The following is a 72,089-nucleotide window of genomic DNA, read 5'->3' on the forward strand; positions in this document are numbered from 1 at the left end:
AAATGACAAGAATTTTATTTAATTTACTTTTGGTTTTCATCATTGTAAAAACACAGATAACCCTTAGGATATGCAGGTATTTCAGTGCTTGCCACTGTAAACAGATATCTAAATGATAACTAAAATGGAGAAAAAAGAACCCTCTTGCACTATTGGTAGGAATGTAAACTGATGCAACCACTCTGGAAAACGGTTTGGAGGGTCCTCAAAAAGTTAAAAATAGGACTGCTCTATGATCTAGCAATTTCACTACTAGATATTTACCCAAAGGCTAAAAATAATGGTTCAAAGGGGCACATGCACCCCGTTGTTTTTAGCAGCATTATCAGCAACAATCAAATTATGGAAAGAGCCCAAATCTCCATCGATTGGTAAATGAATAAAGAAATGGTATGTAGAGGCACCTGGGTGGCTCAGTCTGTTAAGCGTCTGCCTTCAGCTCAGATCATGAGCCCTAGGATCCTGGATTAGAGCCCCACATAGGACTCCCTGCTCAGCGGGGAGCTTGCTTCTCCCTCTCTTCCCTATTCATTATCTCTGTCTCTCTCTCTCAAATAAATAAATAAAATCTTAAATAAAGAAATGGTATATATGTGTGTGTGTACATGTATATATATATATATGTATATATATATATATATATTCACATATACTCAGTGGAATGTTACTCAGCCGTCAAAAGAATGAAATCTTGCCATTTGCAATGACATGGATGGAGCTAGAGAGTAGTATCCTAACTAAATAAGTCAGAAAAAGACAAATATCACATGATTTCACTCATGAAGAATTTAGGAAAGAAAACAAGCAAAAGGGGGAACAAAAAAAAAAAGAAAAGAAAGAGAGAGAGAGGCAAACCAAGAAATAGACTCTTTTTTTTTTTTTTTTTTTTATTTATGATAGTCATACAAGAGAGAGAGAGAGGCAGAGACACAACAGGCAGAGGGAGAAGCAGGCTCCATGCACCGGGAGCCTGATGTGGGATTCGATCCCGGGTCTCCAGGATCGCGCCCTGGGCCAAAGGCAGGCGCCAAACCGCTGCGCCACCCAGGGATCCCAAGAAATAGACTCTTAATTAAGCTAAAGAACAAACTGATGGTCACCAGAAGGGAGGTGGGTGAGGGATGGGTGATATAGGTGACAGGGATTAAGGAGGCACTTGTGATGAGCACCAGGTGGTGAATAGAAGTATTGAATTACTATATTGCACACCTGAAACTAATATTACACTATATGTAACTAATTAGAATTTAAATAAAAAAATTAAAAAGCAGATTGGAAGAGAATAAGAGTAAATTAAAATATAAATATTTGCCAAACCATGAAACAAAGTGAAAATTAATGGATTTGTGAGAGAATTATTATGACAGATACAGATATACATAGACAGTAGTTTGATAGAAGTGTACATATGTAGATAGAAACCTCTCAGAGAAAAGCTTTAGTTACAAAATAATTTCCACAAATTAATTATGATCCAAGTTAAAGAAGAACAAGAGATAAAAATAGGCAAGTTATAGAGAAAACTCAGCCAAGAAAAGTTTGAAAACAGGGAAAACCTAAGTAATAATCAAAGAGATATGCGTTGAAATATTAGTGAGATATCATTTCTTAGCCACCATTCTAAACAAAAATAGAAAAATTCACCAATATAAAATTTCAGACTGGACATAGAGCAACATCGTTCATAGGAGTGAAAGTAAAACGGTAAAAATGCTTTGGGAAGCCACTAAATAATATTTAATAATGTGAAACAAAACCTATTCTATAACTCATGAAATACACTGTTACGTATAAACCCTAAAGAAATTCTGCAATGTGAATGTATGTGTTGACATATATTTTCAAATGTCATCCAGAAAATAATAAACTAAAATTATATGCAACATTAAAAAATGTCTTAAAATACAGTGATGTAGTATAAAAGTATCAAGGAGCAACATTCACACATATCAGATTTACATAAGGTTTCTAAACATGCAAAAATAACACCAAATATTTTTATGCTGCCATATATAGGTTAAAGTTATACAAATATAATCGGAGTCATAGACAGCGAATTTGAGTAATGGTCATCTCTAAAATAATGCAAGGAAATGGGGTCACTTTGTGTAAACAAAGGAAATGCCAGCTGTATCTATAATGTTTTAGTTATCAAACTCTATGTGGACACAAGTATCTGTTATACTGGTCCCTATGCTTTGTTTACACAAAATAATTGAATTAAAAAAATGACAGGAGAACACTGAGTCGGAAGCTCATATGTGCAAAGTGAGTTTTTTTTTTTTTTTTTTTTTTTTTTTTTTTTTTTTTTGCAAAGTGAGTTTGAATTAGGGGATCTGAGAAGACAGTGAGAACCCTGAAAAAGCAGCTCTGGGGAGAAGCATGAAGAGCTAAAGGTGAGTAAAAGAGAATCCACATAGGTTAGTAGAAGATCCTGACATAACACGTGGTTCCTTCCACCGAGGGGGTAAATATCCATAAAAGCAAGACCATTGCAGTAGCCCAACGGTTCTCTTCACCTTCCTTTCAATACAATCTCCTCTCTGCCCCCGCACTGCTCCAGGTATCCCTGCAGGTGGGCACCCAGTGGATGCAAAACAACGGGACTAAATGACAATTGTCTGAGGGTGAGGCTACTGCTCTTCCGCAGAGGGGAAGTCAGTCAGGCAGTCCAGACAGCCAGGAGAGAGTGGGATGTCCCTGATCTCTCATCTCATTAGGCAAGACCAACTAAGGATCTGTTTACTAAAAAAGTGAAACTCAATTAAAATGAGGAATCATGCAAGGTAGGGGCAAAATTAATGAAAAGTGCTTTGACTATTTTTAACTTAAAATTGCCCTACACATCTATTTTAATTTTAATTATATTAAAATGTCTCGACTATAAATAAATCATCCCTACTGCTTGAAATTGTTAACCAGGTAATAGATCCAAAACTAAGATATCACTGTCAACTAGAGGTAGATTATCTTAATTGCCAGGTCTTAAAATTTGAATCTGCCAAGGGTCAGATTCACTTTCTTGGAATAAAATATCTTTATTAATTATGGCATTCTATTACCCAAAGTCACAGGACATGTTGTTTTCAAAATGACTTCCTCAAATTCGTACAAAAATTAAGAAATAAAATAAATGCAAATGAGAACAATCAAAGCTATAAATTAACAGTAATTTCAAATAATCATTAAAAATGATCACTTTCAAAAACAACCCAAAAAACAACTAAAGTGATATCATTTTAAATTTAGAATATATACAGCTTTCCAAGTCAAACTCTTTCAGTGTCTCCAGAACAATTCCGCCTTGTGTCGCTGTGATTCTCACTGTCCTAATTTGTGAAATGCATGTAGTAGTCATTCCTACCACGTGAATGGTGAAAAGTGAATATGAAAACACGTGGAGCATTATGACCAGTGCTGGACCTAAAATAAGTCATCAATAATTGCTGGCTATTTGTAATTATTATTATTAACATACATACCTTAGAATGCTTCTTGTTTTGTGAATAAGTTACCGTGAATGGAAATTGTGCAGATAACACACACGTTAGACTTCTTTTTTTTTTATGTCTCCAGAAGGTGAATTACTAAACACTTAACATTAAATATGAAGTTGCTTCCTGAGTGGAATTCTAGAATACAAAGAATGTGTGTGAAAGATAAATGTTCTTTATTCGTCCTTTAGATTCCTTTCCTAATATCCTTTGCTAAAGGTCTTTTGCTTTTGACTAATTAATGGCTGAGATTGAGTTCAGATGTGAAAATTATATGAAGTTAATTTTAGACTCTCTTGAGTCTTCTATCTGAAATTCATTACCATCTATCTGGTCAGGAAATTCTTTTGCTTTACAGACGAGTCTCATAGTTACCTGTTGCTAAAAATATTTAGTGTCTTGGGTTATCATCCTTTCTGTGGAAACTGTTGCCTTTTCTTTTGTTAAAGGGAATCTATTGTTAACACTTCTTTTAATTTTCACTGATTCTTTTGTCAAATTACAAATTACAAGTGGAGATGAGTTGCTAATCAAGCTGCCAACCTCCAAGGAGGCTAGCAACGTATAATGAGTCATGCTAATTCTTTTCTGAACAAAATTTCAGAGAACACACTTAAAATACAAAAAAGCTGTACTTATTTCCACATCCATCATCTATTTCCTACATCAATCTTTTTTAAGGTAGGTGATTGTGAATCATAATAAAACTAAGCAGGACCTAGCCACGGCTAAGCATGTAGGTCTGATATGAAATCGGCGCTATCAAAACTGAATAAATAACACTTTTGCTCCTTACTTTCCTAAAAGATTAAAAAATGTAATATTTAGTTACACACACATCAAGTTCTTCCTTTTTGCAGGAGAGTATGTAATCAATATTACTGTGGCAACAGTGACATCAAAAACCCATGCACTCGGGCAGCCCTGGTGGCTCAGCGGTTTGGCAAAGCCTACAGCCCGGGATCGAGTCCCATGTCGGGCTCCCTGCATGGAGCCTGCTTCTCCCTCTGCCTGGGTCTCTGCCTCTCTCTCTCTCTCTCTCTCTCTGTGTATCTCTCATGAATAAATAAATAAAATCTTTAAAAAAATTAAAAAAAAAACCTATGCACTCAAAACTCACGATTTTAAAATAAAAATGTAGGGCTGGGCCACTAGGGCCCACACCGCCTCCATGGGTCTGGGGGTCTGGACTCTATCTCCTTGGGGGCCTCACGTATGCTCAGTGGTTAGCTTGTGTTTGAGCAATAAAGCCTGGCAGTTGTTTGTATGCTAAAAAAAAATAATAATAAGACAAAATAAAATAAAATAATAAATTAAATTAAAATTTAGTAGCCTCCCCTTAACCATGGTTTTGCTCTCCACAATTTTAGTTACTCACACCCGACTGCAATCCAGAAGCAACGGTCCTCCTTCCAACCTGTCAGAAGGACAGCTGGTGGCCCACCACTACGTGCCTCCGTCACTGACCTCCCTTCATCCCCTCACGCGGGCATTTTACCATCTCATGTCGTCACAACATGAAGGAGGAGTACAGTGCAATAAGGTATTTCGAGAGGAGGAGAGACCCAGCATTCACATGACTTCTATTACAGCGTACTGTTAACATTGTCCTACTTTATTATTAGTTGTTGTCTCTGTCTTCCTGGGCCTCATCTGTAAGCTAAACTTTATCTTGGGCAGGAAAGTAGAGGAAAAACCTAGTAAATTCAGGGTTTAGTATCATGTGCAGTTTTAGGCATCCATGAGGGATCTTGAGGGTCCCCCCTGCAGATGGGGGGAGGTAGTGTTGCAGCTCAAGAAAAAGCTGCCCGTGGCTCTTCTGAGCCGTCAGTGTCAACCGAAGGCAGATGAGTATGCACCGGGGTTTAAAATTCCAAGATAAATTATCAGACAAGACAAATCAAGAGGGAGAGTTAGAATAAGTCTTCAAATTAGAAAGACAGGGCTCAGAAAATGAGTGGCGATAAAACAGAAAAGGCTGAAACCAGTGTTATTAAGCCATTCTCACAAGCACCAGAAGTCAAAATAAGGGATTGAGAAGAGATTTTAGATTTACAGCCTGTAAAATTTTTAGCCTCTATCTTAGTGGACTTAGCAGGGTAAGTGGCTCAATAGTTGATTTTTAAGTTAAACTAGAGAGACAGAGCCTCAGACCTAAAAGGAGAGGCCATCGGGCTGTTAAATGGCTGATTAATGCCTGTGATGGAAACTTCTCAGCACCCAGCCTGCCAGCTGCAAGCTCATTTCGGACCATGTAACCCATGGGTTACCCCAGAGGGTGGTGACTGCGGACAATGAGTGCGTCTGCTTGACAGCAGGGGTGGCCTGGTCCAGGCACTCCTCCCCAACAAGGAATGACGGATTGATGGAATTGAGTGGGATCCGGAATCAGCATCAGTTACCAGGCTGTCGTAGCAGGGCTGGTCTTGAAAGAGCAGAAATACCAAATCCATTTTGGGAGACACTCATCTTTTCTGATAAAAACCAGTAGATCGGCCCATTTCAAGGATTGTGAAGCAAGATTTACTTCGTTTGGGTAAAAAAAAGTCTGTGATGTCCCTGTGTTCATATAAACTTAGGACTTCGGTGCTGTTTTATAAATGTCTTAAGGTTGTGCCCTATTCTTTCAAGTTGAGGCCTGGGTTGGGAGGAGGAGGCCCCGGTATTGGAAGAGCGAGGAGTGTTCCTCAGCGTCAGGCAAACGTGCATGGTCTTGTGATACAAACAGATGCTTTGGTTGCAAAATTACATACGTTATTGTCTTTTGAGCAGTTGACAAAGGGACCCGGTGAGGACGAGCTAGGACAAAGGGACCTGCAGAGAGGTGAGAGGGCAGGTTCTTTATTTCATGGCGAAGCAGAGGACATTACAAAAGAATCAAACGCCATCGCTGATGTTAATTTGGAGTAACCCCAAATGTACCGATGTTGAAGGGCTTCCGAAGTCATTTATTTCATGAGGAGCAACGAGTGACACTGAATCGAGATTCCCTCTAGTGTGGGCCGCTTGTGTGTGTGTGTGTAATCCTGTGACACTGTACGTGTTTTCGATGCCAATCTTTCTGAGAAGAGGACATGTTGAGACAGGAGATGGTGAAGAAATCCTACTAAGGCCAGAAAGGACTTTTTCAACATCTCTACTATTCAGATCAAGTGGGGTGGGGTGGAGGGTGCTGTCTTATGCATGGTAGGGTATCAGCAGCATCCATGGCCTTGAGCAGCTAGGATGCGACAGACCTTCCCAAGCAGGTGTGACAGCCAACCACGTGTCCAGGCCCTGAGCAGAGCCTGTGGGGTAGGGAACCAGCGGGCAGGCGTCATCAAGAAACAGTAAGGGAACAATGAGAATAGAAATAGGTTTGGGTCTGTTAACGTGGAAAATATGCACATAGGATGGCAGTTATGACTGTGACTCTGTGCTCCCCCGGATTTTCCCTGAGCCACTACTGGTGGAGCTGCAACACGGCATGACCACCCGGCCACACGATGGCCCAGCAATTCCAATCTTAAATATTTATCAAGAAAAATGACCATTTTCCTCAAGAATAAAGTTTACAAAAATGTCTATTGCACCTCTCATCATAATAACCAAAAACTAGAAACATGCAAGGGGTGCACCTATAGAAGAATGGGTAAATAAGCGGTGCTGTAGTTATACCATGGTTTACCCCTCAGCAATTAAAAAAAAAAAAGAGGATCTGCTAATATACACACAACACACATGAATATTAAACCACACCGTATGAAAGAAGCTTTATGCCACAGAATACGTGGTGTATGCTTTCGTTTGTGTGATATTCTGGAGCAAGCAAAAATGATAAATGGTTGAAAAAATTGAAAGTGGTTGCCTCAGAGGTGGGGATTGATGGGAAAAGAAGAACAGGGAAGCTTTCTAGGATGATAGTGATGTTGTACATCTTAACGGAGGTCAAGGTTACACCTATTAAATAGTATTGTTTTGTCATGGTATGTTCAAAATAAGAGAAAGAGGCCTGAACAAATGGTGACCTCTAGTAAAGACATACACAGTGAAGTATTTTTGCAAGACACACTATACATCGAATCATGTTGCAAAACATCAAAAAATAAATGAATTGCTGGACGAAGAGATGAATACATGGGAAAATACGTGATAAAGCAGGTATAGTAGGCTATGATAGCAAATTCTAGGTGTGGAAGGCTGGTTCCTTGACTCTTACCTGGATGTCATCAGGTGAATTAATATCTTTGAGTTTCAGTTTCCTGAAATATTAAACAGAGTCATCCTTTAAAAAGAATTATTATGAACCATTGAGGTAAAACATGTGCGCACTTAGCACATTATGGAGGGATCCTTATGTTTTCATTGTATCTAAGTCTCATCTGAGTTCTGGAGGGTATATATTCCTGCTTCCTTCTTTCTTGGGTTTGGGCTGGAATGAAAATTACTTTATTCTGACTTTCTTGTTTAAGAGTTGAGGAACAACCACGAATTTTTCTCCTAATTGTTTTGTCTCTATACTAAAATATATATTGACAATTGTTTTGTCTCTATACTAAATATATATATATATATATATTTAGTATAGATATACAGTATGTATATATACAGTAAAGTATCATTTGTTATCTTTTTCCTCCTTTTAAATTTTCTCTTAGTATTTCTAATCCCTTTTTGTCTTTCACCACTTGAAGCTCCTTCCCTTGCTCTCTTTGTCTACTGGCAAATTCCCTTCCTTGATTAATAATCGCTGCAATTGTGCTGACCAGGGAAAGTAGAGCATCTGACTTCTCCATTAAAATAATTTTAGAAGATTTAAATATTTCTTTTAAAAAACTATTGTCCAGGGGCCCCTGGGTGGCTCAGTTGATTGAATGTCTGACTCTTGGTTTCAGCTCAGGTCATGATCGTAGGGTCCTGGGATGGAGCCCTGCATCAGGGTCTGCACTCAGCTCAGAGTCTTCTGGAGATTCTTTCTCTCCCTCTTCTTCCCTCTGTTCTCTCTCTCTCTCTCTCTCAAATAAATAAATAATCTGAATAAATAAATAAACAAATAAAATATCATCTTAAAAAATAGTATAACATATCTTAATATCAGGAAAAGATACATGATTTGATAAATTTTGGGGAGTCAAACAAATAGACATATGTAAAAAAATAAATAAACTGGATTCCTACAACAGATTGTGTGTAAAAAATATTTGAAATAAAGAAAATATTTCAAGGTGAAAAATAAGTCATAAAAATATTGAAAAATATTTAGAGATATTTCTTTTATATTCTCAGTTTAGAAAAGACTTTCTAAATATGGCACACATTAAAAAACACTAAGAGGCACCTGTGTGGCTCAATCAGTTAAGGGTCCAACTGGTGATTTCGACTCAGGTCATGATCTCAGGTTTGGAGGATCAAGCCCCATGTCAGCCTCTATGCGGAACATGGAACCTGCTTGAGATTCTATCTCTCCTTCCCCCTCTGCTCCTCCTTCCCCTTTTCCTTCCCGCTATCACTCTAAAAAAAAAAAAAAAAATCAAAAGCTGAAAATAGGGCAGCCTGGGTGGCTCAGCGGTTTAGCGCCATCTTCAGTCCAGGGTGTAATCCTGGAGACCCAGGATCAAGCCCCACCTCAGGCTCCCTGTGAGGAGCCTGCTTCTCCCTCTGCCTGTATCTCTCTGCCTCTCTCTCTCTGTGTCTTTCATGAATGAATAAATAAAAGCTTTTTAAAAAGCTGAAAATAGGACTTCATAAAATCATAAGATATTTTAGAAAACAAAATTCTTGGAACTTATACTATAGATATACCAGCATATGTGCAAAATTAAATATATATATAAGGAAATTAATTGCTGCATTGCTTTAAATATCAAGTGTTTAGAAACTAAATAAGTACTTATTAATAAATATTAGCTAAATAGATAATTATAAAATTAAAAAATATAATTATAATTCAAAATATAATTTCATAAACTAGAATGCCGTACAGCTCTTGAAAAACAATGTAACTATATAAAGAGTATTTTTTAAAATTTTATTTATTTATTAGAGAGTAAAAGAGAGCACCCACCAGTTGGGGGGAGGGGCAGAGGGAGAAGGAGAAGCAGACCTCCTGCTCAGTACAGAGTCCAACTTGGGCTCTATCTTGAAGCCCTGAGAGCATGACCTGAATGGAAGGCAGACACCCAACCAACTGAGCCACCCAGGTGCCCTGAGAACCCATTGAAATTATTTCCAAAATATTTCAAGTAAGAAAAAAAAAAAAAAAAGATGGAAAATGTTATATTTTAAGCCACTATCTGTGTAATTATGTGTTTCCATGGATAGCAGAGCTTCTTATTTCAGGGCCATGTGATTCATATGAATAGTGGACAGGCATTGCATGGTGCTAAGGTTGTCCTGCCATATGCCCCTATCCTGACATATGGGATAGAGTCTCTCTGGAAGGATATTCAGCAAGTCTTACTAGAGGTTGTCTCTGGGAGGAGAACTATGTAGCTTGGGGAAGGAATGGGAGGCAGATTTATTTTTCATAAACACTTTTTAGAGATTTTTTTTTTTTTTCAGAGAGAGGTGGGGGTAGAGGGAAAGAGAGAATCTTAAGCAGACTCCACGCCCAGCATGGAGTCTGACACAGGGCTGTATCTCACCACCTTGAGATCATGACCTAAGCCAAAATCACCAGTTGGAACCTTAACGGACTGAGCCACCCAGGCGTCCCTAAAGATTTTTAGTTGTATGGGCTATGTGTACCAATACCTATTCACAAAGTGAACAAAAATAAATTTAAAGAATGAATAATAAAGCATTGGTATGCAGAGTAACCTATTAGATAAGATCTGAGTTTCTGCTTTAGGTAAAACTTCACTATTAAATTCCTTTTAGTCAGCTCTATTTGACACTAGAGGACCTTATTTTTCCCTTGAACACAAACATGTTGTTTGGGTCTTACTTCTGAGAATAAAGTGCTACTTAAATCTAGAATGTCACTTCAGGGGTCACCATATTAGGTAAGCAATATTTCCTTCAAGTTATATGAACAATCATTTATAGTATTTGTAGTTTAATTTTAGGAAAAACATCTAGGAGAATTGCTAGTGACCTCCATATGGGTCTTGCTACAGATGTAATTTCCTTTACTTTACTGCTGACCTGAGAATCTAGATTCTTTTTTAAAGCCTTGATATATTTTCTTCAAAAAATGCTATGAGCTGTATCTGCAGTCTAGGTTTTAAAGGTTGGTAGAAAAATGAGTTGTTAATAATTTGAAACAAACTGACTTCCTTAGCACAACACACACTATAACCCAAGGTTAATGGCCTGCTCTATTACCTGTTGGTGCTTTAACTCTTCTGTTCATATGAATACATTTCCTTAAAAATTGGCATTTTCAATGATTGAAAATAATGCTATTTTTCTTTCCCTTTTTACTGAATAATGTTTGTTTCTTCAGCTTTGCTAATAACAAACTCTACAGTGAAAAAAACCTCTCCAATAACCTACAATCAACTCTGTGACTTAGAGACTTGTTCCTATGCCATCATTCCAGAGGATGTCCTCCTGTGTCAGTCTGGGCAGGAACATCCAGCAGTGATGGATTCAACAGGGCCAACGTCAAAGGGCAGGAGTCAGACATTAAGGGACATTCTGTATTAAAAAAGCATTTATTTAGAGGATTAAGAAATTCAATGCAATATCAAATAATAAAATGAAAATCTGCCAAATACCAATGCAAACATAATAAAGAAAAAAAAAGAATGATCAACTACAAATCATATTTTTAACTAAAAATTATATGCAATAAAACTGATATTAGATCATGCAAAAACGTATCACAAAGAAGGTTATTATATAAACAGGAGTTTTCATTTTCTGAAATCATATTTTCAAGGGTATTTTGATCTCTTTTATTTTTTTAAAGATTTTATTTATTCATAAGAGACATAGAGAGAGGCAGAGACACAGGGAGAGGGACAAGCAGGCTCCCCATGGGGAGCCCCCTTGCAGAACTTGATCCCAGGACCCTGGGATCACAAACTAAGCTGAAGGCAGATGCTCAACACTGAGCCACCCAGGTGCCTCTTGATCTCTTTAAACTTGAAAAAAATTTACATTTCTAAGTGGAACTTAGAACTTAATGGTATTTTATCCTAAAATTTTAATTTTTAATTTCTTTATATAATATCTAATTTTAATATAAACTTGAATTAAAGGTCATTTATTCCTAATCCATATAAGAGAATTGTCTTACTTAATACATGTAAGAGACCATGTAATAATGTCTTTTATCTACCTATCAATATACCAAAATTTTCAGGTATCCATACATTCAGTTACTAACGAATGGTGTGGTTGTGTGTGTGTGTGTGTGTGTGTTATATGAGGTATTTATAAAGGAATACCAATGTGTTAGGTAGGAAATATAGGAAAAAACAAGACAAGAGATTTGGTTATTCATAGCCTATATCCATTTTACTTTTGAGTTTGCATGGGGTGCAGAAATTTCTTGACCATGGTAAGTATAATTCTCTTGGAGATTATGGATGTTAAGAACATCTTATTCTGGCTTGTTACTAATCCCTATGGGACTTACATAAGAAGATTTTAGATGTGATGATAGAAAATAATTACGGAAAATATTTTTATCACTCGATAAACTAGTTATAATATGGTATTTGCCTGCAATGCAATACTACATGGTATCATGAAATAATTAATTGGATGTACACAAAGCAGCATGAATAGATTTAGCAAGTGTAGCTCTGTATATCAAAAATAAATGGAGAGATGTTGAGAGTGTGAATAAAATGAAAAATACTAAAATAAAGCAATAGAATGTTCTTGCCTTATACCGGCTGATAATGCTTTCATGACATGTCTCAAGAGATAAAGACAATAAGTTGTTGTAAAACTGGCCTCCTGAAAAATGAAATATACATGGAATGTGGCTCATTTGGAGTTTATACTTTTTTTTTAAGATTTTATTTATTTATGATAGTCACAGAGAGAGAGAGAGAGAGAGAGAGAGAGAGAGGCAGAGACCAGGCAGAGGGAGAAGCAGGCTCCACACAAGGATCCCGATGTAGGACTCAGTTCCCGGGACTCCAGGATCACACCCTGGGCCAAAGGCAGGTGCTAAACTACTGAGCCACCCAGGAATCCCCTGGAGTTTATAATTTAATAGAATTAGTAAGAGATTCATATGACCAACTACCAGCATTAGGTAGAAAATGATGAGTACGTATTGAAACACATGGGTGTTCCTTTATATATTCTGTTGACAAAGCCTGTTGAGTGTCCCTCATGGTCTAAGATTCAGTGGAGAGCAGATTGATCAAGGCTGCTGCTATATTGAGATACTGAAGAAACAAATAATGGAATACTATACCATGTAGAGACACCACCCTAAATAGAGGATGAAAATAGCATGAGAGGCAGGGTGACTGAGTAGTTTCTTTAGATTGGGTAGTTAGGGAAGGTCTTCTCCAAAGAGATGACTTTAAGCTGAGATGCCCGTGACTAGAACCAGCCATACGGATCTGGGGAAAATAAGTCCAGGCAGAGTGGGTAGAGAGGATCTCAGCCCATTTGAAAACCTGAAGCCTAATGGACCAAGAAGAGGAAAAGCCAGTAAGAGTTTTGAGATACACCGAGGGAGTAGACACTTAGGTTTTATTTTCCAAACTAGAGGTTTTTTGTTTTTTTTTTTTTCTCTTTCTCTCTCTCTCTCCTGTGTTTCTCATGAATAAGTAAATAGAATCTTAAAAAAAAAAAAAAAATTAAGCATCCCCAGGTAGCAGGTAGTGAAGAAGTAAGGATATTGTATTTGCATTCTGGACAACTGGATTCCAGTCAGGGTTGTCATTATTTCACTGTGTGACCATCAGCACGTACTTCACCTTTCTGAGCCTCGGGTATGTCGTCCCCACGATAGTGTGCTCTGGGAGAGGCCCTTTCAAGGCCACGTAAGCTTGACTGTGCGGAGGGAGGTAAGAAAGAGACCAACTCAGAATTCTAGGCTCCTGCCCAGTTCCAACTAAGCAGTTACACTTGTACTGGTTTTATATATTTAAATTAATGGAAGTTTTCATCCAAATAAAAAATGTGACAGGGATCCCTGGGTGGCGCAGCGGTTTGGCGCCTGCCTTTGGCCCAGGGCGCGATCCTGGAGACCCGGGATCGAATCCCACGTCGGGCTCCCGGTGCATGGAGCCTGCTTCTCCCTCTGCCTGTGTCTCTGCCTCTCTGTCTCTCTCTGTGATTATCATAAATAAATAAAAATTAAAAAAAATGTGACAGCATCAAATAATTTCTAAATCCCTTTGAACTATAGCATTCTACGATCCTATAATGTTCCAGTGGGTATGTCACAACTGAGAGAGGAGAATATGTCCCAGTGGTTTCCACCACCAGGGACAGATACATAGTAACTGTCCAGAAACAGAAAAACTAAAATACAATGTATATAAAACACCCATATTGTTGGATTTTTATACAAGAACAACATTATATTCACAAAATAACTTTTTTTTTCCATCTGGGAGGGTTTTTTGTCCATGCCTAATGTTATGTTTACTGGCTTAAAATATTGTTTGAATTTAAAATATAAAATTTTCTCAGACCTCCACAGAATGTGAACTTCACAAGCATTAGGTATTTTTATTTCAAAAATCACCTGATTAACTTTATTATAAAAGAATACATCTAATTTCATATAAGCTAAATGTCTTTTAATGAACAGTAAAACATATATGCTTCTGGTATGCAAATTTAGGAAATTATAAGGACTGTTAAGTATATTTACTTTAAATTTTAAGATCTTTTTATTTTGCATAAACTGAATATGTAAAAGGTGATAATCAGGTAAACAACAGAATATAGACTCGGTAAAAACTCCAGCCAGATTTTGGGTCCAGCTGCTACTTTTAAATTTTTTATGATGCAGTATAACATACAACCATCTAAATTCACACTTCAGATTAAAAAAAAAAAAACAAGTTTGAGAAGTTTCAAGAGAATAAGTGTTTCTAGCAAATCATAAAATATCAAGGCTCTCACCAAATAACTCTAGAACCAGAGAACAAGAACACTCACAGAATATTACATGGGCCACTTAAGTGTTGGTATTGCTTTTTGGCTTTTATTAAAGAAAACAAAAAGTATTGGGGGCATTTTAAACTTGCCTTCCACATTTAACCATACTTATTTAAATCGTATTCAAGGACTTCACTGAAAGGTAAAAATGATTAAAGAAAAGGTGCTTTATATACTTAAGAGAGAAAATGTTGAATTTCAACCTCATCACACTAATACCAGAAGCATTAAAAAACTTCTCTTCCATTGGATCTGTCACTTACCATGATTTTACCATTTTATTGAGTACGTAATGCATTCAAGATACTAGCCTAAGGGATCTGTATACATTATCTCCTTTCATACTCAAAACAATCATGTGTTCAATAATTTTATATATCTAAATGTACCTTCTATTTTAGGCTTCAAGCATCATTATGTCAGGCATTTCCAGTAAGAAAACTTTCACATATTATCTGTTTTTTTTTCAGTGACCAAAAATATGCAAATATCATAAATAAACCAATTTTAATGTATGGAAGACTCCTATAGCAAAAGTAGTTTTAGATTTTAAGCTTATTACATTTTCACATACCTAATTTCATATAATAATCACAAAGACCTGGAAATGAAGGCAATACCACTATATATTATTTTTTATATAAATAAACTTAATTCATGGCACACCCAGCTTCACACTAATAATGGCAGGTAGCTCTTGAAGAATTCCTCTGTCTCCATCTTTAGTGTTAGTTTCGCCATCATACATTTGCAAATTGCAGTAGAAATGTCTGTATTTCAGACCTTATTCAAGGATATATTCTTGGAAAATGATTTATATTTATCATATGTCCATTTATTTTTGGAAATACTTCCTTTTTTGTGTTATTCTATCACTTGAGATAAGTCTTAACAAAGTACAAATGCAAGATACTAAAACAAAAACATAAACAAAAACAAACAGACAAACAAAAACCCAAGCAAACTGCTACTCTGGTAAAGTCTACCACATCTCTTGGAAAAATAAAATAAAATAATAGATACCTGTAGTGAAATTTCCAAACACATGGAAGGGATGTGAATATGCAGACTAGTAAAATAATGTAATCATTTTTTCATTTTTGTAGCTGCTATTAGTGACTTCTCAAGTCGAATCTCTCAATTATGATTATACTTTATGTTATGCTGTTATTACAATTCTTATATGTTATGTTATTATTTATTACATGTTATAACACATTAAATATACAGTAATATATATTTTAAACAAGCTGATGTCAAAGACATGGAGTCTGAAACTTTAGAATTTTTAGAATTATTATTTGTGCTTTATTTTTAAAATAATTTTTGAACATTAAAAAATTACTTGACATATTTTTGAAAATATCGAGAATATTGAATCAAAATACTTTTAATTATCTGAATCTTAAGCATAGAATCAGGATGTTATTCATAAAAAACATAAAACACTAGTTGAATTAATGCAATTCTTTAAAATTTATGAATACTACACCTTAGTCAGTTTTAGACTGAGTTCATAGAATCAATCTATAACACACAGGGAGAATTGCAGTTGTTAATTTTAGTAATTCTAATCACTGAGTTATATATGAAATAGTGATTCATTAGGCTATAAGATTTTATTTGCATATTCAGTCAATATATTCACTACCAAATATGTTGTTATATACACTAATATATATACATATATTGTTTTTATTTTTTTTTAATTTTTATTTATTTATGATAGGCACACAGTGAGAGAGAGAGAGGCAGAGACACAGGCAGAGGGAGAAGCAGGCTCCATGCACCGGGAGCCCAACGTGGGATTCGATCCCCAGTCTCCAGGATCGCGCCCTGGGCCAAAGGCAGGCGCTAAACCGCTGCGCCACCCAGGGATCCCCTTGTTTTTCTTTTTTAAGTAAACTCTACACTCAACATGGGGCTTGAGTTCATGACTCCAAGAAGAAAAGTCCCATGCTCTACTGACTGAGCCAGTCAGGTATCCCCAAAAATATATTTTAAATGCCAAAAGAAATGTCCTAAAGTTTTATCACCTTAAAAAAAATATTCTTTTGGGAGATAGATTATCAGGTTCTTCTCCATGACTCTACCACAGATATCAACTATACAGCCATTGACTATACTCTTAATGTGTGGACATTTATTTCTTCTCTAGAATGGAAGATTATATAAAATTATTTTAAATGTTGTACATTATTCTATAATTCCAAGAAGCAATCCTTTATGGAGTTCCACATGAAAGTCAAATTGACATTAACAACTCACTACAGAATGATTAGTTTTCATAAAGCATGCCAAAACTTTGAATATTTTATCATTTACTAATCTAGATGTTCAATTACCCTGTCTTTTCTGGGAAATTACCAGAAACTATTGTCCTTACTAAAAGTTCATTTCATAATTTTATTGATATGTCATGAAAAAAATTGCCAAAGTCTCTGCTAAACTTCATAAACTTGATAAACAGATATTTAATATTATTATTTTCTGACATTCATAGTTTAAAAAGTTTCTGGTAGAAGCAATCATTTTTATTCGTCAGAATAAAAAATATTGTAACAGTTTTAGTAAGTATAAAAATGTTTCAGTGAATCTGTAAAATGAAATTCAGAAAGTGCTATTTATTTCCAATTTTATGAAGTCTTCCTCTGTGCTTCACAGTGAGTGAGAACCTAACTTGGAAATTTACACTGTCAAAATATGTGATGATTTTAAAGTGTCTGCACTTCAAGTAATTTCTTATTTTTTAACTTATAAATAATATCTATAAAAATTTAGGGCTTCAAAATAGTTTTCTTAATTTCATACAAAAGTTTCAAATGCTTTATCAATTAAAATAAATACTTAAAAAATACTGAGAAAGCATCCCTCATGAAACAGGATTGAGGTAGGAAAAAGAGTAAGGACTGAGGGAGGAAAAAGAGTAAGAACCACAAGAACGTATGAAATTAGTGCAGATGTTTCTCCCCTATAAAACAAAAGCCTTCACTGATAATGAAAATAGACAAAGACATGAAAAGAAAAGAATTCCATAGATAAATATCCTTCGTGAAAATAGAAAGCTCATCAACAAAATATTAGCACATGGAATCCAGAAATATAGAAAAAGAGTAATGTATCACCACAAATTGGGTGAACCAAGGCTGTTTGAACATTTAAATTGTTTCCACAATTAAATTAATTCATCATAAGAATCTAAAGAAGAAAAACAATTTTCTCATAGACGAAGGACAAAATTTGTCATCTACTCATGACAATATGAAAGCGAACCGCAAAAACAAACAGGATGCTAAATAGTCTCTCTCCATAATTTGGTATGAGATAAAGATGTTTTTTTCTTAACATTCCATTCAGCATCATACTGGAAGTCCCAAAACAAGGCAAAACAAACAAAACAGGAAAGAAAGAAATGAAAAAGGACAAGAATAGGAGGGAAAAAATACAACTATCTCACTGTCTCTATTTACAGATGATATCATTGTCTATATTTTAAAAATTCAACAAAAATACCAAAAGAAAGCTCTTAAATCTAATAAATGGCTTTAAGCAGATGGCAGGAAATAATATCAATACAAAAATATCAATTGTATTTCCATGATATAGAAATAAACAGTGCCAATTGTAATAGCAGCAGCAAAAAAGGTGAAAATCTTAAATGTAAATTTAAAAATATTGCAGGTTCTTTACATCGAAAATTATACAGTGCTCATGAAGGAAATCCTAGATAAAAGGGAAGCTAAACAAATGGAGAGTTACACCTTGTTCATGAATTGAAAGGCTCAGAATTATTAAGATATCAGTCCCCTCATTTGATCTATAGATTTATTATACTCCCAAACAAAATCCCAGCAGATATTTTGTAGCTATTGATAAGTTCTTCCTAAAATTTATACGGAAAGGCAAAGATACCAGAGTAGTAAAATAAAAGAATATATTTGGAGGACTTGTGCTGCCTTTTTTGTTGACTTAATCAAAAGCTACATTAAGACATTATAGTATTAGTGAGCAGATAAAAGCGTAGATCAATGGAGTATAAGAAAGGATCCAGGGACAGAGCATACAAATATGGTCTTGAGATTTTGGCAAAGCCATAATGTTAGGAGCATTTGGACATCCACATGCAAAAAGTAATATTAAAAACTCTTGACTTGTATCCTATACCCAGACAAAAACTTACTTAAAATAAATCAGTCTTTTTAAAAAATATTTTATTTATTTATCATGAGAGACACACACAGAGAGAGGCAGAGACACAGGCAGAGGGAGAAGCAGGCTCCCTGTGGGGAGCTGGATGCAGGACTCCATCCCAGAACCCCAATATCATGACCTGAACCAAAGGCAGATGCTCAGCCACTGAGCCACCCAGGTGCCCCCAAGTGCATCAGTCTTAAATGTAAAACTTAGAAATGCGAAACCTCTACCTAGAAATGTAATAGAAAATGTTTATTATAATGTGTTAAGGAAGAGACCTTTAAGATTTTATTTATTTATTTATTTATTTATTTATTTATTTATTTATTGGGGGGGGGAGCGAGCGTGGGTGCACAAGCAGAGAGAAGGGTAGAGGGAGAGAAGGAGGCAGACTCCCTGCTGAGTGGGGAGCCAATTGCGAGACTCGATCCTGGGACCCTGAGATCATGCCTGAGCTGAAGTCAGACACTTGACCATCTGAGCCACCCAAGAGCCCCATGGACCGAGTTCTTAGATGGGACACCAAAGCACAAAGATATTTGCAAATCACATAGTTGACGAATGAGTTTTATTCATAACAAAGAAATCTCAAAACTCAACCGTAGACAAACAAATGTATAATTAAAAATGAGAAAACATTTGGGTAAACAGTGAAGCTGTATGGTAAATAAGCACATAAAGACACCCATTGAATTAGCTTTTAGGGAAATGTCATTAAAACAACAAAGCTATGGGCAGCCCAGGCGGCTCAGAGGTCTAGCGCCGCCTTCGGCCCAGGGCGTGACCCTGGAGACCCGGGATCGAGTCCCGCGTCGGGCTCCCTGCACGGAGCCTGCTTCTCCCTCTGCCTGGGTCTCTGCCTCTCTCTCTCTCTCTCTCTCTCTCTCTCTCTCTATCATGAAATAAATAAACAAACGAATAAATGAATAAATAAACAGAACCGCGACAATCCGCGTCCTCGGCCCTTGCCGTTACCCACGGAACCATGGCCCCGTGGGAAGAGCATATGACCCTTGTTCTCACCAAAATTACCCAAACTCTGACACGGAGTAACGACCCTGGTCCGGGCCGCCGAGCGGTGAGAACGACCACGGGGGGGGGGGGGGGGGGGGGGGGCTCGGTCCTCGGGCGGGGGCGGCCGGGGGAGCAGCGGGGCTCCCCGCGCAAAGGGGAGCGGAGAAGGGGGCCGCTGGGTACACCCGCCGCCTCCTCTTGCCCGGGGCGGGATTGGACCCGGAGGGTATGACCCGATTCCCAGGTGGGGCCGGGCCGGGCCGGGTTCCCTCCGCGGGGTCCCCACGGAGGCCCCCGCCGGGGAGGAGGGAGCACGCCCAGGGGTGTCCCCGGCCGGGAGGTGGCCTTCCAGGCGGGGTCCAAGAACCCAAGAACGTGCGACGGGGACTCCTGTGCGGGAGGGACTGCCCCTCGGCGCAGCCTGCAGGGTATGGGGCCGAGGAGGCTGCGGACGGACAGAAGGACGGAGTCCGGGCCTCAGGGTCCCCACACCGACGCTCAACCCCGCCCGCCGCCCAGTTCCTCGGGGCGAGAGCTGGACTCCGCAGCTGCTGTGCCGAATCCCTCGCTGGCAGTGGGGGTGGGGGGGAATGGGGGGAGGGATGGGGGGAGGGATGGGGAGGGGAGAGGGACGGGGGAGGGGGGAGGGATGGGGGAGGGATGGGGAGGGGGGAGGGATGGTGGGAGGGATGGTGGGATGGGGGGATGGGGAGAGGAGAGGGACCGGGGAGGGATAGCGGAGGAGGGGAGGCATGGGGGAGGAGGGGGAGGGATGGGGAGGAGGGGGAGGGGGATGGGGGAGGGATGGGGGAGGGGGAGGGATGGGGGAGGGGGGAGGGATGGGGAGGGGGGGAGGGATGGGGGAGGGATGGGGAGGGGGAGGGATGGTGGGAGGAGGGGGAGGGATGTGGAGGGAGGGGGGAGGAGGGGGAGGGATGTGGAGGGAGGGGGGAGGAGGGGAGGAATGGGGAGAGGAGGGGGAGGGATGGGGGAGGAGGGGGAGGGGGGAGGAATGGGGAGAGGAGGGGGAGGGAGGGGGAGGAGGGGGGAGGGATGGAGGGAGTGGGGGAAGGATGGGGGGGTGCCCGCCCGCCGGGGTGCTCCTCGTCCCCGAGAACAGTCAAGCGTCAGGAGAGGCCTTTGGGAGCACTACTCCCAGCCCCGGGGGCGGGTCAGGCCGAGGGACCCCTGTCCATGTACCGAGGCCCCCTGCCCCCCCCCCCCCCCCCACCCAGGGCACCTACTGTTGCCACGTGCCTCTCGGTTTCTCAGGAACTAGCCGGGTGGGAACGCGCCCCGCAGGTGAGGCCTGCACCGAATCCAGATCCCATCATTGTCCATCATTGTCCGACGGGACTACCTGAGGCTGTTCCTGTCGTTCGAGGCATCTGCAACCTGATGCCCCTCCTGAAACAGCCACACGGGCTACTTGAAAAGCCGGACTCTCTGGTGAGCGCTGCTGTATCACGGAGAAAACCAAGTACTTAATAAAAAGGAAATAAAATGCAGGAAAATAATACGCCGCGTGCTAGTAGTATTACCCCAATAGAGCCTCGGGTAGTGCACACAAAGCAAACATGCTGCTGGCCTAACCTGCTACATTGAACGTGGGTTTTTTTGTTTTTCTGTTTTCACAGAAAAATGTAACACCGTCAAGTAGTAAATATTTCTCTCAGTGACTCTCCCCCTTTGTACTCTTCTCCTCTCCAATCCCTTTAATTCGTTCTCTCAATTACTCCAAAGGCTGGAGACTCTCCCCCGGAGCATCTCACCTGTAATCCCCCCTCTGTCTTCTGCGAAGCACCTCAAGCTCTGGTCATTTCAGCCTCTCTCACTTTCTCTCAAAATAATTGCCCCTATAGATCTTTTAACCTGGACCCAAACTTAACTATAGTTTCCTATCAATGGCTCAGATTCATTAACAATTTACCTATGTCTCAATGGCTGCCCTCATTTTTTTTTTCCCTTTTCAAGGGAAAGTTACATGGGGAGACAGTTTAAGTCAACACCAGGATGCATACTGATTGCACCTACACTAGAAAAGGTTTTTCTTCCCCCCCTTCAATGGGATGGGCCTTTTTTTAGAGTTTTATCCTTGTAAGAAAAGCACATTCACATCCTAATAACACATTCCTAACACTAAAAAATAAATAGCGCATTTGAAAAATTACTGTTAACCTCCATGGAGCCCTGGCTTCCAGAGACCAAGGTAAGGATTTCTATACCTAGATAAAATAGAACCTTTGGAAGTAAACTTTCTTTGGTCTTCCCGACAGAAGTTGTATTGTGACTTGGAGCCTGGTACCTGCAAAAGTTAGGCTCTGATCCTCCCATGGAAACTGAGAGATAAGAACATTCTTTTCCTTGATTACAATTCAAAGAGGTGGCTCCCACGTCCTTGAGGGGACAAGCCTGGGCTGTAAAATGGGCAAGAAGCTTTTTAAAAAGATTCGCATCTCCAGGAGGCAATGAGAAAATTTATAATTACAAGTTTTCTGAAGTTTGTGCTCTAAAGAAAAGTCAGTTCAGGGGTGTAGAGGCAGGAAGAGGCCTGTCCAATATTTTGCCAAGCTGAGAGGGACATTTATGCTTCTTGGTTTGGAATTCTCACTTTCTTTACATATTTCTACTCAAATATTACTTCGTTATGTCACTTTCTTTCTTTCTTTTTTTTTTTTTTTTAAGATTTTATTTATTTATCCATGAGAGAAACAGAGAGAGAGGCAGAGACATAGGTAGAGGGAGAGGAAGGCTCCTCAAGTGGAGGCTGCCCTACATATCTTCGCAACATCTTTGTTCTGTTTTCATACATAAAAGAGAATTGAATAATAAGACATTTGGTGGTTAAATTGTTACTTCCCCTCCCTTGTCATTGGAAATGACCAGTTAGATTTTGGTACTTTGTTGAGAATTAGCCTGGGTATTTGTAAATCTTTTCACCTTTCCCCAATTCAGCTTCTTTATCTCAGGAAAATGTCTTTAAGCCTTTGATTTTTCCTTGTGTTACATTTGTTGTTTTATTTTTCTTTTGTCTTTTTATTCAAGCATAGTTAACATACAGTGTGATATTAGCTTCAGGTGTACAGAACACATGTTTCAGCCATTCTATGCATGTCGCAGAGCTCCTGAGGGTGAGTGTACCTTCCATCCCCATCACCTACTTTACCCACCCCCACACTCGCCTCCCTCTGGAAATCACCGGTTGGTTCTCTGTGTTTAAGGTTGGTTTTTTGTTTATTTTTCTCTTTCCCCTCTTGGTTTATTTGTTTGTTTTGTTTCTTAGATTCCACATGGATTGAAATCATATGGTATTTGTCTTTCTCAGACTTACTTCACTTAGCAGTCCATCCTTATTGTTGTAAATGGCAAGATTTCATTCCTTTTTTATGCCTGAGTAATTACATATATATATATGAAATATATATATATATATTCACATCTTCTTCATCCATTCATCCCTTGACACCTGGGCTGTTTCTGTGTGTTAGCTATTGTAAATAATGCTGCAATAAACACAGGAGGGCATACATCTTCTTGAAGGGGTGTTTTTATTTTATTTTATTTTATTATTTTTATTTTATTTTATTTTATTTTATTTTATTTTATTTTATTTTATTATTTCTTTGGATAAATACCAAGTAATGGAATTACTGGATCATATGGCAATTCTATTTTTTGGAAAAATATGGAACATGCCATGAATTTCCTTGTACAAAGATCATGCTAATGTTCTCTGCATTGTTCCAATCTTAGAATATGTGCTGCTGAAGCAAGCACTGTTGTTTTAATTTTTAAATTCTTTACCCCCAAAAAATGTTTGAGCTGCATTGCTTCCCTACACATTGGTCACATGCTGTCTCAGCTTTCATCTTTAATCCCCTTTCTTCTGCACCCTGGGAGAATTTCGCCTACCATCAGTGATTTAATTTTCCATAATAGTAATTCTCCTTATTACTATATCCATTTTTTAAAAAATCTGTTAGTACATTATTGAGTTAATTTTTTCCTTTACACTACTTTTTAAAATTTTCACTGTATTCTTTTCAATGTAAACTGTCCCTCCTCACCCTTCTGCCAAGGCATTATATATAACTTCCTAATTAAATCTTTGTACTAACAGGTTCCCTTCTCTTTTCATTATTTTTATAAAATACGTTATTCTATTAAAAATTCAGCAGATGTTCATAACTGCTGGTGATAGTAGTGGTATTCTTTTTATCGGTTCATTACATTTTGGAAGAGGGAACTTTTGTGATTCAGCTTCACCATTTGCAATAGGAATTCTCCAAACCCTAATTTATTCTTTGATCCTTTAACTTTTGTGATGACGGATCAAGTTTTGGCATTACCAAATTCTCAGTGACTTCTCATTTCACAGTAATGGAATTAAATACAAATCTCCCTCTAAATAAATCTACAATATGGCTATATCCCAATATATAAACTTGCTGGCTTCTTGTGCTCTGCACAGAGCCTCTGGTCTAACCATGGAACTACGTTGACTGTCACCTAAAATCATCCCACAAATTTATTCCCCTGCTAGTTTGTACAGATTATTACCCAGACCTGAAATGTACCACCTATCTCTACCTCCAACCAATTTTTTTTTAAATCCGCATTTATCTCAAAGATACATCCTTCAAAAACTTTTTTTTCTGATTTTTCCACTCCAATGTCTTTCTGCTTCTCTTATGTGACTTGTCATGTGTCATATACCATGGTTGTCTGTGAAATCTATTAGCCTTATTACCATAGTAAGATTTTCTTATGGAGAAGGTTACTTTTAGACCCTATCCATCTTCAGGAAAAAAAAAAAAAAAGGTAGAATGTACACTATGATTGTTTTTCATTAAATATTTCTGACATGTAAGAAAACATTCTTTTGTCTTTAAACATTTCAATGACCTCCCAAGGCCTACTAAATAAAGATAAATCCTTAATATAGTATTAACTATTCTCTCCTTCTTCTTTCCTGATAGTCAGGGTTCAACAGTGACTTAGTTTCTTTTTCTTTTTTATTTTTTTTAATTTACTCATTACTAATACTCCAGACAAATTATGAGAAACTTGGTTGTTTCTGGAACATCCCACTTTTTCCCATTTTCATGCATATACTCATGTGTTCTTGTCTTAGAACATCTTTACCGTTGGAAAATTATTCCAGTATTTAATGGAAGATTAATTTAATCTTATTTTAGATTTAATACAAGATTAAGTTGCCTTTTCTTCCTTTATAGCTTTATTATCTACCTCAGTCTTGAGTAATTTTTCCTTTTCAATGTCCTTTGGTTTTTCATTCATAATATACATCATATTTTTTTATTTGTATTGCTATCAATTCAGTCTACTGTTTAATTTCCACTCTATTATAAACATTATAAGTGATAGAATTGCATTTTTTCACTTTTATAGCCCTCCCAGAACACAACTCACAGGTTTGCATATATGAAAGATTCCAAATAACTGCTTTTTAAATTTATATTGATTGTAGAAGAAATATATGAGTGAATGGCGAAACAATGTGATTCTAATAAAAACATTCCAAGTCTTAGCATTGAAATATAGTAATTAAATTAATTACCTAGAATTTTTAAAAGTCTGATAGATATAATATGAATTGCACAAAAGGTGATATTTCTATAAGTCCGTATACTATTCTTTAATCCTTTTAAGGAGAGAAGCTTTTAAATACTCCATAGTATGTCGCATCTGGTTCAGTGTTGCTTTATAACTGCACAGCTTTACAACAATGTATATGGAAAGTTCTAGTTCTTATAATAACTATATCAAAAAGATTTTCCTGTTTTTAGTGCCAGATTCTAATGCTACCGGTTTCCCATGACATGGGGATGGAATAGTAGGTAAGGACATACATGCCTTTTGTTAATCATCTATAGGATGAATCTTTTTAAGTTAAAACACTATTTTTTCCAGGCAGCCCTGGTGGCGGAGTGGTTTAGCACTGCCTGCAGCCCAGGGTGTGATCCTGGAGACCTGGGATCGACTCCCGTGTTGGGCTCCCTGCATGGAGTCTGCTTCTCCCTCTTCCTGTGTCTCTGCCTCTCTCTCTCTCTCTCTGTGTCTCTATGAATAAATTAATAAAATCTAAAAAAAAAAAAACAAAAACACTATTTTTTACCTTATTAGTCTACTCTATCTTTAACCTTTTTACCCTTTAGTGTTCAAGTAATTGGAAGACAAAAACCTTTCTCCTTCTGTCATAAAAGAAGGAGTAAGCAAGAGTAGTCTTCAAAAGCATAATGTTTTTTCCCTATTCCAGTCACCATAAACACCATAAAACTCTATGAGGGGTGTGGATTTTATGTATATAAAGTCCATGTGTGTATGTATATATAGAGAGACACTATATATAGACATAATACGGTAGTAATAATAGAGACAATAAAGACATAATAGAGTAGTAATTCCCAATGATTTAATTTGTATATTTTTGTGTTGCTGATTAATTTTACAAACCACTATTGGAAGTACACAAGTGTGCATTTTATATTTCTGTCATTGCTATTGATCCCCAAAGTAAACTCTTCCTATATAATAGTCCTATTCATCTTTGCATTTTCAGAACATGAGTCATATATGGTTTATAGTGTTGGAGACAGTTTTATGGAGAGTTTTATAATATATGTGAAAATCTTCACATATGCTATAGGTCATCCAGAGGAATTCTATCAATAAACCTACATCATAGAGGCACCGAGAAATGGTAAGTCAAAGGAAGAAAGAATTGGGAGCAGACCCACTCTATTTTTGCAGCAAATCTTCCTACTTTTGAGTATATTTATTCTCACAAATAGAGAAACCTCAAGACTAGTGAATAAGTAGTGACCAACTTCAGAAACCAGTATACTACTGCAGTGAATTAGTCTCCACCTGCATATATTAGAGACCACTTTTTGGAATTTATAAGGGAATTTTTCTTTTTTTTTAAATTTTATTTATTTATTCATGACAGAGAGAGAGAGAGAGGCAGAGACACAGGCAGAGGGAGAAGCAGGCTCCATGCAGGGAGCCCAATGTGGGACTTGATCCCGAGTCTCCAGGATCAGGCCCTGGGCTGAAGGCAGCGCTAAACCGCTGAGCCACCCGGGCTGCTCTATAAGGGAATTTCCCTAAAGGAAAATTCAGATTTAGAAAATTCGCCAAGTCAAGCTTTCTTTACAATATATTTAACATTATGTAGAAAACAAAAAGCCTGAGAAGATAAAATTTAGAGAAACTTTTGTTACGAATACAATACAGTGTAAATAATTACTGAGAGGAAAAGAATAAATTGGAGAGAAGGTCATCATTCCTGCAAACAGGATGATTTTTCTTGTGAGTCACAAAGGGCAGAGGGACTCTAAACTAGCTATTCATGCTCTTCTAAAACAATGACAAGAAAAGTGTTTGGGACTTGAAGAATAAATTATGTTCTCTAGAATACAAAAATAAAAAGGAGCTTAATAACCAATAAAATGTAATATGTAAAGGGACTACAAAATCTAATGTGACAGAAAAAGCATTATTTTCATTTTTTAAGCACATCAGTATATATATTTTTTAAAGATTTATTTATTTATTTATTTATTTATTTATTTATTTATTTATTTATGAGAGAGAAAGAGCATGAGCAGGAGACAGGGCAGAAGGAGAGACTGAGTCTCCAGCCGACTTCTCGCTGGGCACAGAGTCTGGCCCCCTGCCTCGCAGATCCCAGCACCCTGAGATCATGACCTGAGTCAAAATCAAGAGTCAGCCACGTAGCCGACCCAAGCACATCGGTATATTTGAAAACCAATTTTAATTTTGTTGTTCCTACTTGAAGATAATTTCTGAGTATGCAAACTGGTGGCCAAAACGTTAGTAAATTGGGATATAATTTTGCTTGTAGTCAAATGATTTCAGAAGCAAAATAACAAAAAGAGTTTTAATATGTTCTAGCAGAAATATCCTTAATTTGTAATAGAGGTTTATTTGATATGCTTAATTTGGAGGGATGCTTCCAACTGCTACTACTTTGGGCCCATGAAGTTTTAAAAAAGCACTTGACTGTTAGTTTTTTTCAATGTAGGAATATATTTGAACTTAATTGTTCTCTCAACGAAACTGTAAAATCTTTTTGTCACCACCGGAGAGCATCTACCTGTACGAGAGCCACTAAAGAAGCAAGTAGACAGAATGAATCCAGCTGCTTGCCATCAGCCATTGGCCACTGACCATCCCAGGCCAGTACAGGGGTTCGTGAATGCAGTTTTGGGAACAGAACTAGCCCTATCTGCCCACTCACCAAGCCTTATCTCACTAAACTCCCGGCTAGTGTCACCCATGCCAACAACAGTAACAGCAAACTCCCAATTCAGTTTCTCAAAGAGATTAAGGTGTTGTTTGTTAATGAGCTAATTTTACTGGATCCTTTCCACACTGGAAGCCACAGTGATTCATTTAGACTGAAATTAATCTGTTCTGGGTATGGATTGGACTTTCTTTCCCACGGCTCTTCTGACAGTACAATAATCTGAGAACTTAGAGAATATTTGATCTACTGACAAGAAACCTTGCATAAGATAAGTATAGAGCAAGGAAACTTTTTGAAAAGGGAGGTATGAGGGCATCTGGGTGGCTCAGGGGTTGAGTGTCTGTCTTCAGCTCGGGTAGTGATCCCAGGGTGTTGTCTATGTCTATGTCTCTGCCTCTGTATCTCTCATGAATAAATAAAGAAAATCTAAAAAAAAGAAGAAAGAAGAAAGAAAGAAAGAAAGAAAGAAAGAAAGAAAGAAAGAAAGAAAGAAAGAGAGAGAGAAAAAGACAAGGGAGGTAGGGTGTTCCATACATGAGGATGGGATCTACTTTTGCGGCATGTGTATCTTCAAGAAACTTCATCCTGAGAGAGCAATAAAAGAGCCTTTGAAGACACTGCTGTTGTACTGGTTTGGAGATGATCCCTTGCAAGCATCTGTTGCTGTCATGATGGTGCTGTGTCCCCAAAAAGTAGGGCCTGATCACTGAGGGATGAGAGTGGAAGAGGTTCTGCTTACCACTGCTCCTTGTGATGCACCGTCGGTGGCGGTGGGGTGGAGGGAGTGTGGCTTCTCGTCCTTGTGTTCTGGATTAAGAAGATTGAAAGGTTCTGTTTCCAGAGAGAAATCTCTTCCATCAATGGACAGATCAATAATTAAACCTTATGCTATGGCTGCCACCCAATTCACTGGGCCCTGTGCCAAGGGACCAGCAGGCCAGGAAAGGAGACATCATCCTGGCAGATTATTGACTGATCATCAGGAGAAAGTACAGCTGCCGCTACCCAGTGGGACAGACAGGAATGTGCTTGGCATCAGGGCCGTGTTGTGCCAGTGTAGGCTCTACAAACCCAGGTCATCAGAGCCTGGTATCTGCCTCTCTTCCCCATTCCTCGTCCAGTTACGCAATACTGATAGCTTGAAACCAGACATGGTTGGAATATCTCACCATAGAAATCAGAAGATGCTTTAAAGCAGGGCTTCTGTTTTCTCTGTCTCCAGAGAGCTAGTTGTTAAACGTGAGCCAGGACATCATTCATCTGCGTGAGCTTCAGAGCCATCGCTTGGTACTTCCTTTGCCAATTTTAATTTAAATTACTGAGTGCGACAGTCATAGCATGAGAAGAGGTTGGTGATCAAGTGCCACAAAGATGAGTGTCCTGGTCTCTCCTCCAGGTGCACCACTTACACGGCCCTGCTGATGTAGGTGAGATTCAGGGGGAATTCAGGCTTGATATCAGAGGAAAAAGATAATAATCATCTCAAAAACAGCTACAGCAGTGAGGACTGTAGGTTTTCCCATTAAGTTATTCTTTAAGGTTTTCCAGAAAAAGAGACTGAGCAAAATGCCTAAAGATGCCTTCCCGGGTGTATTGAACATATTCTAATACAAGTGGATTTAAGGCTGTAGTGATATTGTCACGTTCCCCTTAGATTCCCCTTGAGGACTGAGGCACTTATGCCCCAGGTGCTGGGGTTATTGGCTACTGAGGGCAAACAACTGAATCCACCCATGGGAATTATTCTCCATCTAAGATATGCCCTCTCTCCAGGGCCACCCCACATACAGGGAGTATCATCTGATTCCAATAAGGTAACAGTTGATTTTACCATTAAAATCATCCTTTCACCTTAAACAAAACTTTTTTTTTTTTTTTTTTTTTTTTGCTAGATATTTAGCGACACCTATTAGAACAGAGTATGTGAAGGAGTGTCTGGATGAGCTTATAAGGCTCTGGAGAATGTGCGCATGTGCGTGTGTGTGCACACATTGGAACACATGTTCGTTCACCTCAACTGCTTTTTCATAAATGGCTGAATTCATCAAAAAAAATCAGTCGAGTATTTGCTTTCCTTAATATGTTACCTGGTCGTGATACAGTAGGAGAGAAGGTATCTTGTCCTCATTTATCTTTAATTATTAGCTTACTGGTCGCTATAAAACTAACATAATTATGGCAAACACCATATTAGCTTGGTCATTTTTGCCACACTTGATTTCTTCCTTGAAAATACTAACTGAAACCTGAAAGTCCAGTGGCAACCAAGTCACAGACTGTGTTAAAGCATCACCCTCACAACTGCTGGCATCACAGCTATGCAGGATGAAGATACCTAGGCCAGGAAGGAATGCTCTTTTGAGGGAAAGAAAGGGAGATGAATCCGTTGCCTTATTTCTTTCATGATATTATGATGAAGATCTTGCAATTAAGAAATTAATTGGCTGTAGGCAGAAGGTTAGGTGATGGAATGTACTAGGTCTTCCTTTTATCTCCTAAATAACTCAGAATCGATAAATAAATAACTCTGTATACTATCCCTGCTGGAATTCCTACCTCGGTTCCTGATCTCTTGCCAAAGGATGTTCAAAAAGAAACTGCTACTTATCTATAGTAAAGAATAATCATATAAGGGTGCTGCAAATCTAATCCCTTACAGAATAAAAATACATTATGAAATGAAGCTTATTTTTAAGTCACATCCCCCACTTCCCTTGCTGAACATTCTCCTCAGATCTTCATATTAAAACTTACTTTTTGGTTTCATTGTTTTATGTTTTAATCAAAATACTTGTTAATATTTGGGGAATGATCATTTTGGAAACTAGATATTGCTTAACCAAGTATAAAACAAACAAACATGTGCCAAAGGTGGGGGAAAAAAAAAAAAACCCTCCTTGGGTCATTACAACTCTTCTTTGTTTGTCATGGGGAATTCTTACATAATTCCTTGCATTATCTCTGTTTATATTACTTTTGAGTTTAACTTTTCCAAACAGCATGGATTAACTTACTGTATTGCCATCTATGTTGGTTGTAAAGGACCCAGGAATGAAGGGACATCATCAACTTCCTTGTTAGAGTTAGGAAAAAAATTGCATGTAAAATAACATACAAGGTAAAACAATATCAGTGGCTATTATTCACTGCATGGTTACTCTGTCTTACTTTTCTTATGTATATTTCATGTGCCATATCAACCTACTCAGAAGAAATAACAATAATTCATATTTGGAATAAAAAGGGCTCATAGAAGTTAAGTAAAATTTTTCCATTACAAGGCCAAATTTTGAATCAGGTATATGATCATGTTTGAATTGTTTCCATCATCTTACCTATGATTCCGCAACACAGTACAATACATAAGAAATATAAGGAAAATGAACTGAACATCTAAAAACGTAGTCTTTAGCATTTTCCGTATATTTACATCTTACTTATTTAAGAGAATCAAAATCAAGATTCATTATGAATGGGAATCACTATTTAAATAAAGAAGACTATTCACCTATGATTTGCCAACTTCAAGACACGTGGAGATACAGATAAGATACTTATTTGTAGGGTGGTGAAATTACAGATGATTTCAAATCTAGATATATATTAAAATACATATAAAACAGTATAAATGACAAACTTGGTATTTTAAAAATGCCATTAAAATAATATTCAATAATGTAACTGTTCATAAAGTGAGAGTATCATAGAAGAATTGAGGCATTGGCAACCAGGGAAAAATTCAGTGGGAGCGTTGCTCTCCTCACCTTTGATAAGAAGTTTGCCAGCTAAATGAGCAGAGAGAGAAAACACCAGTATAGAGAATATTTGGAAAGATGGTTTTGCAAGAAGGAATTTAATGTGTTCAAAACACTAAAAAAGCCCCTTGTAGCAGGAACGGGATGAGTCAACAGTAGATTGATGCACTAGGACAATGAATTGTTCCCCAAAGGTAACCTGTGATTTCTACTAAGAAGTGCATGTCAGACTGGTTCCATCTTTTAATTCAAATAAGTGGTAACATGGAGCCATTTTAGACCAGTAGTTCTCACCTATTAGAGGTCGAAGAGTCTTGCCTGGTCTCCACGACACATTTAAGAATTCAGGACTCTGAAAGGCAGAAGGAAAAGACTAACTGGCTATGGACCTTGGGACCCAAGCAACAACAAAAAAGTGAGTTTTCAGTGGTGGTGGGGGGTGGTGCTTCAGATATCCCAGATTCCGATCTGGAGAACCCAGCAGTCTAGAAACACCTTTGAATATAGACACAAGAGACCCCTTTCCAGCAGGTTAGAATCTAGGAACTCACAGAGACACTGGAATCGAGGCCGTGACCATTATAACACAGACGGATTCCTACCCGACATATGTCGTAAGGACTTAAGAAATGACCTGAGGCAGAGATTGACTCCACCTCTGATGGGAAGGGCTTGGGTCATGGTGTTACCGAGTGCCCGAGGAAGTCTGCTGGTGCCTCCCGGCCTACTGACCTGGAGGCCTGAGTTGCCACTGAACTCCCTGCGTGTTCTTCAGCCTGGTCAGGACTTCCTCCCTTGGCCCTAAATCCCACACCACCACTTCCCTTATGACTTGCCCCAACTCTCACCTGTTCCATTTCTTCTTTCTGACAATCCTCCATGTAATTCCAACGAATAGAGCCCGGAATCATTTAACTCAATTTTCCTTCCCATCTCCACTTAGCAGGGCATTCATTTAGGTAAAAAAAAAAAAAAAAAAAAGTCAAGGTTATTCTCATTCCAAACATTCCATTTCTGCTATGAATACTCCAAATAGAGTCTTGATTGCTGAGCCCTCCCCTTGTGTTAACCTTAATAATAAACCTATCAATGATTCTACCAGTAAAAATGTGTTTTTCAAGAATAGCAGAGAATTGGCAAGCCTGCCCAGACAAGCCACAGCAAAACCGTAGGCAAGTCTGGAAAACAAGGGAGGGGAAAAGTTCCTTCTATCCAGGAAAGGTGGGGGAGTTGTAAAGACTTCTGTACACTAGAAGTCCTTGGGAATAATCCTGGAGTTTGAAATATAGTTGCTTTTCATTGGCTCAGTTGGGACACCCTCTCATCGGCTGGGCTGTTGCCAAGGGAGGAGAAGAACCGTTCCTCCTTCTGCTGGGATAGCCAAGTAGTAGCCAGAATAGTCTAGTCTTGCAAGGTCCATTTCTTCCTGTTGGGTGTGCCTTTGAGGAACAGTGATAGGACAGGGGAGCTCCTCCTGCTGGTCTTCAGACTCCATTTTTAAATGAGGTTTTCTTGATTTTCCCACTTGGGACCTCGGTTACGTCACTGAACGAAATCACACACTCTCAGAAATGAGACGCCTTCAGAGTCAGCTGACAATGCTTGCATTTGAGGATGAAGTTTTTCACATCAACAGCCTGCCTGCATCTGATGAGTCTGCAGGGATGTCAGAGGGGTCATTCTTAGATGGGCCACACCACTCTATCCTTACAGGGCTTTCAACATTCAGAAGCCAAGGGATGACACCTGTTACTCTACTCTCCTGCTATGTCACAATCACTTACCGAGCTGCATGTGCCTGGACGGTTTACCTTCCTGAAGCTGTTTCTTCTTTGATAAAATGCTCGCAATATTTTTTTTTCTTGTGGACTGTAACGATTTTTGTTTAAAAATTCTTTCAGAATCACCAAGATGAATCCCTCCCTCTTCAATCATTGCATGACTGTTAATTTAGACCACAGCCAAAAAGTGGAGAGAGGACAGAGCCTCAGGAGGATGTTATGTTGGGGGAAGGCAATATAGCAAAGAGGAGGTGGGAAGAGAGATTTCAGAGTCATGGAGAAGGAATCATCAAGAAGGAATTTTCAGAATACACAACTTAAGACACCAGATTCCTTAAAAGAATTCTAAATAAAAGAGGTTCTGTTGTCCTTGTGATATCTTCGGGGGCAAGAAATGAAAGATGTATCACAGGAGGCCTCAAGAGGACTCCTCCAGCATCTTTGGTGTTTAACATCTTTAAATTTAACATTTGCGTCCTCTGTCTTACTAATCTGACCTCACCTCATACTTCACAAAATATCAGAGGTAACATCTTCTAGAAGACTGTCTTGGAATTTCCAAATTGTGCTGTTGTGCCACTCCTCTGGACTCCATCATATTTCTAACCTAATATACTGAAATCATGAATAAATTTGTCAGTTATTTTCACAAAGGGGACCATGTGTGTTCCTCTCTGGCCTCTCAGAACCTGGAGAGTACCTGGCTGCCTGGCTCACAGTAGGTTGTTTTTAATATAAATGGAACTAAAATGTTCCCTTAATATTTGCATATATCTCCATGCCCAACCTTTTGTCTTCAAGCTTCCAAATGCTATGATCTTATTATTCAAATCCTATCTCCAACTCAAGTTACATTTTTCAGATTCTTCTATTCATTTTTCAGACATTGATTCCTTTGTTAAAATTAAATACGAAATAAAGGCCAGACTTAAGAATTCTCTGAGCGGACAAAACAATTTAAATCATGCCGTCAAAACTAAATCTAGCTTATTTCACGCACATGGCAAAACTCGGGTTATCTCTGGTAAACACCTTTGTTAATCATAAAAGAAATTGAAGTCATCTTACTAAAAATGGTATAAGGCAATTATTTTTAACCGACCTCCTGGCATCCGGAAGCCCCCATTGTAATGACCGATCACTGTAAAGGTTAAACCATTCCCGGATTTTCACTTGATAAGCCATCCTGTAACATCACGTACCTGAGCCACATACCAGTTTTAAATTTGAAAGCTCCCAGTTTCGTGAACTGTTCATGTACGCCCAATAAACTCTTGCTCAATACCATTCATTCATTTGGTGGTTTCAATTTTGCTATTTCTGAATTTTGGGCACCTTTAATTGGAATATTGTTGCCCAAGGACCTTGTTGGAGGCCTTGCTTCTTTGTAGACTTACCTCAGGTCTTATCTATAGGAGATCTATTTATAAGAAACTTGTATTGACCCTGCGGTAAGAAGAACTTTACCCTCTTTTCCCATTGCTTTCTCCCTCCCCATTTCAATGGATTAGCTCAATTCCTTTTACTGTTCTAAGAGAAATCCTGTTTTCATTCCGTGAAAAAGGCAACAAGTTAGAAGTCAGAAGAATTTGAATTGTGTCCTATCTGCCATCAACTAGGTTGTAGACTTAACCAAGTCATATGATTTTTGTAAACTTAATTCCCCTTATATTGAAAGTATATAAGCACACACCTAAATAAATTATATCGTACTCTCTTACATTTTTATGTAATATTATATATTTAAGATATACAAGAATAACTAGAGCTTAAAGAAGCTTATTTATTTGATATTCTTAACAAGTGTGGCGATTGGAAACAATATTTAATAGAGTGAAAAGGAGCATAAAATCAAAATATGTGTTCTGCTACTATAGAAAATATGTTAACACCATCTAGTCACTCCTTGTCCCAGAAGAATGTATAATGTATTTGTTAGATTATGCAGTACACTTCTTTATGTATAGTCTATAAATTTCAAACTATAAGCATGAAAAAATATATTGCAACAAAGGATTTATTAGCAAAATGGTCTTATTTTTTATCAGTTCTTGAGGGAGAGACTATGCTTGCTGTAATATCAAACACTGATCATGATTGATAGAGCCCTTGCTATACTAATAACTTTGTAGAAAGAGACCTGTCATACTATCCACTAGAATCTAAAATGCCTTCTTCACTTCCCATCTCATCTTCCCACTTCCATAATTCAATCCAATGAGTTTCTACAATCACATCTTTAACTTCCCCTGTTTATTATCATAAATATTCATAATACATAAAAATCATGCCGCTCAATTGGAAACCATTCAGAATTATATAATATTATCATTTATTGTTAAGTGGTTTTTCATTATTCTTGATTTCTACTGGATATGGCACGTTGCTATTCTGGTGATGGTATTTCTTTTTAATTAATAGTTACAGGTTTTAACTAATCTGCGATTTCACTTGGGAGAAATAAGAGAATGGTACTATTCTATTATTTCTGAGACTAAAATATCTTGACAAAATTATTACATTTTTGGGGATCCCTGGGTGGCTCAGCGGTTTAGTGCCGCCTTCGGCTCAGGGCGTGATCCTGGAGTCCCAGGATCAAGTCCCACATCAGGCTCTCTGCATGGAGCCTGCTTCTCCCTCTGCCTGTGTCTCTGCCTCTCTCTCTCTCTCTCTCTCTCTCTCTGTGTCTCATGAATAAATAAATAAAATATTTTAAAAATATTATTACATTTTTTAAAAATGTAGTTCAATGTCATAAGTATCATGTCCTATACTATAATACTATAAAACACCATCAAATCAAACACAAAATTAAGAAGAAAAAAAAAACCTAAAACTAAATATGTGTGTGTACATAATAGCTTCATTTTGGTAATATAGTAAAGACTTAATTTAAAAATTAGAGAAAATCTGCGTTAATTGGTATAAACCCTAGATTATAGTTTTTTTAAATGCAGCTTTAATTTACCACTATCAAGTTTATACTGTACATCTTGGGAATAATCCTTACTTTGTAGAGTCCCTTGGGAGAATGGTTTTACTGCTTAGATAAGAACTATTTGAGATTAGCATTTCAATTATTTGAAAGCAAATGTGAGCCTCAAAAGTGCTTTAAGAGCTCTAAAACACTTATTATCTTAAGTGGTTAGAAATAGTATTTCAGTTTATGTATACTATTAAGTTGATTAACAAATTCTTTCCTAATAGAGCTCATAGAGATAAGTTTCAGCCTAAAACAAGGCTGAAGGGCTACAAATTCTGAATTAGATCAATGCCAACTTAAGACCAGAATGTACTGTTGTTCTTTTTTTTTTTTTAATTTTTATTTATTTATGATAGTCACACAGAGAGAGAGAGAGAGAGAGAGGCAGAGACACAGGCAGAGGGAGAAGCAGGCTCCATGCACCGGGGGCCTGATGTGGGATTCGATCCCAGGTCTCCAGGATCGGGCCCTGGGCCAAAGGCAGGCGCTAAACCGCTGCGCCACCCAGGGATCCCTGTACTGTTGTTCTTACACCTACATGGAAATGCTTAATGTCCAGGCACCCTGAGTTACTCCGAGAGTGGTGTGAAGTAAGTGCAAGATTATTCCTAAATTACATATCGACATTTTATTGCTTTAAGATATCTTAAATATTTGTATAATAAAATAGGGGACTTTTATACTTCATAGAGTGATATTCCTACAGTTCTGAAGTTAGGAAGAAAAAGAAAATATTTATTTAGCAGCAAACTGGCACAACAGGAAATGGACACTCTTGAAATGCAAGCAAAAGCAAGACCCACATTTATATTTTTTAAGATTTTATTTATTTATTCATGAGAGACACAGACAGAGAGGCAGAGATATAGGCAGAGGGAGAAGCAGGCTCCCTGCAAGGAGCCCGATGTGGGACTTGATCCCAGGACCCCGGGATCACGACCTAAACCAAAGGCAGATGCTCAACCACTGAGCCACTCAGGCATCCCAAGACCTACATATTTCAAAAGGAGCTCTCCAATATTAAGTTTATGTGTTAGATTTTTAAACCGCCATTGGTATTTTAAAGATAAAACAGCAGGATAGTGATATCATGGGAAAAAAAATAATGCCTCTATAAACAAGCCATGTTTATTGACTCATATGGTTGATGGGCATACCCAATTTCCTTGGTAATAAAAGCAAGGATGTCCCCAAGCAACCTACTAATTAATTTGTAGAATAGACAAGATGTTGGGGATATATTTAATAAATCTCTAAAAGATTTATTAAATGCCCAGAACTGACAGAGTCAATGGGAGAAGTAGAAATAACAAGTCTTCAGATCCCCAGATGTCCTTCAAGCAACATGCTTAGCTCTCTACAATGATATGAATTACCAAACACTTTGTCCTTCTTGTCCTCTTTTGACTCATTCAGGATCCCAGTCAGTGGCGAGGCCTAGATGAAATACGCAGCGCCCAGGGCAGTTCCACAATGCCAGTGCCTCGATGCGCAATGTGTACCTAAGCACTCACTTTCTGGTATTACCAAGGTACTTTCTTGATAATAAACCCAAGTACTTATTTCTTAAATAGTATTTAAACCTGAACATGATAATATATTTTGCTAATTTTATTTCTCATCTTATGCACCATCAGTTTTGATATGATTATTGAATTTTGAGAGGTATAATTGGACTCGCATTTCATCTGAATCAAAACACTAATGTTCTGTGTTATAACCAGATGACTCTGTAATCTTTCTCGCTCAGAAGAGGCCGCTGTTGTGATTAACCTAGACACTGGGCACTGTTCCATAGGATGTGGCTTCCTTCCTACGAAATTGCTAAAGTCTTTGAACTGTGTGTGGTAAAAATTGAGTGAATTACCTCTGAACTTATAATTAAGTATGTGACAGTTGATTGAAACTTCTTCCTTCAGGAGAAGAGCTCGTAGGTGATGCTGCATGACTTATATGTTTAAGTAGATGTGCTATGGATAAACCGTGATTACACAATCTTTAAAACCATAACTCCCCCTATTAAATTAAAAGAACTTCCCTTATTTATACGCCCTTAAGTTGCAAGTACTACTAGTTGTGTTATCACTGATCAGTTTGATAATTACGTGGGCACTTGTAACCTGACCCTTCCCAAATCAATAAACTATTTCTTTAAAGCTATGCTAGACCAGATACATCAGAATATATATGAATATTATGGACATATTCCTTAACACCCAAAATAAAATTGCACAGATATCACAGTTGCAGTATATTTTACATATTTGAAATAATGCCATGATACTATGGATGTGCTATACCATCAGCATGTCTATTTGATCCATAGACATCAATTTGCATAAAACACTCCCCATGCCTGCAGCATTTTAATTAGAAGGAAAGTGTTAGAACTTTCCTAAATAACTGGTGTCAGAAGTCTAAGACAAATAGATTTGGGGGAAAAAAAACCTCAAAACTTGTCAAATCAAGGTTGGATAAAATTATCTTGGATTATGAACATCAGTGGTAATGGTTCAGACGGGAGAAACAATCCAAAACAACAATAAAAGTTCAGTTTCAGGCAGTATTTTCTTCTTCTTTCTCTAACAAATAGAAGAATATATATACAAAAAATTAATTCAGAAAATGCTGAGTGATGATTATTGATTAATAGTTTTTGGTTAAATATCAGCCTCAGTATCTTCTTTCTTCCAAATACTCTGTCCTACAGAGGACCATTTAAAATTGGCAAAGTGGGGATGCCTGGGGGGCTTAGCAGTTGAGCATCTGCCTTGAGCTCAGGTCGGGATCCTGGAGTCCTGGGATCGAGTCCCACATCGGGCTCCCCGCATTTAGCCTGTTTCTCTTTCTGCCTATGTCTCTGCCTCTCTCTGTGTGTTTCTCATGAATAAATAAATAAAATCTTAAAAAAATAAAATCTGGCAAAGTGAACGCTGTGATAAGAAAATATTTTCGAAGTTACAGTTCACTGCAACAAGCTCAAGGCCTCCATTTTCAGGAGAGCGCGGTAGGAGGGACTCAGGAGAAATGCTAGTGTTAGGAAAGCGTTCTGACCGCCTACAGTGAGGTTCTGCCAGGTGGAAACCAGGGATGAGCAGTGGAAGGAATGCCCTGCGCAGTCTCCATTCCTTGACATGAAAGGTTTCAGAGTCCCAAGTTCTGGAGTGGGGGGATGATGGAGTGGCGTGGCAGTTAGACAGGCGTGAGCTGGAAGGCGAGGATGGTGATAAACAGGTTGCACATTAGAAGCCCAAGGACAAACATCCTGATCCTGTGGCCTCCCAGACCTTGGGGCTGACAGACCAAAAGCCACAGGTGTGGAGCATGTGCTCTCCTCTCCCATCTCTGCCCCAGGGTAACCCTGAGACTCCTTATAATGCATTTACATTGTGGGTACAGCCCCCCCTCCCAACGGAAGAAGGCTGCCATGGCAGTTCTGATACAAACCTTGTATCAGAAGGTCAAAAACTTCCCTCCCAACCTGTGGGAGGAGTCCCTTAGATGTTTGGAAACAGCCTCCATCAGAGACCAAAGCACTGTGGTCACTGTTCCTCCCAGCCCAGAGAGACCAATAATACCCAATCCCAAAACAGCCCAGGGTCCATGGCCACCTTGCAGAACCTGCAGGCTCTCCTCTAGAGAATGTACCCTTCCTTTCATAAACTTTCTTCTTCTTTCCCATTGGATGGCAAGACCTAAATCTTTATCGTGTGGATGCCCAGAGCCCAGACACAGTGCCTCCCGTGCTGACATCGTTTTTGGTGTTGGGACTGGATTGCCCCACCCCTTTCTTGACTGGCTCCCATCTCCTCAAACCCTTCAAACTTGGATTGCTACTGGATGTTCGCCTTCAAGGTCTGTCGGGCCAACCTCCCCAGTCTAGCCCAGGCTTCCCTGCAGGTGTTTTCACTCATTGTGATTTTAAGCCTCTCCTTTATTACTGCTGGAGACCAGCAGTTTGCCAGATGCTCATTTCGCCGTCTGGTCTGTTGTGCGCTTCCTGGCTGCATCTGTGCCAGCCACCACCATCTCCACTAGAGTCCTTTCTTCACTTGTGCCTCTGACCTCCGGGAGCCTGACCTTCTCCTCCTCACCTGTCTTGCAATGCATCAGATGCGGGGCTTTAGGGTTTCCCACAATGAAGCCTTAGCGGCAGCCACACCTGAATTTCTGTCAAAGTGGAGGACATTCTTCCATTGGGTAGATGCTGGAAGAGAGCTTCTCCCAGTCTCTCTCCTCTGGAAATTCTGGCCTCTCCAATCATCATCCAACACATCTGCCAAAAGGCTACCCATGACTTAGAGGCAGTCTGTGTCCAGCTGGATGCCCCCAGCAGGAGACTCCACTCCAGCCCTGGGTGCATCACTCTAGGTCTCCAGACTTGGGCACAAAAACATGGAAAGATGAAGGAGCCCATCCAGCCCATCCTTCTCAGGACTGCCTGGAACAATTGGCACCAATTAAGGCTGAATCCTGAGGACCCTTGGGAAGGGCACCTAACCCAGCATCCCCCTAGCTCAAAGGGATACCTTTCCTCTTATCCCAAGAGCTTAGACCTCCAGATGCCAAGCTCTCCAGCTCCCCTGTTGTGTCTCTTACAGATGGGTAACCCGGCCTCTACAATTCCTCCTGAGTTCCCCTGGGTGACAACCTAGCCCATTGGTCACTCTGACCCTGAGACCTTAAGGAGGAAGAGACTCATCTTCTTCTGCCACTGTTGGTCTGAATGTAAGCCGGACGACAGAGAGGTTTGGCCTTTAAACGGGAGCCTTAACTGGAACACCTGACTTCAGCTAGATTTCTTTTGTAAAGAGCAGGGAGAGTGGAGGGAAATTTACTATGTCCAGACTTTCTTTGCCTTAAGGAACATAGAGGATATCATAAAACCTGTAAGATTGACCCTCATCTTCTCTATCAAAGGGGACACCCTACCAAGAGACTCTCAGTCCCTCCTGGAGAAGGAACCCAAAAGGCCCTGGTGCTGCCCAAGCCCCTTTCCACCTTCTGTCCCTCCCTCTGTGCCTCCTCCCTGGGCACCTGGTTTGTATGCACCTCTCCCAATGTGCCATCCTCTCCCTTCACTGCCTCCATATCTCGGAGACTTCCCACCCTAAGCTGTGCCCTGTGGTCTAACGGGCCAGGGAGTTTAGACCTCGGGTTATTCATAAGTCCTTCTCTTTAATAGACTTTAAATGGATTAAACAAGACTTGGGACTCTGAAATCCTTCAGGTCAAGAGAGGAAGGTTCCTCTCGGCATTCCTTCCACTGCTCATACCTGGCTTCTTCCATCAGGTCGTGGAAGCAGTGAATTAAGACTCAATCAGCTTGGGACGTCTCCAAACCAGCTGTGTTTGAAACTTCAGCTCTAGAAGAGGAAATTCAAGAAGAGGGATGGAAGCCGGTGCATGATCATGCAACTAGTATGTTATTGGTTCTTTGTGACCATGTTATTTCCATTAACTGTTTTCCTTCCTAGCTCCAATGTGCTCAGCTATGATTTTGTACTATGGCGCCCCAAAGGTTGGCTTGAGGAAATCTATTTCCTGGTTTAATAATAATAATAATAATAATAATAATAATAATAATAAAATCAGTAAGGATGCCTGAGTGGCTCAGTGGTTGAGCATCTGCCTTCGGCCCAGGGCGTGATCCCGGGGTCCTGGAATCGAGTCCTGCATTGGGCTCCCTGCATGGAGCCTGCTTCTCTTCTCTCTGCCTATGTCTCTGCCTCTCTCTGTGTCTCTCGTGAATAAATAGATAAAAATCTTTTTTTTCCCCTCCATCCCGCCCCTAGATAAAAATCTTAAAAAAAATTCAGTAAACTCTGTATGTCATATTTGATCCAGAAAACATTGTGCCTCATGGTTTTAGAGTCGATATTAAGGATTGTGGTTTTGTATGTGGTTGTGTGTTTGTGTGTGTGTGTGTGAGAGAGAGAGAGAGAGAGAGAGAGAGAGAGAGAGAGAGAGAGAGAGAAAGCATGCACAGAGAGACAGAGAGACCGGGCTAGGAAAAAAGGGGAGCAGAAAGTAAACTTCGGTAAGGGAATTTTCAAGTTAAGAAGTTGGTTAATGATCACAATTAACCTAGATCCTTAGTCAATTTTAAATCTGTTTTGCTATCTACAAAAATTATTTTCGCTCTGCTTGCTAGTTTAAATAGGGGTCTGAGACACTTCAGGGGAATCAGCACCATCTGCACTATCCCCCGATCTAAACTGGAAACAAACCTTCCTCTCGTGAACCTGTGGTCCCAGCTCTTGGCCCCCTGATCTGTGTGTCAGGACCCGCCATCAGCTGCCATCCTCGTCCCTGTCCCCCACACTGCCACGCCATCTCCAGCTGGTCTCTCAGACCCATAAATTTACTTTTGGGGAAACTGAAGAGAAACCAATTTTACTTCACATCAGTATATGTGATATTTGTCCTAAGTGTGTGTGTTGATCATATTTTCATTATTATTTTTATTGAAGTAAAATTTGCGTACAGTGAAATACACAGTCTTAAGGATAGAGTTTGGTTTTTGTCAAGCTTACACCAACAAAAGCCAAACCTCAATCAAGATATAAAATATTTTCTTATCCTAGAGTGTTTCTTGCTGCTTCCTTTTTTAGACAAGACCCTGCCACCCCCAAATTAACGCTGTTCTGATTTTTATCATCATAGATTTGCTTATTCATGTAGTATCGCCAACATTTGGTAAAATCAGTATTCTTAAACTTAGCAATTTTGGTGAGTATGAAATACCTTATTGTGATCTTATTTTTCAATGTCCTAATGACTATCAATAAGCCCTTTTTCATGTGTTTTTCATTGACATATATATATTCTTGGTAACCATTCTTTTAAAATCTTTTTTTAAATTTTGAATTTAAAATTTGATTTTTATTTAAGATTTACCCATTTTAAGTGGATTGTGTGTCTCCTTATTAATGAATTATTCTTGTTCTTATATATTCAGATCACTTGATAGACATATATTATGAATAGTTTCTCTCAGATTGTGACTTTTATACTCATTTTCTTATTGCTAAATTTTTACATAGTTAAAAAAATGTGGTTAGGTCTAACTTATCAATTTGTTTCCATGATGGTTAATGCTTTTCTGTGTTCTCTCAGGCAAATTTTCCTACCCCAAGATGGACAACATATTGTCCTAATCGTTCTCCGAGGTGCTTTCCATTTTGAGTTTTTATATTTAGGTCTCTAATCTCAGCTCAAGATACTTCTTGTGTAGGGTAAGATAGGTGTTTTTTTCTATGTGGTTATACAGTTGTCCCAGCACCCTAATAGGTAAGGTTTTCATTTGTCATACATTTCTTTAGGGAATCTGTGGAACTTCATATAATCGTGGATATGTGGGTACATATCTAGGTTCTGTTTTTGTCCATTGATCTATAAGCCTTAGCTATCACAATAAGCCAAGAAAAGGAAAACAGAGGCAGATAGATTGAAAAGAAAACTATACATATTGGCAGATGTTATGATTGTGGATATTTAAAAAAAAACAAGCAAAAATAAACAACCTAAGAGTCATCAAAAATCCCCTAAGAATAAATAAATGAGTTTTCAAGTGTCTAGAATAAAAGATGAACACATGGAAATCAGTTATATTTCTATATGATAGTAACAAACACATAGGAACTCAAGTTAGAAATGCATACCATTAGCAATTGCTCTGAAGGAAAAAAATGAAATACTCATGTATTAATACAGCATGTGAATGAGGGTTTCCCAAGGAACTGGGAGAAAGATCAAATAATGACAATGCTCTAGAAGTGGAAATTTATGAAGAACTTCAAATGTAGCCTGCTTCTTCTAGTGGCTGCAAGGCTGCTGGTTACCAGAGTTATACCATGGTTGGTTTTCAAGGCTACCACAAAGTTGAGGGTTAAGTTCAAACACTAGAATATAATGCCTGCTATTCTTACTAAGGGTCAGTAATATTTTCTTGAATAAATAAGTTTCAGGTTTGCTTTATGCTTTGGTTAATTCCCAGAGTTCTGTAAAACTTGACTTTTGCATCTTTTCCTTTTTTTTTTTTTTTTTTTTTTTAAGATTTCATTTATTTATGAGAGAGAGAGACATGCAGAGACATAGGCCGAAGGAGAAGCAGGTTCCATGCAGAGAGCCTGACGGGGGACTCAATCCCAGGTCTCCAGATCAGGCCCTGGGCTGAAGGCTGTGCTAAACCACTGAGCCACCTGGGCTGCCCAATTTTTTTTTTTTAATTGATATTATGGAGAAGTGGATTTACAGAGGTCTTTGGTCTTTATTCACTATTCTGGAAGTGTTGTCTCTTTGTATTATTTTAGCAGCTTTATTTTTTTATTTAAAAATAAAAAGTTTAAAAATATTTGATCATTCAAGACATAAAATCATTTTAGAAGCACAGAAGAGCTGGTGAGATATAACTCATTAGATAAATATATCTGAAGGTAGAAACTCATATAGAAAGTGCTTTTGCCTAAGAACATTTCCCAAACTGTTGGAGGTGAGCTGTAGTTTTAATAATTTAACAAAATATGAGTATAATATGACAAAACCAAGATTCTGACCAAAAGAAAACTATAACAAGTGACAACAAAAGGCCAAACTGTCAGTTTAATATAAAGTAAGCCCACCTCAATAGCTCTCCTCTCTTAAATGACTGCAGGAAACCCTGCCTTGGTACAGAGCACAGCAAGGAAAACAACTGTGCCAGAGAAGGGAAAAGATGAACCAATCCTCAACTGAATTCACAATCTGCTGTATATGTGCCCATAAGTTATCTAATGCTCTTCCTTTTAAGATATAGAACCTCATTTCTTTCCCTTTGATGATAGGTTAAATTTAGTGATTTTTAATAAGTAGAATAAAGGGAGAGTGATGGTTTGTGATTTCAAAATCTAGATTTTTCTGCTTTTCTTTCCTCTTTCTTAGATTGCTCACACTGAAGTAAAATTCTATGTTGAGATGAGCTATATGGAGAAGTACATGTCACAAAGAACTTGACAGCCAAGCGAGAGAGCTCCTTTATGAGCAGATTCTCCAGCACTGGTGAAAGCTCAGATCTCTGTAGATACAGACAACATCTCACTCCCAGATTATTAATCTTCAGAAACATTGTCACCTGATAACTTTTCTGGTAATAGATATTTAATACACAGCCCAATCTTTTTAATATTCAGGAGGTTAGAAAAACAAGTTGTAAATTAAACATGTATCTGCCCAGTAGGCCTCTGGTTTCTTGATGAAAATAAGAGAAATTCTCTCTGGAGAAATATACCTTAGTTCTCACAGAATTCTGAAAGAATTCCCAAAAAATATTATTCTCAAAAGAAAATGAGGGAATTTAACATATTTCTTTTTTTAAAAAATATTTTATTTATTTATTTATTCATGAGAGACACACACAAAAAGAGGCAAAGACACAGGCAGAGGGAGAAGCAGACTCCCTGTGGAGAGCCCAATGTGGGACTCGATCCCAGGTCCCTAGAATCATGACCTGAGCCAAAGGCACACGTTCAATCACTGAGCCACCCAGGTGCCCCTAACATAAAATATTCCTAAGCCACAAAGAAATTAGATATCTGAATTGGAAATGTATGTAGTAAAAGATTTGTAAAAATTATACTGGAATTAACAGAAACAGATATGAGGGAGGAACAGACTATTCTTGCTATTTTCTGAAAAAAATTAAAAAGTAACTTGAGGGGCACCTCAAGGTATATATACAATGGAATTATTGCTCAACCATAAAATAGAATGAAGTCTTGCCATTTGCAACAACATGGATGGAACTAGAGAGTATCATGCTAAATGAAACAAATAAATCAGAGAAAGATAAAGATCATATGATTTGACTCATACTGCGAATTTAAGAAACAAAACAAATGAGCAAAAGGGAAAAGAGAGAGAGAGGCAAATCAAGAAACAGCTTCTTAACGATAGAGAACAAATTGATTATCAGAGTGGAGAAGGGTGTGGTTAAATAGGTGATGGGGATTAAGGAGTGCAACTTTTGTGAAAACAATTGTGGATAAAACAATACAGCTAAAAGACAGTTGTTTTGAGATTTGCTTTTTGAAAATATCCAACTTGTTTTTACATGAGACATAGCTAAACGTGTAGTTAACAAAAATGTTAAAACGAAATTGCAAAAGATGCATTTCTGGCAGAGATAATTGCCAAAAACAAGCTTATATAATTATATTAATGTAAAATTAATGCAGATTTTTCTATAAGACCAAGCATTTTCAAACACAGTGAGTTATTAAATAGTGATTTCAATTCCCCAGAAGGAAGCATTTATTTTAAATGTGTAGGCAATTGATAATAAGGTCTCAAAATATATAAAGACAAATTTATGTAAAGCAATTGTAATTATTGTTAATGATAATGCTAATTGTTGCAGAGTATTTTCCCTGTGAATATCACTTGGTTGGAGCATCCTCTATAATTGGATTCTATAATTACTTCTTGGGGACTCTTTCAGTACTTATTTTGAAGACTAAGTCTCTAACTGATAACTAAATGTATTAGTGTTGATGATCATCTGGCTCCAGCCCCTCAGTTTTAGAAATATAGGAATTGAGATCCATGGATATTAAAGAAGAGCTGCCTAAATAGTAATTTTGTAGAAGAGCAAGAGATTACTCTTCTAACTTTCCAACCAAAGTTCTTGGCACTATTTTACAATGTCTGCAGTTACCATTTCTGCACTAAACTGAAAGAGGCAACATAAATATTTCACTCTCTGAAAACTTTAATTTCAAGTAACCATTTAGTTTTGGCTTCAAGCTCTACATGAACTTTCATGGACTGGAGACCTGGTCTCACAAAATAGCTCACATTGCTTTCTCCACAGAGCCCCACATTGTGATTGTGTGCACATATGGGATCCAGAGAATATGATGGGAAAGACTAATAATGTGCTAACTCTACCAAAAATAATCTGTGACAAAAGAGTAGTATTTGGAGCAATAGCAAATTATCACTGCTAGAAACATATTTATAATGAGGATTTCACTAATGGATTTAAGACTTAAATATGCTACTGTTTTAAAAATAAGTTTATTTTTCTCCACAGGATAGATGATGAGACTTCTGACTTAAAAATGAAATTATAGGTTAGAAATTTAATCAGAGGACTTTATTTCATGTGCTTTAAAAAAAAAAAAAACACACAGTACCTCAAATATTTAAATTTTAAGATTTACATTTAACAGTAACTCTTATTTCCAAGGAAGAGCTACACACTTTGTAGACAATTTTTTTTCTTATATTAATCAGGTAGAGTAGTATTTAAAAGCACAGGCTTTGGTATTATATTATCTCAGATTAAATTTCATTTATTCTTATCTGAGGCTATGGGCAAGATATCTTATCTTGCAAATAGAGGAAATAACTGGATTAACTTTTAGGTGCTGTAAAAACTAAACTGTATTAATATATATGAAGTCCTTAAGCAGTACCTGCACCTAGTTATCCCTGTCTTAGGCATATTTATTATTTTTTGAAAGAAAATAGATAAGTAGTACGTATTTCAGAATAGTTAACAAATAGAAAAAGGAGATTGACGTCTAGAAAAGGACAAACGTAGAGAACATACTATGTATTACTGGACAGGAGACTTCCACAGCTCATCCTATCCTCTTGCTCTACCTCTCAGAAGCAGCAGTACAGACTGGCCAGAAATGAGGACACTCGATGCTAGGGGAAGGGGCTGTAACCCGAGAGAAAAATAAAATCACTGTCTGTTGGAACAAGTTCTGTCTTGTCCTCCCTGGCTAGCTTGATTTGGGCAGGTCTTTGTCAAGTTATATTAACATCCAAGATTTCGGTGTGGGATTAAAGGGAAGTGGGAAAAGAAATCAATCTGCCTTATTGCTCTGCCACTTTTGCTACTTAGCTGCGGCTTAAATCTGCCACTTTACCTTCCTTACTTACCATCTCCTTAATCGGTATCACCATCAACTTTCACCTAGACTATTTCTTTTTTTATAAAATTTTTTAAGATTATTTATTTAATTATTCAGAGAGAGAGAGAGAGAGAGAGAGGCAGAGACACAGGCAGAGGGAGAAGCAGGCCACATGCAGGGAACCCGACGTGGGACTCGATCTGGAGTCTCCAGGAGCACACCCTGGGCCGAAAGTGGCACTAAACCGCTGAGCCCCCCTGGTTGCCCTACCTAGACTATTTCAATAGTATTCTAACCACATTCCCTGCAACTATTTTTTGCTCCTCCTATATTCGGTCTTTAAAATCAACTTGAGGGACGCCTGGGTGGCTCAGCGGTTGAGGGTCTGCCTTTGACTCAGGTCATGACCCCGGGGGCCTGGGATGGAGTCCCGTGTTGGGGTCCTCTCAGGGAGCCTGCTTCTCCCTCTGTGTCTCTGCCTCTCTCTGTGTGTCCCTCATGAATAAATAAATAACATCTTTAAAATAAATTAATTAATTAAAAAAATCAACTCAAGAAATCTTTTTCAACCAAAAATGTTCATTACCCTTCTTCCAGGTCTTAAGTCACCAAATTTTATGTTTGAGAAATCTCAAATCATGTGTCCTTCTATGAAACTCTAACCCTCTAGCATCATTCACCAGGAGACCCACCTGCCCCAGACAGTCCGCTGACCCTGTGTTATCTTCAGTACCTTAGACAAGCTTTATTTCGGGTGTCAGGGTTTGGCTGTGCTGTTTCCTCTGCCTGAAAGGCCCTATTACCCAGTCCTTAGCTGGTTAACCCCTACTCATCCTACAGATACCTTGTCCTCAGAAATGCTGTTCCTGATAACAATGAATCTAATGGAGTCCCCTTTATCAATTAGACCTCAATTACAGGAGGACATACAAAACAGCTCTGGATATTCTAATCAAAAATAGATTTATTAGGGAGAATTTTCAGGAGCTCTAGAGGGTTAAGTGGTCAGATGGCCACTAGCAGTTGCTCCCAAGCAAGGGCCTCATCTGTGAGCCGGGAGAGCCCGCAGAATCGGAAGGCCGTTACCGGTACTGGCCTCGAGATCATACTGCTGGAACCTGGCATCCCTAACCTGGATTTACGACCCACTGCCACATCCCCTCAACTCCTACAGAGCAAGTGACTAGATTCTGGAATTACAATGTTCCAAAAGTAATAAAATAATAAATTTCTCTACAATTAAGCTATATGGAGCAATAGCCCAAGAAACCTCATTTTTGCCTCCAACATCTCAGGACTTCCAAGACCCTGAATGCAAGTTTTCTGGCCTCTACAGAATAGAAGCTATACCAGAGGAAGTTTAAAATGGGGGCAGGGTGCGACCACCGTATCCACCGTGTGCCCCACCCGTAGCATGTTCTGCTTACCACGATTTTACTTGCTGCTACATACAGTAGGCTTTCCTTGATTTGTTTTCTTTTATACTACCTTTCTGCTCCATTAGATTACAAGCTTTGTGAGGACATGAACCAATTTTGATTACTACTACCTAGTGCCTGACCTGCGGAAGGTCTACAGTAAATTGTTGTTGAAGGAATTAATTGGAAACATCAGGCCTCATTTCTAAGTGGGTTCAATACTCGGCTCACTCACTCCTTTGTTAAATGCAGAAACTTCTTAGCCTGTATGGGCTTCACCAATATGTCTGGAAATAAGGCTAATAATGTGGTATGAATAGCACCCATCCCTCTCTGTTCTTTTATGTCAAGCAGCTTGTGCTAAATATAAGGCCTAAACTTCTTGAAATGGTGCAAGCAAGATCTTGCTGAGTGTACAATGCAAACAGCTAGCCAACTCCTGCAAAAGTCTCTGTCTACGTTGGTGTTTGGTACAACATATACCAAACATGGCTTCATTGTCCCTCTCAGGCTGTCACTGCTCAAGCACTGGTGACCTCGATATATCAGAGAGAGATCTAGCCTTATTTCAGGCAGGCCTATGTACTGAGAGTCACCTTCCATGGCCCCAGGGATACATTTGAACCAGAAAAATTCTCTGAGTCATTGACTTTCCCTGCGATTCTTGGACCAAGAACAAGTCCACACTCAGTGCATAGAATTCATGCCACTATGTTCTCCCACTGCTTAAGACGTCTCCCTCCTGGTCTGTTCTTCAGGCCTTCAAAAGAATTGCCCATAGTGGAGTCTTTGTGTGGGTGTGGTTGTGTGGGTATGTGGGGGGGAGGTGCGGTTGCTAGAGTAAGCAGTGAGCAACAGCATCTAGGTAGATCCTCTTTCTTCTGTATACATGGGAAGCTGGGACACTATCAAAATGGAGAGCATTGAAGGAAAGAGAGAGGGTAGAGGATTTCCTTTCCTCAAATCACAGTGTGGTTTGGAATGAGAATGAAAGTCATTATTATAAAGAAAATGCTTGAGAAGAAAAGCTATTCCCTGCTCCTAAGGGAGATAGGAACAGGAGTAGGTTAATTCTTCCCCTTTCCTATAACCTGTAAAATCCCTGGTTTATTGTTCCCTTTATCCTAATTCAATCCTTGCTCCCTTATACCCCCCAGATATACTACTGCAGCTCTCTCTTAACACGGGGCGGGGCGACACTGCTAGGAATGACCACTCCCGGCCACCCCCCACTAAGATTCCTTCAGGTGGGTGGAGAAAGAGAGCCTCCTTTCTGGTCCTTAAGGTCCTCCAGGTCCTACCTCTCACGTGGCCCAAGGAGGGTGGGGACCAGATAACATCTGAGCCTAGGAAATAATTGTCTGCCTGACACAGACGTCTTTAATGCAAGGCTAAGTAGACATGGTGAGGAGATGTAAATTTTTCCATTTGGGTGTCACAGATTACTACTCTGTCCCTCCTCATTCAGGAGCAAAAGTCACACCAGAATATCTGGGCTGCCTTTTTTACACAGAACTGTGGAATACCTCAGGACTTTAAGGGAAAAAGGAAACTAGAGAATCGTGATTCTCTATTGACTTTCAGAGGTTATTTGTATTAATGTTAAACCCCCAAATTGGTTTAGAAATCCTGACATTACCAGTTATCTCAACTTTCTTATTTTCCACATTGTCTGGAGCTAACATATTTACACACATTTTGTAGGGAGTATCTGAATTCCTTTTCTCTGATATCACGCCTAGGCTGTATAGAATACTGTAGGGAGAATTGGCCTATATGAAATTTATACTGTCCAGCTAGCCCAAAACCTTAACCATTTTCCTAGGGAACTCCCCAAGTAATGTCTCAAACATCTTATTTCACTGAGTTCTGATTGTTATAACTTTCCACTTCACTGCAGCCTGCAGACAGCAGAGAACATCTCTCATTTCTGAGAAATCCTATATCATGGAACATATATTTGCCCTCTTTCTAGCTCCATACAGCCTTTATTTATACCCGTCTCCACTAGAGCCTTACATGGAAATCTTTATTAATGTTTATCTTCTAAAGTTATCTGCTCAAAATAAATAAATAAATAAATAAATAAATAAATAAATAAATAAAGTTAACGGCTCCCTAAGACAAATCTCTATGCTATAGACATCATCTCTTCCTAAAAGACCTCGATCTTGTATTTATGCCTCCCTTTCCAGCATCATTAATCTTAATATCCCTCTAGTCAAGCTCCTCTACTGTCTTATATATTACGGCCTATGTTATGCTTTAAACAGTGATTTTATCATGTCACTCCCTTCTCTAAAATCCTCCAAAGACTTTTTCTTTTAATAACTTTCCAATTTTAAGGCCTTCTCTATTTTACTTCCCTCCTATTAACTCAACTCTATATTCATCATTTCTCCCAAACATAGTCCCTACTGTATGCAAACCAGTGTTTACGGTGACTCAGACCAACTGTATTCACAATACTCAACATGTAATGGGCATTCAGTACATGGCTGAGAAGTGGGTGTATGCAAGTTCATTTCTGTTGTCATCAATTCAAATTACTTACCTCTGACTTGGCATTTTCTCATTCTTTAGGCTATCAAAATCTTAGCTGATTTGAGAACTAACTTTAAATCCGTTTCCTTTGTGGAGCCTTGTAATACTCAAGTCTTAACTCACACGCTTTTATTTGAATATGATGGTACACACAGGATGTGCCAAACAAATATATGAGTTAGGGTTCAGTCGTAAGTAACAAAAATTCGCCAAATACTTCAAGCTAAAAGAGAAATTTATTTAACAAAGGAATATAGAAAATTTGCACTAACTAAATTGTTAGAAGGTAGTAAGAACAGACTTTCCATTAATGAGGCACACAGGAATGACATATCAGAAAATACCACTAAACTGAAAGGTCACGGAAGCTGCTAAGTCTGCAATAATTAAAGGAGACCACTGTGCCTGTTGATGACAGGAATGTGTTAGCTGGGAAGAAAGCATGAGAAAGATCCTACCAGAGTTATTGGCTCTAGAATTAGACTGTGTCTGTTAGATCCTAACAAAATTGAAACCTGCATCCCAACACCCAGAAATACATACAAAGACCTTGGTTAAAATTACCACCCCACCCCCAAAACTTAAACGTTCCCATGATACTGCTTGCAAAAGTGCAGCATTTGCTGCACTGCCAACTTCTAAAACATGTATGAGTGCATACAAATGACTGAACTTTAATAACAGGAAATGCTAGTTGCAAGAAATTTTGAGGAGTTGGATTTTTTAGACTTTAGCCTGTGGAATACATCAAGAGGAGGAATAAATGTTAGATCTCAATTCTCTGTATTCTCCATAAGTGGATTTTATTTGCATTACTTCATTAATGTTTGACACATAATGACCATATCTTCCCAAATATATAATTACTTGTTAAGCAGAAAGTGTTTGTTTAATGTGGAGGCAGTCATTTGGTTTCTTTTGGTCACATTTAATTTGAGAAGGTTTTATAGGTGGTGTCGTGGGTATCCTCCTGATTTTCTAGTCTATCATTTCCTGATTGATTGAACCATACTCTCTGTTCAAGTAGACAGCCCATCCACTTGATGGGAAAAAATTGTGTTTGAGTATTAAATGTGTACTGAGTGTTTCACTTCAAGGGATACTAGAGGAGAGATCTAAGGGTCACATAACATTGACATTTTTCTTTTTCTCTGAAGAGTAGTTGAATGGACATACTTTTATTCTTTTTAATGATAGGTAGAAACTTGAAGTGCCCTGTCTTACTGCTCTTTGAAAGACTTTAATGAGTTACATGGAGCACTCACAATAAAAACCGTGTCCCTAAATCCAATTCTCCGTGACTTAGAGAGGGTCAATATCGTTCTAACTTTCCCCCGATACAAAACAACACTCTCTTGACTTGCTTTTTTTACAGTATGCTCTCAGCCATTGATCTCCCACTTAGAATGATGGATCTTCCCTATCTTTTGCTATCACTGGCAGACCGTTCTTAAACAGATGAGACTCCAATCACTCCCTGTGGATGGTCTCCCTAAATAACTACCTGCTGGCTGAGTGTAACTAGATTTGGAGACTGATGCTTATATTATCGCACAACAAGATAGTTTGGCATGGGCTCTATAGTGATTCTAATAACAAACTTGGCAATACAAAGAACCACACTTGAACTGTCAGTTTCTGGTATGCATAGCTTCTGATTTCACCTGGAATGGTGTAATTGGAGATTTGGCGGCGGGGTATCAATCCTTGATTAACTCCACTGCCAGATTCCCTAAGGAAGTAAGCAGGGATTCTCTACTGCACATAATAATTCCATCCTTACACCCAGAGAAAACAGCCAAACCTAACTGTCAATAAATGACGCTTAAAAGAAACTCTTCCAGAGAAAATCTTACAAAAATTCATATTTAAATGTAGATTCTTGTCAATATCCTCATGTATGCATACAAGACTTTTGTTTTTGGAAACATCAGTAGATAAAGATATATAACCAGTCTCTTATTGACTGCAATCATTGAGCTCCAGATTATCATCACCAAAACTATCCTGAAGAAAAAGTGTAATGAGTAATTAAATTTAGAGTTTTCTATGTTGTATTTTTTTTAAGATTCACCTAAATAGCCTCATACCCAGTACTACTGCCAAGGACTTCTATGGTTTTTGAAGTTAAATATTCTTTTTCCGTCATTCAAATGTATCACCATAGGTGAAAATAAATACAAATTAATACTTTTGGTGAATAAAATGAAAAGAGGCCGGTCAAAAAATCTTATATTTTTCTTTTGACAAGTATTTTCACAAGAGGGGAAGTGACACAAATTAAATTTATTCCCACTCTGAAGATGTAAATCTAAACTGAAATCTTGAAAGTCTTTTTTTACCAACGCCTCAGGCTCTATCAATTACAATGTTGATTTTCTTTCTTCTTAAATTAAACTTTGGACTTTATAAAAGTGAAACAAAGACAATAAGTTGCATTCTTGGTTTAGATTTTTTAAAATTTATTTATTAAATCATTATTTACTTCAATGTAAAAAGAGCCTACTATTCTAGAACACATTATATATGTATATATATATAATTTATTTTAAGTTATAATTTGCTAAAATAAGACTGCATAAATTGAAATTTTGGTGACAAGTCTGAACTGAATTTGATGAGAATCTGTGTGCCTTATTAGGAATTTCTGTTTTATGCTGACCATGGTAGGGTTATATGGACTCCTTAGGATACTACATATTAGGAGTGAACATTTCTATCAAGCACTTGTGAGTTTCATTGAAGCAATGGCATTCTCTATTAAGATTTTATATAGAAATGTATAAAAGTGAGCTACCTGGTTTATTATTCTTATATGGGTGAAATTTTATTTTATTTTATTTTTTTCAGAGCTTTAATTCTCTCAATCTTGCCACCTAGGGTAGGAAACTATATATGTATATATATATATATTTTTTTTTTCTCTGCACACCACAAAGAAACATGGAAAATAATACAATTAAATATATATATACATATATATATATATATATGTTACCCTGAAGAAATATCCTTTAAAGGAGATAATTTCAAAACTAATAAAAACTTCCTTCAAATAATACTTTCAAAAAGATAAAGTAAGAAAATTTTTGCGTATTTACCATTTTAGGAATTATAACTGAAAATTACCAAGAAACACTTTTCAGTATGTAGTCTACAATCCACGAGCATTATTATATTCTTCAAAAAGAAATAAGACAAAGATGACTGCAGTAAACAGTATGTCTTCTCTCTTTGGCTTATAAATATGTTTATGGCAACATATTAAAAATAATCCTCTTAATTAAAATGGTGAAGCAAATGACTAAATCCACATAACTCATTATTTGTCTTTCTTTTGACTAAGTTAAACAAGTCTATCTTTTGTATTCTTATAGATTTTTCAAGTTTTTATTCAATATAGTCTTCACATTTATTTTAACCTGAAAATACACGATTATGGGGCTAAGCAATTATAAAATAAAAGCAAAACCCTGCATCACAGCATATTTCTAGATTTCTGGTGTTCTGAGAATCATTTACAGTTCAAAAGTCTGTGAATATCATTGGAATATTTTATGTAAGAGTTAACCTCTCACTGATCATCTTGCTTATTATAAAAGCATTGACTAATAGAAATATAATGTGAGTCATCCGTGTCATTTTTCAAATTACTTTTATTTTTTTAAAGATTGCATTTATTTGACAGAGCACAAGCAGGGGAAGTGGCAGGCAGAGGGAGAGAGAGAAGCAGGCTCCCCTCAGAGCAAGGAGCCCAATGCAGGGCTCCATCCCAGGACCTTGGGACGATGACCTGAGCCGAAGGCAGATGCTTAACTGACTGAGCCACCCAGGCATCCCATTAAATTACTTTTAATATCTTGTATAAGATAAGCCAATATATTAAAAATATTTCTATCTCAAAAAGTAAAATACAAAATGCATTTTAAAATACCAAGTATTTGAAAAGTATTTGTTATATATGTGGCTTGTCTAACTCAAATGATAAATTTTCACCAAAATATTTGATCTGTACTTAAGATTTCATAAATTTATGTTTGGAAAAAGTAACTTCACATATCCGAGTTGTTTGAAACATACTTAAAAATTTCCAATAACTGAATCAATACTAAAAATAAATTTGCTTTAATATTTGCATCAAAATGGACAAATGAGTTTATCTTTTAAACATTGTTTTATTTTTAATTTGACTTTGAAGCAAAAGTGTATTAGTTTCAAAAATATTTCTCCCCAAGTCATATCAATTTACTAACTCTTATATCAACTCAATAGCTTTAACATCAAATTCAAGTAGAAATTGAACTGGTAAAAATCACTCTACTTAGCCATATCAGCAAAACATTCTTCAAATATTTTTTAAAGTAGTTTTGCAGCCACTTTATATAACACAATCTATTCTGCATATTTATCCATATTAGAAAATTATGAGTCATTATTACAGATTTGTAATGTGAAAAATTTCAGTTTCTACATATGTCTTAGTATCAACCTCTCTAGGTTACAAATAACCCCCACCCTTAAGGCTTCACATTACTTCATTCAAATACATTGGGATATTGGTGAGAAACCATGAATCACTTGACCATGTTTTGGTACTTGAATATTGGCAAGTATTCCTTCTGTTTCAAGAAAAACTTTAATTGGAGATTATAGTAGCATAAATTTGTGTGAAACATTCCCATCACCCAAATTATAATCATCGGCAATAAACACAAAATCATTTAATTAATTGTCATTAATTCATTGAAATCACTGAAATAGAATTTCTTTCAGAATTTCCACAAACTGGTGAGGATTCATACATTTGCACGAATACACTAAATGATTTTAACAACTGAACACTATTCGTGACACTTTTTTATTAAGTTTGCTTCAGAAAAACTGAGCACAGTTATTTTCAATGTGTTTCTAAGAGTGGAAAAAAGCAATACAGGAAGTTCAGTCTCTTTGTTTTAAAATTTCAATAAATCCAGAATTTGTCTCATGTAGCTGGAGAACAACCCACCATGCAAGAAAACAAAGTTTTTGTACCTAGCAGATACTCTATGATGCATATTGAAGATTCAAATAAATCTATGATGTGAATTCAATAATTTAGGCCACAACTTGAGAGCATTTCTTTGTATAATTGGAAATAAAACATAACCAAAGTATGAACTGAGAAGTATCTCCTATCTCATGTCTCCTTTAAGGCTAAAGAAAAATACCTACATTTTTTTTCAAATATTGAATCGGGCAGCCCGGGTGGCTCAGTGGTTTAGCGCCGCCTTCATCCCAGGGTGTGGTCCTGGAGTCCCGGGATCGAGTCCCACGTCCGGCTCCCTGCATGGAGCCTGCTTCTCCCTCTGCCTGTGTCTCTGCCTCCCTCTCTCTCTGTGTGTCTCTCATGAATAAATAAATAAGATCTTAAAAAAACAACAAGAAATATTGAATCAATTAATCTGATATTACTTGAAAGAGTCTGCATTTGACTCACAATTTTTTTGTAGCTCAATTGAGATCATTCACTTTTGTAAAATATCTTTTTCTGGTCTTTCCCTCATTTTCTGAGAAGTCTTCTATAACTTGCTAATAATTTCTTCCACTACTTCTTCATCTAAAAGCAATTTTTTAATGCAGTAATTCAAGCTGTTTTTTAGCTAGTCAAACTTATGAGACACAATTTTGTTAAAAACTCATGTAAAAAATTTCTACAAGACATTTAGTTCTAATTTTAAGAAACTGATTTTATCTATTCTTTTTTTACTACTGAGAGAAAACATCAAATTCATTTTATATTTGTTGAAAATGTCTCATAAAATTTTCCATGTTATTTCATTTAATATTTTAAATGAACAAACAAAATGCTTTTTTTATTTTGCTCTGCCACAACCAAGTAACTCAACTTCTATTAATCATGAAATTTTCAAATAACTCTTTCCAGTCTATTTGCTTTAATGTTCTGTTTGTAGTACTACCTTCTGTATCCCTGCTTGATTCTGTATCAAAAGTAGTTTGTTTTAAATTTCATTTTAAAAACAATTTGTTTTAAATTAAATTTTTAAAAATATTTTATTTATTTATTCCTGAGAGACACAGAAAGAGAGGAAGAGACATAGGCAGAGGGAGAAGCAGGCTCCCTGTGGAGAGCCCGATGTGGGACTCGATCCCAAGGTCCCAGAATCATGACCTAAACTGAAGGCAGATGCTCTACCACTGAATCACCCAGGTATCCCTGAAAGAACTATTTTATACAACTTTAGGTTTCAAATTTAAGTTACAGTAATTAAAATAAAATAGAAAATTCCATTCCTAAACCACACTAGCTACATTTCAGTTGCTCAGTATTTGCATGTGTTTAGTGGTTGCTGCAGGAGACAACATGGCTTTATTTTATTTTATTTTAAAAAGTATTTTATTTATTTATTCATGAGAGACACACAGAATGAGAGAGAGAGAGAGAGAGAGAGAGAGAGAGGCAGAGACACAGGCAGAGGGAGAAGCAGGCTCCATGCAGGGAGCCCGATGTGGGACTCAATCCTGGGACTCCAGGATCACACCCTGGGCCAAAGGCAGGTGCCAAACCGCTGAGCCCCCCAGGGATCCCCACAACATGGCTTTAGAGTAATAGATGTATACAAGTGAACTTGCAAAATATTATTTTATGAATTAAATGAAATAAGAAAGATTGCCAACTGACATTCTTCTACTCACCATAGCTACTCTTTTAATTCATTTTTCATTGTGTTTCATAGTCAAAGATAATTGCTTTCAGAAGTCTGATGTGGGTTTCATAGTCTCTGCTTTGCTTGGTCATCTTCAGAGATCTAAAGTATGCACCTCTGTTGAGTTCTAAAAATCCATTAGCAGGAAACATATTAAAATGCATAAAATAACTCTGTGAAGACCTACTCACAATAAAATTGGTTTATCATTATTGGAAATTCCATTCATGTTCTAATTTAGATAATATGAGTTATGTATAATGGTGCATAGCTCATAAGTTGTGAATAGGTGTTAACAGGAAAATGATATTTTCTGTCTGCAATAGTGCAAAAGAGACTAAAATCCACCCCAGGGTATGAAATTACTGTAGACTATTAAAGAACAAATTGTCAAGGATGGCACCAGAGAGATAAACAACTCACACACAAGAGGAAACAAAACCACATGAAAACAAGAACACTGATGACCCTATTGAACTGTGTAAGTGAAGAGAACACTATGCAAGGCTCCATTTTCCTAATGAAGAAGGTAAGTAGTAAACCTAAAATAATATACGTAAGAACCACAACCAAATTGTGTTGTACAATTTGTTCATTTCAGTAACGTGCAATAGGATACTGGTCAGGAAAAAAGCATTTTATAAATATTGCTTATACATAAAACATTGTAAAACAATGTTATGCATTTTTTATCACAATTATGAAGAGCAACAATCTTAGTTTAGGACACATAACACAACCATTCGATTGAAATATGGGTAGCTTCACTACTAAGTAAGCGCAGCATAGCTGACGTCTGTGTTGCCTACGATGTAACTGCTTAAAAAGACAATGCATTTGGGGACTGTTAAAAGAATTTACAGCACGATTGACTACATTTAGTTAATTAGATTAAATTCATTTATTTGTTTATATGAGAGAGAGAGAGAAAGAGAGGGGAGGGGACGTACAGAGGGGGAGAGAGAGAGAGAGAGTCAAGTTCAGGACATGGCCTCAATCTCAGAGTCCTGAGATCACAACGTGAGCCGAAATCAAGAGTCGGGTACTTAACCGACTGAGTCACCCAGAACCCCTAAATTTAATTTAATTATGAAGAATACTTGCTAAGGTAATTCTAAACATTCCATATTTTGGCTACAGAGATGTAAAAATAAAATTCAAAGAAAAAGAGTGTGTGACTCTGAATCCGGTAACTGCAGTTACTCAAACAGAACTGATCAACAGCTGGAGGAAAATGATCAGTGATTAGAGTGAAATGCATTTTGTTTTTCAAGAGAAATAAAGATCATCCCACAAATTTGTCAAAATGTCAAAGTGTCAAAGTGTCTTTGAGAAAATAACTGTAGCATTTAGAAAACTCTGTGGAATTTGGGACCTAATGTATTTGACACGATTTTTCTGCCTTATATCTGTTGACTGCTGTTCGGCATGAGTGATAGTTAACGGATTAATCATAACCTTGAAATTAGGATAAAATCAAATCTAATTGGAAGGCTGACTTTTCTATGTTTCAACCAAAAGCTGCCTGCTTTAAAAAATCTGGAACGGGAGCATATTAAGAAAATAATTTTTTGTATAATTTGAAGATGATGTACATTTTGGCACCTACGTTTTTCCTTACACGTAACAATAAGCTATATATCATCATATAGAGAGAGAGGAGAGAGAGAGAGAGAGAGAGAGAGAGAGATGTTTATGAAAAGCATGACATGCTTTCTTTATCTTTCACAGTAGACATTCCACTCCTATCGATCCTAATCCATTCTCTGCACTGTTGCCCAAGAGCTATGATTGATACAAATCTGATCATATCTGTTCCATAAAGGATATCTCCTGCTGTAACAATAAAATCAAAATGCCTCCATACCCTTTGCTCAGTTTACCATTTGAGCTAACAAGAATTCCTTTCGCTTCTTTGCACTTTTCCTTCAGTTATGCTACTCACGTTCATCCTATTGTTTCAGTTTATCAGATATTTCTATCTTTATTATTGGTTTTTACTAGCTGCTGCCTGTTGAAAGGGAGACAGAAGGAAGCCTAGTCAACTCCTACACGGGTTGTATTTCTGACTTCTCTGTAGGGAGTTTCCTGATTACCTGCACACGAAGTATGGTCTCTCTTCTGCGTGGTATGGTGGCAATATTTACCTCTTCCATCACCTTTTTCATATTATAAAACACATTTTTTTTTCAAGATTTTATTTATTTATTCATGAGAGACACACACAGAGAGAGGCAGAGACACAGGCAGAGGGAGAAGCAGGCTCCATGCAGGGAGCCTGACCTGGGACTCGATCTCCAGTCTCTAGGATCACATCCCAGCCTGAAGGCAGAGCTAAACCGCTGGGCCACCCGGGCTGCCCTATAAAACACATTTTTGATGCTTGCCCAGTCCTCTAGGTTTTATGCTTCCTGGTCATTTATGTAGGTCTTGGTCATCAATTATTTCCTGCAAATTTACCACAGTGCTTATTTTCTTCCTTCCTCCATCCCTTCCTCTCTCCCTCTCTCTTATCTTTTTCTCTTTCTTTCTTCATCCTTTTATTGTTAAACGGTTAAACTTTTGTGCAGTTTCAGATGTATGGCACAGTGATTTGGCAATTCTATGCATTAGTCAATGCTCCCCACAATAAGTGTGGCACCATTAAACATTGTACAAAATTATCACAGTATTCTTGACTATATACAATATTAATATATAATATATAATATTATAGTCAAGAATAATATATATAGGGCAGCCCTGATGGCCCCGGTTTGGCGCCGCCTTCAACCCGGGATGTGATCCTAGAGACTGGGGATCGAGTCCCAGGTCAAGCTCCCTGCATGGAGCCTGCTTCTCCCTCTGCCTGTGTCTCTGCCTCTCTCTCTCTCTCTCTCTCTCTCTCTCTCTCTGTGTCTGTCATGAATAAATAAATAAAATCTTAAAATATATATATATATATATATATATATATATATATATATATATATACTCTGTTCTGTACTTTTTGTCTCCATGGCTGATCTATTTTATTTTATAACTGGAAGTTTGTACCACACAGTGCTTATTTTCAAAAAATATTTATGTAATAAATCTATCTTAGAAGTCTCAGGCTATATGTATTCACTTCTGTGGTTAGACTATCAAAATATAATTAAAATAAAGGACAACTAGATATTTTGAGGACACAGGATTTAGGTATATAAAGCTACTGTGATTTATGATTACAGTAACATCTGTGTACACTATGAATCCTATAACATTTATTTCCAATGATGATACCATTCAATTTTTAAAATATTAATTTTACTATTTGTTTTCACCTCTTCTGATATCAACTATTTCTTTTTATGAGTAATTATAACATACAGTGATCCAAAGAATGTCAAAAAAAAAAAAAAAGAAAAAGAAGAAGAAGAAACTTAACCCAGTCAATTTAGTATATCTGAAACAAACACAAATAGCAGGAACTGAAAGGAAATGAAATGAAAGGAAACTACAAGGAAAAAATGAAATGAAATGAAAGGAAACTACAAGGAAAAAATGGGCTAATTATTCCCGATTATTTCAAATTCTTTATTATCACCGCTACTAGACACCATCAAAATTGAAGGTGGGTGTATATATACAGATACGTATGTGTTCAGATATGTGTATACACACATACATACACAAGCACATTTAAATTCATACACACTTTAGTTACACAAATTCTTTAAAATTTTTACATTTAAAAGTTAATTTTCTAGATGGTGATTTACATATATCCTTTTCTTAAATAGTTAATGCTATAAAAATGAATCTAGAATCAAGTTATAAATGATAAAAAAAGAATATTTTGTCATGCAAATTTTCCCCTCACATTTGTATTTATTTAATTAAATTATACCATTCAAATCTAAATGATCTCCACAGGTCTAAATTTTACACAATCTAAGTAATTTTCCCACTGACAAACTAAAGCTAACAATAACTATTTGCATAAGAAAATTTAAATAAAGACATGAAGACAAATAAAAACAATACCACTTAATCTTGGGAGGAAATACATGAGGGCACATTAAGACTCAAGTAAGTATATTAATAACTCATTTAACAATGAATGATGAAATTGTTTAGAGATGTACAAGGCAACTTCTAGCTAGATAAGCAGAATCCAGGGGAAAGAAAATAATTGGAATTTTCAGTTGTATTCTAGTGATGAGGGCTTGTGTTTTCTATCAGAGGCTAGAGTCAATTTCCAAGGCAAATAATTCAAATAGCACCAAGCAAAGGATGAGCACCCCAAGTAGGCATTTATTATAAGGGTTTAGTGGTTTAAGTTAACTAACACAAATATACAAAAACAAATAATAAAATATTTATTTGCAAAGTCAATGCGCAATGGTAGATTTAAAATATATATTTATAAGGCTGATAGGAGATCAAGAATCATCTCTCTCTATAGTAACACTAGATTTCTTACAAATTGAGAAGAAAACTTATAAAAAATAGAAGTAAAATTGCATTCTAATTCATAATTCACAGCATAGCAATCAAATGACAAAAGAAAATGGGGAGATGCTAAAATACATTAGGAAAATGTAAGATAAATACAATAAGGTAAACTTCATACCTCTTAATTCATAATTTTTATGAATTCATGATTCATAAAAAGATTCATAATTTTTTTACTATACAGAAAAATTATAAAAACTACTGGTAGAGATGGGACAAAAAGACACTAGCACATTGGTCATAGAAATATGAAGTATTATGCTCTTTTTGTTTATTTATTCAAGAGATATGTTTGAACATAATAGATGTTGGCACTCTTCTGAACACACTGCTGAACAATAACAGAAAATTCCATATACTCTTCTGTACACTTGGGATATACTGTTGAACAACAGAGCTCCTTGTGGAGCTTATATTGTAGCATAATCTCCAATCTGGGAGCATCAGTTAAAACTAAATAACCATGTGTATTTCAACATAGAAATTCTAAACCTGGTTTGTTTTCCTCATAATTGTGCTTTTATGCATAAATTATTAAAATTTAAATATTTTAGTATATAATTTTATGAAGAGTAAAAAAAATCTAAAAACCAAGTGAATGTTCAACCTTTAACGAAGAATCGACTCAATTATATATATTCCAGAAAATATTATGCAGTCATTAACATAAAAGAGTTATCTCAGATGACCTAGGGGAATGTACAGAAGTTATTTTTTAGTAAAAATAAGAAAAAAAGAAAAAGAAAAAAGTAGCACTATGTAAATAACACATTCTTACTTTTGTAAAAGTATAAGACCAAAAATCTGATATATATATATATATATATATAGGTGGTATATATTTATGTATATTACTCTACGGAGTTATATATCAATAAAGAAAATACGGTGGATGCACTCTATTCTTAATACCACTGGGGAAATAAAGTAGAAGAGTGACTAGGAGAATGTGAAGAGGGTACATAAAATAGTTTGCATTTGTGTATGCATGTTTTCCACATAAATTAAGATAAAAGAAATATTAGTGACTATAGCCACTACTTACACATTGTTCATTATTTCCTAGAAGCATGCTACTAAATTCCACTCCATCTTTCACCCTTGTTTCATGCCATTACTATCCTCTTTTAACAAATAAAAAAAAATTAAGTTTGAAGCCTTTCATTCATTTCTCCCAGTTCAGAAATCTGGAAAGTGGAGTTAACACTTGAATCACCTGACCAAGGTGTCTTAGTACGATGTGGTACCAATATTACAAAATGTAAGATAACTTGATCAATGATAAAGGGAAAATGACTTTGCAACAATAGTGAATATACGTTGTAGTTGGTTTTCTTTTTTTTTTTTTTTGCAGAAAAAATTCTTTTTTGAAAGAATTAAATACGTATGTATGTGCTCTGTGATTTTATCATAATTCCATTAAAGGATTATAGCTAAGAATGAATGGGCAAAAAAAAATTGTTTGTGATTATATATGTAAAGTCAGTGGACTTTGTATAACTGGTGAGAAAGCCAGATTTTTTTTTTTCTTTTTTTGGTGTTGTCTGTTATTGATTCCTCGTTGATGCCATTTTAGAGGAGCAAGCTGTGCTCCCAACCATGTTATTCCTTATGACAGCAAGTCACATTCTTACCTTTGGGAAACTTAAAGGTGTTGAACTTTACAACTGTCTCTGCCTTTTAACTATGCTTTTCCCCTACTCCATTTTGTTCCCATGACAGCCTAGTGTCCAGCATTTGTTGAGCATTGTGTTGCCCAAGAGAGAACTAGTCATGCAGTGATTTTGAGTATTTTCTTTTCTTAGAGGGTGACTCTTTGCGCTTCTTGAGTTGCAATGACAGGAAAATTAAGGTTGCTTGATTTATTAGCAAACAATTTATATGAAGTCAACCTCATGACTGAGATATCACATCAGAACAGTAAGTCCCATCCTTTTGTGTTTTGATTAAAAGTAAAATTCTTCACAAATCTGTATCCGTTTATTTATAATAGTATGCAATTCTCATTTCCTAGAGATTTTCAAGAATAGAAGAGATTCATACTTGTGTTTTATAGGAAACAAATATCTGATGACTTCAGAAGGCCAACTTCAGCTATATTATTGGTAAACATTTTACCAGGAAGTAGAATTTATTAAAGTAAATTGGGAAGTTTTCCTTCCATTTCTATTTTTTGGAAGAGATGGAGAAGAAGTATTAACTCTTCCTTACATGTTTGGTAGAAGTCCTGCGTGAGAGCTTGGACTTTCATATGTTAAAGAGTTTTTTGAACACTGATTTAGTTTCTCTGCTGGTTATTAGTCCGTTCAAGTTTTCCTTTTCTTCCTGTTTCAGTTTTGGTAATTTATATAGAGATTTATCCATTTCTTTCAGGTTGTCCCAATTTGCCAGCATATAGTTTTTCACAATATTCTCTTATAATTATATTTCTATGGTGTTGGTTGTTATTACTCCTCTTTAATTTGTGCATTTATTTATTAAAATAAATTTTAGAAACTATTTACATGAGTATACCAGAAAATAAAAAAATGTACTATCGCTGACTTTCAAACAAAACTAGCCATGATAATTTTTCTATATGTCAGTAGGTTAATTAGATCTAAAATAATCAGATATACGTCAAAGGAACTTGGACCAATAATTTAAAAAATATTTTTAATATCTGGTGTTTCATTTTATTACCTTTATAAGATTTTGAGAACATGTGTATTGGTTTGAGTTTTATCTGTAAAGTATATTGGACTATATATGAAAATTATTATAATATGTCTGTGCTTCCCTATGGAGGATCTTACCCAAGTCCTCAATGGCTATTCAGATACTAGTTTACTCTTACAGTAGTTGCTGTTCCTTTTAAAAATCATCTGTCAAAAATGATTTCAAACATTACCAAACACCTGAAACCTGCTTCCAGTTTTTCCATTTGTAAAAAATAATAATCATATCTCCCTCTCACTGTTACAACAATATTTAAAATAAAGTAGAAAGTAAAGCACTTTCTGACCCATAGATAAAGAAAAGGAAAATGGTTGACAAAGTATTATTATGAGTCTATTTTTACATAAATCCATGCATTTTAAGCCACTATTGTTAGAAGCTTAGGAATTACATGCTGTATGTTAAGACAATGCTTCTTTTTGTTTCTGTAAAGGACCATTTACTCATGATTTAGCAACTCAGAGAAACACTTTGTAAGGGAATTCATTTAGTTATGTGAATCCCAAGACCTCAATTTTCACAGGTAAATAGTAAAGCAGTTTGACTAATCTTCTAAAGCCCATGCACTTATATTTGACATGGCAATGCTTGTTAGGAAACATTTCATGGGCAAAACTGTGGATAGCAGAGCTATTTGTGTTTTCCCCTTTGGTGAAATGTGAAACTAGTGATACATATAATCCAAGACTGATTTTAGGTAGAGGGAACCAATGTATAGATTTTAACAGCACCATTATAAATAATTGGTCCTATAATCTGTTATACAATGGGATGTATTCTTATGTGCATACCTGAAATATAATTAAGAACTGTAGGAATAAATGCTATTTCCTTATAAACTCACTCCAATTGGTAGCAGTGTAAGAAAATATAATTAAACCTGTGTGAGGTTTTTGGAAGCAGCTACATTTTAAAATGTGTGTGTGTGTGTGTGTGTGTGTGTGTGTGTGTTTAACGTTTTATTTATTTTTTCATGAGACAAGAAAGAGAGGCAGAGGGAGAAGCAGGCTCCATACAGGGAGCCCAATGTGGGACTCGATCCTGGGCCTTAGGTTGAAGGTGGTGCTAAACTGCTGAGCCACCCGGGCTGCCCACATTTTAAAATGTTTAGGAGGTATGACTGCAAAAGTCTTTCTTACATAGGATGATTAACTCAAAAACAGATAATATAATTTCGTACTTTCTTTCTCTTCATTGTATATCATAGCATATTTGACAAAATCTTTGCTAACGCTGTCATGTATACACATTGACATTACATGAAACAAATGGCTTGAATTAAAATGAAAACTCTTTCATGCTGTGCTGAAAATAACCGAACTGGCTTGAAAACCATGTGGATCAAAACTAGCTAGACTGAATGATTCAACATCGTATATTTTAGCACTAACATCAGATAGAAACATAACAAATACGTAGCTTCTGAAATATAGACTTTAATGAAGTATATGAAAATTTTAGTTCTTTAAAAAATTAGTTGGATGCAAAGTATGTTTAAAAATTTTACCTTTAAGGGGATCCCTGGGTGGCTCAGCAGGTTTAGTGCACCTGCCTTTGGCCGAGGGCGCGATCCTGGAGTCCCGGGATCGAATCCCACGTCGGGCTCCCGGTGCATGGAGCCTGCTTCTCCCTCCTCCTGTGTCTCTGCCTCTCTCTCTCTCTCTGTGTGACTATCATAAATAAATAAATCTTAAAAAAAAAGAAGAAGAAGAAGAAGAAGAAGAAGAAGAAGAAGAAGAAGAAGAAAGAAAGAAAAGAATTTACGTTTAAGAATAATTTTTTTTTAAATTTTTAAAAGATTTTATTTATTCATGAGAGAGAGAGAGAGGCAGAGACACAGGCAGAGGGAGAAGTAGGCCCCCTGTGGGGAGCCCGATGCAGGATTCGATTCCAGGACCCCAGGATCATGCCCTGGGCTGAAAGCAGATGCTCAACCACTGAGCCACCCAGGCATCCCAGGAATAACTGGAAAAAAAAAAAAAAAAAAAAAAAGAAAAAAGAAAAAAGAGTATACCTTTAAGAATCAGTGTCCAGGTTGTTTTTTTAACTTTTGTGCTTTCAAATTAGTTAGTTAATAGTTACTTTTTAAAAAAATTGATCACTCAATTTTCCATTAAATAGAATCACTGCATCCTCCTATAAATATATACCACAGTGTTTTCAAAATTAATAAAATACTATTCGGGTTTTGTAGCCCAAACTACTATCATAATGATTGAGGTACAGAAGCTTTTTCTAAAGTAAAAGTTTATTAATGAGTAAATAGTTTTAGACTTTCTTACTAAATCTAGATATACTCTGTATCTTACTACATATAAGACTGCGATGTGGGATATAGTCTAACCAAAAATGATGATGTAGTTGGCGCAATTTCCATCCACACCAAGTAGAAATGTTTACTGGACAAGGACTCCTGCAATGCAAACACTCCTGATTTACTATCTCAGTTTGTTGGTCTACACATTTATTCTTCTCACTACTCCTCAAACTCTGAAATTGGACATAAATTCCATTTAATATTACAAAGGAAAAGACAAAATGAACCTTAGTTTCTGCACACAAAGTATGTTCAAGGGTCATATTCTATTAGACATGTTGTATTTTCATTTTCTTGTTTTCTTATACATAATATTTCAAAATGCTAAATGTTACTAAAACATTCTGAGTTGTATCGAGATTATTGTCCTTTTGTCTGCTTTATTTTTATCATACTTTTTTTGTCTTCTTTGCTAAACCAATAAACAACGTTACACTAAACAAGGACACATTATGACTGACAGGATATAAGGTAATTAAAATTTTAAAAATTATGAAAGGTGCACATTATTACACTATCAGCTTTCCTGGAAGTAGCAATTTATTTAGGAAACCTGAAAATAAAGTTATAAATATTAGGTAATTTCTAAAAAGTGATATATATGTATTAAAAAACAATTAGAGGGATGCCTGGGTGGTTCAGTGGTTGAGCGTGTCTTCAGCTCAGGGAGTGACCCTGGGGTCCTGGGATCGAGTCCCACATCGAGGCTCCCTGCAGGGAGCCTGCTTCTCCCTCTGCCTGTGTCTCTGCCTCCCTTTCTGTAGGTTTCATGAATAAATAAATAAAATCTTAAAAAAATTAATTAGAGGGATATCAAATATCAAAATGAAATATAAAATATTTTTAAAAACTAAATGAGTTATAATGAGTACTCATAATTCAATGAGTATCAAAAATTTGTTTGAATATTTTATATAAAGTATGGTTTGAAAGTGTCCCAGTCAGTTTTTCTGATTCTGAACCCTATGTCTGATTTGAAAAGGATAAGCAGTTTTGTATGGTGGTTATTACCAAACTTTCAAAAACTTATTGAAAAATTACTCTATGCAAGAGTATGCTAGATATTATGTAAAGAGTTTATTTTTTATTGTTTTTTTATAGTATTTTTTTTTTACTAAAATGTAATTGGTATATAGTGTTATGTTTCAGGTATACAACATAGTGATTCAACAATTCTACACACTACCCGGCGCTCATCACACTGAGCGTAGTTACCACCTCTCACCATATAGTTATTTCAATAATATTAATAATTATCAATACTATATTCCCTAGGCTATACTTTTCATCTCTGTGTCTTATTTATTATATAACTAGAAGTGTGTTCCTCGTAATCCCCTTCACCTGTTTCACGCATCCCTCCAACCCCTTAGCCTCTGGCAACCACCAGTTTGTTCTCTGTATTTATGAATCTGTTTCTATTTGGCTTATTGGTTCTTTTGCTTTGTTTTTTGTTTTTCTTTAATTCTGCATGTAAGTGGAATTATGTGTTGTTTTTCTCTGCCTGGCTTATTTCACTTAGTATCATACCGTCTGGGTCCATCTGTGTATCATATTTCCTAAACGGCTCAGAAATTAGATTAAAATAGTCCTTGAAAGGATCGTATTTTTCTTTCCAATTATTGGACTTGTATTGGAAAGTCTCCCACATCATCCCGATCACCTAACCTTAAAATGTGGGTCTGTCAACTTAGCCTTTATTTCCCTCATCCAAAAACATCTGATTAGGCATCTGCAAATAAAGCAAGTCTAACTCTGGATAACTTTGGCAGAAATAGAATGAAATAAAAAGCAAAAAATAAAAAATAAAAAATAAAAAATGAAAAGAATGAAATAAAAAGCTATCGTGTAGCTAACACGATTGCCAGGAAGGCCAGAGGCCCGAATCAGAATAAAAAAGAAATCAATGAAGCCCAGCTATCGTGGAAATACAAGTCATGCCAGTCTTAGGATGGCTGCTAGGATGGTGGTAGCATTTTTCATGGAACTTTTGCTGCTGCCTAACTAGACTCTCAACTCTGAGGTTACCATTACCAATAATTTCTTGATGACCTGACATCAGGATGGCTTTCCTTGCCCAGGCCTCATGTCCCCATTCCGGACAGGAGGTTGGACTGGCGACCTAAAATCTGTTGCCTCTCAATGTCGAATCAGGGCTACAGCTGTTCCAATCAAAAGACATCATCAGTTTCTCCATCCTTGATCTGGCTCTGGTTTGGGCCTACTCATGAAGAAGAGATAGGCCATTACGAACAAAAGGGCTACCGACTGCCATTCGTTTAGGACATACCCTTCATGAGGTAGGAGGACAGAAAAAAATGGAAAAGTGCATTGAGAGGGGAAAAAAAGAATGAAGGTGAAGGAAAACAAAAGAGAAATTGTCAAGAAAAGGAAGGTGGAGGGGCACCCGGGGGGCGCAGTGGGCTAGGTGCTCAAGTCCTGGTTGCTGCTCAAGTCGTGATCTCAGGGTCCTGAGATTGAGGCCCTCGTGGGGCGTGGAGTCTGCTTAGGACTCTCTCCCGCTCCCCTGTCCCTCCCCCCTGCTCTTTTGCTCTAACATACGTAAATAAATCTTAAAATTAAAATAAAATAAAATAAAATAAAATAATAAAATAAAATAAATAAAATAAAATAAAATAAAAAAGAAGGTGTGGAAATAACTCTAATTTACAGCATGGTATAATTAAAATAGCCAAGTACTTTAAAGGATAAATCTTTTGGATTTTATATTGGTTTTTAAAATATTTTTCTGAATTAAAATTTAAAAAAATGTTTTAATTCTACTTGGAAATGGAAATGTGGCCTTAAACCTTTTGGATAAAAATGTACTGGAGTTGTGATTGCTAGTAGCAAAATTATGTGACAAGAATCAAAGTGCCAGGAGCAGACGTTACTGAACAGCTTCATCAGACAAAGGGTATTGCGTCAACCTGTTCCTTAATCTGATCAATAGCTTTTCTATGGCTTGGCATCTATTATCCCTGCACCTAATCATCATGCTCCTGCTAGGTTAGCTTTGAAACACTAAGAGAATTTTCATATTTGTTTTCTAATGAGGATGATCATTTTCCATTAACCTCCACTTAAAGGCTTTCAAATAAAATATAGTCGCTGATATTCTCAGAACTGTCATTAACCAGAAGCTGCGGGCCTTTTATCGCTTCCCTCTATATTCAGCTTTCCAGATTACTCACATTTCCTTCTTCTGTGGGACATTTTGTAAATTCTGCCCACATACCCAAAGCTATAAGCTGGGAATAAAAGGGCTTTATCACTTGTTAGGGAGATCCTTTTCCAGTTAAACTGTTCCTTGCAGCCAATCAATTTGTCAGATCAGAGGCCTATCTTTTGTGAGAGTTCCTCTGAACTAAAGCTGACAGGGTTAGGCCAGGGTCAGCTGTCTGATAAATCAAAGCGAAAGA

At 37.2% G+C, this 72,089-nt stretch overlaps 1 long non-coding RNA gene and 1 pseudogene across 1 annotated transcript; both read right to left on the reverse strand.

Moving 5' to 3' along the window:
• Positions 1 to 23,448: 23,448 nt before the first annotated feature.
• LOC119867395 lies at positions 23,449 to 23,546 on the reverse strand (annotated as a pseudogene).
• Positions 23,547 to 32,003: 8,457 nt separating this feature from the next.
• Positions 32,004 to 59,266, reverse strand: LOC119867280. Its single transcript, XR_005383029.1, has 3 exons — positions 59,143 to 59,266; positions 32,669 to 32,758; positions 32,004 to 32,172 (listed from the first exon to the last, which is right to left on the reverse strand). It is a non-coding gene; the product is annotated as an uncharacterized LOC119867280 (long non-coding RNA).
• Positions 59,267 to 72,089: the final 12,823 nt, after the last annotated feature.

The sequence above is a fragment of the Canis lupus genome, chromosome 33, assembly GCF_011100685.1.
Source record: "Canis lupus familiaris isolate Mischka breed German Shepherd chromosome 33, alternate assembly UU_Cfam_GSD_1.0, whole genome shotgun sequence".
NCBI lineage: Eukaryota > Metazoa > Chordata > Mammalia > Carnivora > Canidae > Canis > Canis lupus.